This window comes from Bradysia coprophila, unplaced genomic scaffold (genome assembly GCF_014529535.1).
Source record: "Bradysia coprophila strain Holo2 unplaced genomic scaffold, BU_Bcop_v1 contig_110, whole genome shotgun sequence".
NCBI classification, from domain to species: domain Eukaryota; kingdom Metazoa; phylum Arthropoda; class Insecta; order Diptera; family Sciaridae; genus Bradysia; species Bradysia coprophila.
The window spans coordinates 68,489-140,577 of record NW_023503387.1 but is presented as its reverse complement, the minus strand read 5'-3'; the positions used below and the strand labels follow the sequence as shown (position 1 = coordinate 140,577).

Below are 72,089 nucleotides of genomic sequence, written 5' to 3'. Positions count from 1 at the left end.
CAATCATTCATTGCTCTTGTCCAAGAACCAATGTTTAGATCGGGAAAAATACAAGGTCTTAGCAGAAAGAAAGGGAATATCATTCATGCAGTATGGAAAGGCACACCTCGTGCCTGTATCTACATTTCTAAGGATTGGATAATCCAACCACTCTACCAACTATGCACAAGGGACCTTAGCGTGGTACGCCTTAAAGCCAAAAAGTGTGGTAAGGACATAGAAATTATAGTAAGTTCCGCATATTTTCCGTTTGATTCTGTAGACGATCCACCAACGGAAGAATTTATCAACTTAGTTACTTATTGCAAGTCTAACAACGTTCCTCACCTGAGCAGCATCGATGCAAATGCACATCACTATGCATGGGGAAGTACGAATATTAATAACAGAGGTAAAAACCTCTTGGAATTCATTATAGCAACAGACTTGATGATTAACAACATAGGATGTAGGCCAACATTTGTAGTAAAGAATAGATCAGAAGTTTTATATATAACGCTGTCATCGTCGGATCTCTTCTCATTCATTTACGAATGGAAAGTCACAGATCTGATACTTACATCGGATCATAAGTGTATTCGGTTTGATCTGGATCTAGACTCACCACCTCCTAAGCTATTTAGAAATCCAGCTGCTACAAACTGGGATCTCTTCCACCAGTTTCTGAAATCCAAAATGCCTCCCGAAAATGAGGAGTACATTCTTTCTGACACTGAAAAATTAGATCAAGAAGTTGACAGAATTCATGTCGCTATCATGGAATCCTATGAGAAAGCTTGCCCTCTACACAAGCACAAATCGGGACAGTCTGTCCCCTACTATACGTCAGAAGACAAAAAATTAAGAACAGATCTCCGAAGAGCCCTCAACAGGGCTAAATCACCAAGAAGTACTGGTACATGGGACCAATTTTTCAGTCTCCAAAGGGAGTACAAAAAGGTGTTAAAAAAGAAGGAAAGAGTAAGCTGGAAAGAGCAATGCACAGCTATAGATAAATTAAGAGACTCTGCTAAAATGTTCAAAATTCTGTCGAAGGATCCGATTCAGTTAGTAGGCTCTCTACAGCTAGCATCAGGCAGTTATACTAATAATTTAGATGAAACGTACAAGCATCTTGTAGCTACGCATTTTCCTGGTAGTAAAGTGCACTCTTCTGATGAACCCACACCAGATATTCCCACCGGAGCAGCTGGAATAAACAGTGAATTAATCGACAAGATAACTACCAACCAAAGAATAAGATGGGCAGCTAAATCATTCGCTCCGTACAAGTCACCAGGTGAAGACGGAATATTTCCTGCTCTTATTCAAAAATCGCTTGACCTGATTACTGATAGAATTCGTCATATCTTCAGGGCGTCATTAACTCTCAAATACGTACCCAAAAGATGGAGAGGAACCAGAGTAGCCTTCACTCCTAAGCCAGGTAATAATGATTACTCAAAAGCTAACAACTTCAGGCCTATTAGTCTTACCTCTTTTTTTCTGAAAACCCTCGAAAAACTCGTTGACCGCTACTTAAGGGATGAGCCACTCCGCTCAAAAAACTTGCATGAGAAACAGCACGCCTATCAAGTAGGGAAGTCATGTGAGAACGCCTTACACAATGTCCTTACATGTATTGAATCAGCGCTCCTCTCGGATGAATATGCTCTTGGCTGTTTCATCGACATCGCTGGCGCTTTTAACTACATTACGTATATAGCCATAATAAATGCCTGTCACAGGTTCGGAATTGATCCAGGTATTACGGATTGGATCTATTATATGCTGAAATGCAGAATTGTATATGTTCAATATGGAGATTCTAAACTAACAATCACAACTACTAAAGGAAGCCCACAAGGCGGTGTACTTCCACCTCTCCTATGGTGCCTAGTCATAGACGAACTAATAGAATCGCTCAACAATTTAGGATATCAGACGGAAGGCTTCTCGGATGATCTAGCAACGATCTTGAGAGGTAAATTTATTCCAACTCTTTGCGAGCTTTTACAGGATGTGTTGAATAGAGTTACAGACTGGTGTACCAGAAATGAACTAGAAATAAACCCTGCGAAGACTAAAATGATACTCTTCAGGAACAATAGGAGAAAAGTCGATGGAATAATCATTCCAACTGTAAACGGAATTCCTATCTCATTCGTTAATGAAGTAAAATACCTAGGTGTTATACTAGATTACCTACTAAGTTGGATACCGAACATCGACAACCGCATACACAAAGCTACAATAGCACTTTGGCAATGTAGGAAAGCATATGGTAACTCGTGGGGCCTCTCTCCGAAAGTCCTATACTGGATCTTTACATCGGTAATAAGACCAATACTACTGTACGGATCTTTTCTTTGGAACCATAAATGTGGCCAAAAATCGGTCATTGACAAACTCAATAAATTTCAACGCTTGGCCTGTAAAGCAATTACTGGAGCATGGCACTCGACGCCTACAGTAGCTTTAGAAGCACTCTTTGATTTAACACCTCTACATATAATGGTAGAATCAGAAGCGCTGTTAGTACTAAGCAGACTATCACGAAACTCAGCAGTCAAATTTAGAGATGCTGGTCACGCAGCTATTTGGTTTAGGTCGAAAACGATCCCCAGTCTAGCCACCATTCATTCAAAAACAGACTACATCACACCGACGTACAGATTTGAGAGAAGCTTTGAAATAGCTATTCCTGAAAGATCGCAGTGGAATGATAAAATGCTCCCACTCATCAACAATACAAATTTCTATACAGATGGTTCTCTTATGAACGACGCTGCTGGCGCAGGAGTATCATGCGAAACACTAAATGTAGAACTATCAATCCCCCTAGGGATTAACTGCTCAATATATCTAGCTGAAGTAGCAGCAATAATAAAATGTTGTGAAGAAATTACAAAAAAGGAAATTGAAGATCATGATGTCTCAATATACACAGACAGTCAAGCTGCAATAAAAGCTTTAAGAACACCTAAAATCGATTCAGCCCTAACGCTAAAATGCTGGGAATCACTAGAATATCTCTCACACTTAAATAGAGTAAATCTTACTTGGGTTCCGGGACATTCGGATATTGCAGGAAATGAAATAGCTGACAGGTTGGCTAAACAAGGAGCACTCATGACAGTTGATCCGCTTCCAGAGCCACTTATAGGTATCCCAACCTCTATCATCAAGCACAAAATAAATGAATACAGGCATCATAGATTCTTTGATTACTGGAGAAATCATGAAGGATGTAGACAATCAAAGAGTAATATCTCACTACGTAAAAACCACACAAAGTTTTTAGTCAATCTGAGCAGAACTAGACTTAAGGTATATACAGGAGTAATGACGGGACATTTTGACTTTAACAAACACCTTACGAACATCGGAAAAAGACAGGATGCGGGTTGTGATCTATGTGGGGAACACATTGATTCAGCCGACCACTACTTATGCCAATGCCCAGCATTCATTTCTTCAAGATTTAAATACCTGGGCAACTTTACAATAAAAATCGGAACAATCAAAACGTTACACCCCAGGGATATCCTAAACTACATCTGTAGTACAGGTAGATTCCAACAAAAATACGGAGAGTAGCACACTGGCATAACTTATAACATGGGTAGCACAATGGGTCCACTGGCGGCCTAAGTGCATGTTTATTTAAGCAATTAAGGAGACGCCCTATTTAATAATAATAATAATAATCTTTCGTCAGTGTCGCAAATAGTTAGCCGTGGAAACAAAGTTGTGTTCGATAAAAACGGTTGTTCAATCTTCAATAAGGATGGCGATATCGTTGCGCATTGTGAAGAAACCGATGGTGTGTACAAACTTCGTGCGTCAACGGTAACAAAAGGAATGTTTACAAATGCAAGCAACAATTTGGTGAAGTGGCATCGACGATTAGGTCATTTGAATTACCGGAGTATGTGCAGCATGAGAGATGGTGCAGTGCATGGAATGTCGTTCAAGAGTGATGCAAACATTTTGAGATCCTGTGAGATATGCGCCATGGGTAAACAAAGTCGGCAACCTTTCAAAGAAAACAAGTGTGGAAGAAAAACGAATGAATTGTTGGACATGATTCATTCAGATTTGTGTGGAGATATGGAACAGATTTCCATTGGAGGAGCCAGATACTTTTTAACCTTCATCGATGATTTCTCCCGTAAGACATTCATTTACTTCATTAAATCAAAGAGTGAAGTGCCAGCAAAATTCATTGAGTTTAAGTCGTGGGCGGAGAATCAATTTGGCCAAAAAAATTAAAGTTTTTCGTACGGATAACGGTCTCGAATTCTGCAACCAGAAGATACAGAAAGTGTGTGTGGCAAATGGAATCCAACATCAAAGAACCGTCGTGTTCAACGTTCAAAATGAAAGATTTGGGTCGAGCGACAAATTGTGTGGGAATTCGAATAACATACAATCAAAACAGCATTTGTTTGGACCAGTCAACATACATCGCTGAAGTTCTGAAACGATTTGGTATGGCGGATAGCAAGCCTGTGTCAACACCGAGCGATGTGAATCAAAAATTATCGATGAATGCAACATCCAACAATGAGGAGGATGAGAATATTACTGGAAAGGTACCATATCAGGAGCTTGTCGGATGTTTATTGTTTATTGCCCAAGGCACGAGACCGGATATAGCATTCGCTGTCAACGATGTTAGTCGTTTCAATCAAAATCATCGTGCCATACATTGGAAAGCGGTCAAACGAATTTTGCGCTACCTCCAAGGAACAATTGGATGTAAGCTTCGATATTCTAAAAATGGAAATCAAGATTTAGTTGGTTACACCGATTCGGACTGGGCATCAGACATTGATAAGAGACGTTCGTGCAGCGGAAATTTTTTCAAACTTTCCGGTGGTGCTGTTTCATGGTACAGTAAACGTCAGCAAACAGTAGCACTGTCAACGACCGAAGCGGAATATATGGCATGGAATCGATTTGGTTGAAACAATTTGGCTACGAGTTGGACAAAAGTTTTGGTGGGCCAGTCACATTGTTTTGCGACAACCAAAGTGCAATCGATTTAGCAAATTCTGATGGATACCGACAACGCACAAAACATATCGATATTCGTCATCATTATTTGCGTGAAAAAGTTGCTGATCGTACAGTGATCATCAAGTACATTTCGACTGATAATATGGCTGCAGATAATCTCACCAAAGCGGTTAGTAAAGAAAAACATAATTTTTGCTCAGAGGAAATGGGGTTGTGGTTTTAAGATTTGCTAATTGATTTCCAGTCTAATTTCGTTTACATTTAATTTTTTTAATTCAGTTTAATTTGCTGATAAATTTATTTTTCTAATTCTTTTGCCTAAATTTTGAATTACGCTTTGAACTAAAATTGCTATTTGAAATCTAATTAACAATCATAAAAAGTGAGGGTGTTGAGAGCAACCCGACTACTTATATTCACCGCCTAATGTAACACGTAGATACATTGTAATTAGGATGAGAACTCTTTGAATAAAGTTTAGTTCTGATTGTAAACTCAATACGGAAAGTCGCATTTATTATTTCCATCGCTAATACTCTGCCATCAAAAAGTTAAAGTTTTCGGTTTCGGATCAGCTCCGACCAGCCACACAAGCTTCAAAAAAAAATTTGAAAGTGGTTTTGGCTTCTAGGGTCGAATACCTCACTGGAAAATGCGTCCGATTTAGGTCGGCTGTTTTTCAAAAGAGTCCCTCTCACGAAGGTGGCACGTAAATTATTGACAATTTAGACAAATTTTGTCAAACACTCATTGCAGATTATGTTTTTTATCAAGTTTTTTTTTTGTCAAGTTTATTGTAGTGTGTTTAACAAAAAACAAGAATAGTACCGGCTAACGCCTAGTGAGTCTTTTTTCTTTTTCTTTTTGAATCTCACCATCGTTTTTGAATTTCACCATCGTTTTTGAATCTCACCATCGTTCCCAACCCTAATCCCTAATCGAAACTTTCCTAAAGACTAAATGTCACTACTTTCGAGCAATAAATTATGAAAATAGGTCGGGTCTCGCATTAAGTATAGATTAAGAGCATTAAGTATGATTTCTGTTTATTGCCAGCTTGGTATTCATTCAAGTACCACTTCGGTATTCAACTACCAAATTTTCGATTTATAAATAAGCAAGCGAGCCGATTAATATAATCAGTCGGTGTGCAGCTTTCAAACATTAAACATCTCTACAACCTCCGTATGAGTTTGGTAGTCAACTACCACTTTGGTAGTCAACTACCACTTTGGTAGTCAACTACCACTTTGGTAGTCAACTACCACTTTGGTAGTCAACTACCACTTTGGTAGTCAACTACCACTTTGGTAGTCAACTACCACTTTGGTAGTCAACTACCACTTTGGTAGTCAACTACCACTTTGGTAGTCAACTACCACTTTGGTAGTCAACTACCACTTTGGTAGTCAACTACCACTTTGGTAGTCAACTACCACTTTGGTAGTCAACTACCACTTTGGTAGTCAACTACCACTTTGGTAGTCAACTACCACTTTGGTAGTCAACTACCACTTTGGTAGTCAACTACCACTTTGGTAGTCAACTACCACTTTGGTAGTCAACTACCAAATACTCGATTTACAAATAGACCAGCAGGCAGAATAATTTCATCAGTCTGTGGGGGTCCAACTACCAACAACTACCAAACTTTCAAATTGCAATGTCTGCTATGAGCGATCGGTTACCAGATAACAAATAATAATTGATTTGCCTGGTGTTGGTTTGCTCATTAGTAGCATTGCAATTTACCAACGTGGTAGTCAACTACCAAATATTTGAGTTATAAAAAGGCAAGCAGGCAGAATAATTTCGTCATTCGGTGCGTAGCTCTCAAACGGTAAACATATCTGCTGCTAAATATTTTGGGGGTCCAACTACCAACAACTACCAAACTTTTAAATTGCAATGTCTACTATGAGCGATTGGTTACCAGATAACAAATAATAATTGATTTGCCTGGTGTTGGTTTGCTCATAGTAGCATTGCAATTTACCAACGTGGTAGTCAACTACCAAATATTTGCGTTATAAAAAGGCAAGCAGTCGGAATAATTTCGTCATTCGGTGCGTAGCTCTCAAACGGTAAACATCTCTGCTGCTAAATATTTTGGGGGTCCAACTACCAACAACTACCAAACTTTCAAATTGCAATGTCTGCTATGAGCGATTGGTTACCAGATAACAAATAATAATTGATTTGCCTGGTGTTGGTTTGTTCATAGTAGCATTGCAATTTTAACTTTTATCAATCACATTTTATTTGTGACACAGACGGACGGACGGACGGACAGATGAAGTGCCCACAATAGGTCTTTTTTTCCTATGGAAAAAAGACCTAAAAATCTGAATTGTCAGAATTTGTGTGCCATGATGCCACCCGCCTTCGTAAGTGTTATTTCGGAACCATATTGTGTATGCTACAATGAACAGAATATTACGCCGATTCCGAATTCATGAGAAATTAGAGTGCTGTAGTTATTTACACTGCTATCAATTTCACCACACATTAACGAAAATCTATCCTGGTTCTGGGCCTAATAATATAAATCAGTGAATGCACTATTGCACTTTTTAACCTTTCCCCGAATAATATCAATCTTAATAGTCGACAACAACAATTATTACAACATGAAAGTAAACATTTTCGAAACACGTGGAATCGAACATAAATTCTTTAATTTAAATAGAAGAAGAAAAAACACAGACACACACAACCTACAAAAAAAAAACGAACAACATTCAAAACGAAAACGGTTCCATTGTGAATTATAATCCAGCAAAGTTTTCACAATTACAACTTTCCACATTTTCATCAAAAGTTCATTGCTCATGTACTAACCTCCTTTTTTTGTTCTATTCGCCGGCAGTGATCGGTCCTCTACACAGTCAGTCGTATCCGAAGCTTTATACCGTCTAAGCGTGTTTGTACATTTCCTTCCAGTTTTTTCCCGTGTGTGTTTAATGTAATGTACCTACATGTTAAATAATAAAATAAAGAGTGAAAAAAATCCTTATTGAATATTCATGCTGGTGTTTTTTTAGTACGGAAAAAAGAGTAATATACGCAAAGCTCGAGAGAATTTTCATTAGGAATTTGTTGTTTTTTTATATATGTTTGCATTTACCGAAAAACGAAAGAAAGAAATTCAATGGGTAATATTAAAATGGATAAAATGGAAAGGGTGTGTTTGTTGTGTAGTTTGTGTGTTATGAGAATCGAAACTTTCTGTTGCTAATTTAAAACCAGATTATACAATCTGATTCGGTGGTGATTAATGTGATTAAAAATGAATTCCGTAGATTGATGAATATTCCGACAGTACGATAATACAATGAATTGAAGAGCAGCATTAAACATGTAGTTAGATTTGAGTCAGACAAAGACGAAGCAAGAAACAAACAAAGAAAAAAATTAAAATCGAAAATTTGTTTTACGTGTTAAATGTTAACGTATTTAAAAAAATGACCATAAAAACCGGAAAAACTTTATCATAATTTCAATAAAAGGCGTGATGAACAGCAAATTCATTTAAACCGAATCATTGACAGAAAACGAGCCAATCCGTTCTAATTTAATAAACTTAATAGATAATTTTGTGTAGCATCACATCCAACAGGCTGCATTTATATCGTCTTATTGTAATATCGTCAAATCATATTGAATAATTTTCTCGTAAATTTTCTTCCTATTTTTTTTTCTTCTTTTTTTTCTTCTTCTCTCCATACACATAGGGCATCATCGTGGATAAATGGATAACCCATGTGTATAGTGTGAGAAGATTTTCCTATACTTTTAAAATATGTCGCATAGGCTTTATCCCCCACTAAAGTCGTAGTCGTCATCATACGTATATGGATAATATGTTGATGTCATTTTCTAGTATATTATGAAAAGTGTATGGGAAAGATAACTTGGTTTTGGTTTCGGATTTTTTTTTGCCGTTGTGTAACCATGTAGATTGATCAAGGGAAAAAGGATTTAAAATTTTCCACAACATTTTTAACTAGGTTTCACCTGCTGGGTGAGTCATATCCCTTGACTGTCTATAAAATGCCCTGGTTAAAATTGGTGTTCAATGAAAATTAAACTCGTGTGTATAATGGCCCTCGCTTCGCAAATTTCACACTCGGTAATCTTTTTTTTTTTAATTCGGCAGTGTTTCTTTTGACAACAACTCATTGTTGAATCTATTTTTGAACTAGAGACTTTCGAATCTACATTAAATAAAAAAAGTTTTTGAAAATCGATCGAGATTTGCTCAAGTTTTTTTTTGTAATTAAAAATGTATGTCTTTAAAGCTTGTTTTAAAGCGTGTTAACTAAGGCGCAAAAAAAGTGTTAAATTTAACGTATTTAATCACATTTCCATTCATTTCCATACATTTTCAATCATAGTGATCGTGTTACGAACATTTTCTGTTGTAAGACCCATGACTTACAGTCAAGAGAACAATTTTCTGAAGTGAGTGGTTTACAGGTATAAATTCGAAATTCCATATGCAATATGAAGAAAAGAGGGTAAAATGTTGTACATTCACTTTTCGAACATGCGATTGCTTGTGATGTAATAATAAACCTTAGTATACGTGCAACGCATACATTATAAGAGCTTTCTAGCCAAATTATGAAAAAAGTCTTTTTTCGTTTCTAACCAGACGGGCTGTAATTAATAGTTCAGGATAATATTAATAGAATTTCCAGATATATTATTATAGGCTAGCTGAATTGCCATGCAAGTTGAACACATATTATAGCATTCTGTCCTCATATATGTATATATGGTGATATTACCCCTAATTTATCCAAAATGTATATAAAATACAAGCCATTCAATCAATAAACACTTGAATAATTCATCAATTCTATTGATTTGGAAACTCTAACATACGTGCAAACGACGAAAGGTATGTGCCGTGTTTCTGATTTTTTTATAGTCGAAAATGTGTGTATATAATACACCGAAATGTTTGAGCTGATTATTTGTTCGGAGTATTAGCTTCAATAATTACCCGAATCCTTTTGACAGTTGATATATAGTGTCTATGCCATTTATTTATTCTAAATATTCTTAATGTGATTACTTATCATTATTTTAGTATTAGGGGATATTAGCATTCTTATTCCATCAGTGAGCAAGTTCGGTTTCATGTATTCGCTGAGACATGCCAAATTCAGACAAACGAAAAACTATTTCTCAACACGAAATAATTCAGTTTTGCTGCTAAACAGTTTTGGTTCTGTTACGTTAGTTCAATAAAATAGCAGCACAGAAACGAGTGACGAATTTCTACGAATTCCTCATTCGCCAAACAATTCAATGAAATGATTTCCACTTCTAAAAAACTATTTAGAAACTAGAGCTTCAACAGAACAGACTTTAGCATAATCAGTCAAAAGACCCTTGTTTCTACTTACAAAATAACTGATATCGCTGAGGGTGACGCATTCTACGCCTGTACGCCAGGCGTCCCACTAAATTTTGCCTTGTCCGAAATTCGGACATTTCGGACAATTAATAAAAATTTCGGACATTTTCTGCAAAAATTTCGGACATTTTTTTTCTAATTTTCACTAAAGTTACGCATTAGAAAAAGTCTGTAAGTCATTTAAGTCCATTCCACCAACAAAGGTGACGGGTATTATCACCCGGGGAATTATCCCCCAGACTGAAAAAACTGAAATTAAATTGGAATTATCACCCGGGGAATTAACGCCCAGGCATTATCACCCAGATCAATAGGAATTATCACCCGGGGAATTAACGCCCAGGCATTATCACCCAGATCATTTGGAATTATCACCCGGTGAATTAACACCCAGGCATTATCACCCAGCTATGTAAGAATGATTTCCCAGCAGTTTGTAGCTTAAAAATTATTAGCAACTGAATTTGGAATTATCACCCGGGGAATTAACACCCAGGAATTATCACCCAGATCAATAGGAATTATCACCCGGGGAATTACCGCCCAGGCATTATCACCCAGCTATCTGAGAAGTCATGCTTAATTAGTCTAGTTAATTGTGCATCGTCTTAGAGACATGCACAATTAGTCTAGTTGATTGTGCATCGTCTTAGAGACATGCACAATTAGTCTAGCTGATTGTGCATAGTCTTAGAGACATGCACAATTAGTCTAGTTAATTGTACATCATCTTAGGGACATGCACAATTAGTCTAGTTAATTGTGCATCGTCCTTGAGACATTCACAATCAGTCTAGTTAATTGTACATCGTCCTTAAGACATGCACAATTAGTCTAGTTGGTTGTGCATCGTCTTAGAGACATGCACAATTAGTCTAGTTAATTGTACATCGTCTAAGATGCATGCACAATTAGTCTAGTTAATTGTGCACCGTCTTAGAGACATTCACAATTAGTCTAGTTGATTGTGCATCGTCTTAGAGACATGCACAATTAGTCTAGTTAATTGTGCATCGTCCTGGAGACATGCACAATTAGTCTAGTTAATTGTGCACCGTCTTAGAGACATGTACAATCAGTCTAGTTAATTGTACATCATCTTAGAGACATGCACAGTTAGTCTAGTTAGTTGTGCATCGTCTTAGAGACATTCACAATCAGTCTAGTTAATTGTGCATCGTCCTAGAGACATGCACAATTAGTCTAGTTAATTGTGCATCGTCTTAGAGACATGCACAATTAGTCTAGTTAATTGTGCACCGTCTTAGAGACATGCACAATTAGTCTAGTTAATTGTACATCATCTTAGAGACATGCACAGTTAGTTTAGTTAATTGTTCATCGTCTGAAAGACATTCACAATCAGTCTAGTTAATTGTGCGTCGTCTAAGATGCATGCACAATTAGTCTAGTTAATTGTACACCGTCTTAGAGACATGCACCATTAGTCTAGCTGATTGTGCATCGTCTTAGAGACATGCACAATTAGTCTAGTTAATTGTACATCATCTTAGAGACATGCACAATTAGTCTAGTTAATTGTGCATCGTCTAAGATGCATGCACAATTAGTCTAGTTAATTGTGCACCGTCTTATAGACATGCACAATTAGTCTAGTTAATTGTTCATCATCTTAGAGACATGCACAGTTAGTCTAGTTAATTGTGCATCGTCTTAGAGACATTCACAATCAGTCTAGTTAATTGTGCATCGTCCTTAAGACATGCACAATTAGTCTAGCTGATTGTGCATCGTCTTAGAGACATGCACAATTAGTCTAGTTAATTGTACATCATCTTAGAGACATTCACAATTAGTCTGGTTCGTTGTGCATCGTCTCAGAGACATTCACAATTAGTCTAGTTAATTGTGCATCGTCTAAGATGCATGCACAATTAGTCTAGTTAATTATGCACCGTCTTAGAGACTTGCACAATTAGTCTAGTTGATTGTGCATTGTCTTAGAGACATGCACAATTAGTCTAGTTAATTGTGCATCGTCCTAGAGACATGCAAAATTAGTCTAGTTAATTGTGCATCGTCCTTGAGACATTCACAATTAGTCTAGTTGGTTGTGCATCGTCTTAGAGACATGCACAATTAGTCTAGTTAATTATGCATCGTCTTAGAAACATGCACAATTAGTCTAGTTAATTGTGCACCGTCTTAGAGACATTCACAATTAGTCTAGTTGATTGTGCATCGTCTTAGAGACATGCACAATTAGTCTAGTTAATTGTGCATCGTCCTAGAGACATGCACAATTAGTCTAGTTAATTGTGCATCGTCTTAGAGACATGCACATGCACAATTAGTCTAGTTAATTGTGCATCGTCTAAGATGCATGCACAATTAGTCTAGTTAATTGTGCACCGTCTTAGAGACATGCACAATTAGTTTAGTTAATTGTACATCATCTTAGAGACATGCACAATTAGTCTAGTTAATTGTGCATCGTCCTTGAGACATTCACAATTAGTCTAGTTGGTTGTGCATCATCTTAGAGACATGCACAATTAGTCTAGTTAATTGTGCATCGTCTAAGATGCATGCACAATTAGTCTAGTTAATTGTGCACCGTCTTAGAGACATTCACAATTAGTCTAGTTGATTGTGCATCGTCTTAGAGGCACCGTCTTAGAGACATGCACAATCAACTAGACTAATTGTGAATGTATCTGAGACGATGCACAACGAACCAGACTAATTGTGAATGTCTCTAAGATGATGTACAATTAACTAGACTAATTGTGCATGTCTCTAAGACGATGCACAATTAACTAAACTAATTGTGAATGTCTCTAAGACGATGCACAATTACCTAGACTAATTGCGCATGTCTCTAGGACGATGCACAATTAACTAGACTAATTGTGCATGTCTCTAAGACGATGCACAATCAACTAGACTAATTGTGAATGTCTCTAAGACGATGTACAATCAACTAGACTAATTGTGCATGCATCTTAGGCGATGTACAATTAATTAGACTAATTGTGCATGTCTCTAAGACGATACACAATTAACTAGACTAATTGTGCATGTCTCTAGGACAATGCACAAATAACTAGACTAAATGTGCATGTCTCTAAGATGATGCACTATTACCTAATTGTGCTTGTCTCTCAGACGATACACAATTAACTAGACTAATTAAGCATGACTTCTCAGATAGCTGGGTGATAATGCCTGGGCGTTAATTCCCCGGGTGATAATTCCTATTGATCTGGGCGTTAATTCCCGGGTGATAATTCCCCGGGTGATAATTCCCAATTCAGTTGGTAATAATTTCTAAGCTACAAACTGCTGGGAAATCATTCTCACATAGCTGGGTGATAATGCCTGGGTGTTAATTCCCCGGGTGATAATTAAAAATGGTCTGAGTGATAATGCCTGGGCGTTAATTCCCCGGGTGATAATTCCTTTTGATCTGGGTGATAATGCCTGGGTGTTAATTCCCCGGGTGATAATTCCAGTCTGGGGGATAATTCCCCGGGTGATAATACATGTCGCCGTCCATTCCACCAACAAATTCTAAAAGGCTTTATATGAGATGAGAGAGATGATATTTTTTTAAAAGTATACTTTGACATGACCTGTAGCTGTACTGATCATAAACCTGAATGGAGGGCTTGAAACCTTCACGAAAAGATAGTGTTAAAGATGTAGGTTAACTAATGCATCTCACCGGAAAGGTGAAAGGCTGAATACAGTCGCGGAAGAATAATATCTGACATGTTTTTGATGTAACGGTTTGTAATAGATCCCATATAAATTTCGTCTAACAAACGAAAATCTAGATTTGGTATTTTAGTATAAAAATTCAGAAAACCGAAATCCAGATCTTCATTTGTCAAACGAAATTCTTGTGAATTCAATTACAAACCACAACTCCCGAATCAGAAACATGTCGTATTTCAACCTTGCGAGACTGTATGTTTAAATAAAACCAGGTTGAATACGGGTCAGGCTTCTTTCCGTTCCTCAAATTTTGGACAAATGCTGAGAAATACATTTTCCTCGCATAGAATAATTTCCTCAAATATGTGGTTTTTAGTCAATACACTTCCTTCGTCGACCTACATCATTTGCATGTATTTCATCGAAGGATGGAAGAAATAATGATCACAAGCAAGGTTAAAATTTCGATGCGCCACAGGCGAATCTTGTAATTAGTTTCCATTAAACCTGTTGGAATTTTTGTGTACTTTTCCTACTATTACTTCGAAAATTCGATCATATTCTCCCTTCTATCTTAATATTGATTTATTGATTTTCACTCGAAGGAAGAATTGTAACATTATGCCCGAGTACCATAATCAGAAAAACAGGAAAATATTTTTTTTTTGAGGAAATGCTTTTTTGAATGAAAACCAGGTCTAGAAAATTAGCTGAATTAGCTCAGTTAGTTATCGTGTTCCATAGGAAAAGAAACAATGAGCATATCGGTTTTTCGAGAACTACTCCCAGACCATTGAGCTGATAACGCCCATTTAAAAACTTGACCTTAGGAATTCAGTTCTCCTTCGAACAAAACGTTTTTGAAAATCGATTTAGATTTACTCAACTTAAAATTTTTTTACACATTTAACGTTTCATATTTAACGTCATATTTCCACATAATTTTCAATTATAGTGATCGCGGTACCTATACACATTTTCCGGTATTTTCTGCCATAAAGACCCATATGACTTACAGTCAAGTGAATAAAAATTTAGGGACAAAGTATTGATAGACTGAAAGTTCAATTAAAAATTCTGTGAAGCGCGCCGCAGGCAATTTTTTTGAAAATGAGACTTTTATAAGTTTATATATTTAATTCTGGTCAGGTCTTGAAGAATATTTCGGACATTTCGGACAAATGTGTAAAATTTCGGACATTTCGGACAAGTGTGACGCCTGCTGTACGCAAAAGTTTTATCAACAAACAATTACTTACTCAGCAGGCTTTGTCAAGCCAAGCGAGTTTTAGGTGAAAATTTTAGCTAGAAAGAAAATAAAAAAAGCGTCACAAAGTGGCAGATGATTTGGCTTTCTACCGTTTTCAAGACGTATTTTTCCCTATTTTAACCATTTTCCTCAACATCTCTACCTTTATAAAAATGAAATGAAATGATGCAAAAGTAAAGAGCATGTCGATAAAACGATTGGCCTTTAATTAGCATCCCCTATTTATACTTGCTGGCAAATTTATCGACTCAAAACGCTCAAAAAGAAGTAGCATCTGCTTAAGATTTAAAAATTATGGAATTTTTAGTGTCATTATCGTTCGACAACTCACGTTCAACAATCAGATACTCTGCGCCGATTGGATATTTTAACGATAATTTACCATACTAGCAAACACATTAAAATAGTTGTATCGAATGATTAATGTTATTGAATATTAGACTTCGGATTCAAACCCACAGATTTTCTAAACAATGTCTCCTTTCCATATGGGCAAAGAGGGTAATTGCAAAAAAAAATCCTACGGCGCTTATAACTTTTTGGTATCACTGCATTCACTTCAGTTCGGAAGATACTCAGTATAACTCAGTATTGAAAATACACGGAAGATACATTGGCAAAATTGAATAACATACAAAAGTGACAGCTCACCCGATTTTATTAATGTAATTTAGGGTTGCCATAACAAAAAATGTGCAATTTTGGTGTTGTTGTAGCGACTATTTTCGCGTGCTTCTTTGTGTGTAGGGTCAGTAACGTCTAGAATGCATTACGTTGCGTTGTCTGGGCTTATGCATTAGGCAATAAAATCGTTCAGACATTCACACTTCTACATTCCACTATTCAATCCGCTCTGCTGATAAACCAAACTAAAATTGAATGAAAATTTGAACAGATTAAACTATAATGGAGCTTTCGTTACAAATTCACATTATACTTTCTCCTGACTGTATCCATAAAAGCTTTCATTTTGCCACAAAATTTCTTCCGTACGTTTACGTACAAATAAATATGATCTACTCTGTATTCAGTCTACTACTATTGCTTTACATTTATATGTTATGTGCTGCAAATGACTTTCATAAATTTGAAGATAGTTTTACCCGCATCTCTAGTTGTTTGAAAACATTTCAATTTATTGTGTGACACACGTTGTCATATCGATGGTTATAGTGCGTGCTGGTAGTGGTTTCCCTAAGAATAATTCCAGTTCTGATAGCTTAACAATGAAATCATTGTCACACAGAAAATACATATTTGCCAGAATAGATCTGTTAAGTTTACTGGAACTGTTCATTTACGGAATGAAGACTAGTATGGTAATGTGTAAGGGGAACGGTTATATTGTCCAGAAATGAATTGCTACATTTCCCAATTCGAAATAAATTCGATGAAATGCGATGATCAAAAGAATTTCTATTGAAAATCTTTATTGTTTCCGAAAAGTTAAATGGAATCATTTTGAATGGAAACGCGAACCAGCCAGTGCACCAAATTTATTCATTTAATGCTAACAAAATTCGTTCATTTGTAAATTTAAAAATAACCAATTACTTAATACAATAAATTCATTTCGCGTATACAATGTTGTAGCTGTTGCGTATCTATACTATATGGTGTACTGTACACTCTATTCCATTCCACGAAAAACAAAATTTATTAATAGGCTGATATTATTCACAAGTAATTACTTTAATATCGTAAAGATTTATGAAGTATATCTGTCCTTTTCCAGCTGGTACATGTAAAAATTTGATTAAAAATAAATTCTAACAGAAAATATTGAATGTGCAAAACCATTCCATTCTGCAAGAGAGAACATTAATTCTTTTATAAGTTAAATAAATAAAACTCAATTTGAAAATGTTTAACATTTCTTTATGGTGTACATTGACTTGTTGTATACGAATGCGTAGATGCTAAATGAATATTTCTTTGTTCCACACACTTAATATCGTATTTTGTGACTAAAGTGCTAGAAAGTCTAAGAAAAATAATTAAAAGTTGTTGTCAATATGCACTAGCTGTATGTTTATGTCCATAAATATGCATCCCAGAAACACAACCAATACATAACCAAACACTATTCTATTACGGTTGTCATTACAATTTAATCGGAATAGAAGCAAAAACCTTCATCGTCCAGCGCCTTAATTTGGTGAAGTTTTTGCGAAATTGAATTTCACAAATAATATGACCTGCCGTACCGACGAGTAGCCCGACTCAATCAAATTTAAATTAACACAATGCAAGTCAGTCTATGAACCCTAACTTCCAATCCCGTCATCCGATTTTGATAATTTAACTTGAAATGTGTAGGGTGAGTTACGAGTACCCCTTTATTGTAGTTCCGAGCAACCAGTTTTATCTTTTTTAAGAACCCATTTGTGTGACTCGATTTTCTCTTTCAGTGTTCGTAAATGGCATGGGTTCGATTATTCTAGTCACTACCTACATGTTCCTGTTTTCAGACAATGACATCAAGTTTTTTCATTGACTTTCCCTAAACACGTGAAATCTTTTTCTATATCAAATGGAATTGACTAAGTTTAATGTCATTTAATTTGTCCATCAAATCGTTTCCTACATACCTGATTCCGTGATGTGTAGTAAACACGAAAGATTTTATCTTCCGCAATACCACGAAGAAGCAAAAGCAAATTCTATAAAAAATGTTTACTACGGCATTAACAGCATAAAAGTGCCGCAATTTTGTGATTGGTCATTGAAGTATCGATTGCTCGTGCCTGACCATAAATCGGGGTAAAGTATATGTGCTGTTTTGAAAATATTTGATATAAATTTTTGATTATAAAATAAACACAGTATAGACTACGATTTGACAGTGGAAATACAATTCGTTGCAGCTTCGATTTCATAAAATGACGGAATATTACGCAAGAAGAAACGTCAAATATGTCAGTGTGTTGTGCTGTTTTACAGTGTTAGGCCCAATTCAGAGTCGTCCGTTTAGTTCATCCGTGTACTTGACAGATGTGTTCAAACAATAGAATGTAGGCGGAGTTTAAACGGATGAACATTTGTTGTAAACGGATGAATTTTTCTTCTAAACGAATGATTTTTTTTAGACTGAAAGCACCTTTATAGATACTACGCTGATATAGATCAACTTCGTGCTAGTACTTTCAGCCATAATCTCACTTTAGTTTCGTTAAATGTTTCTTTCATTCATTCATTTGTATGAATTTTGTAAAATGAGGATGGCATTTCTTAACTTGGATTGCATTCTTAACTTGGATGGCAAATCATAAAAAATTTGCTTGAATTTCGAGTCATATCGATTCTTAGTTTTACACTAAAACGGTAATTTTACCAGTAATCCCTGTTTCCCGATCTAAATAAAAATCCACAGTTTTTAATGCTTTACCATAATCAAAACGAAAAAAATCTTTAACCCTTGAATCCCACTACTAGTTTCTGGACTACTGGACTTTAAATTTGACGCAATATCGTTTTTCTTTTGAGAAATCCAAAACACAACATCGATTTCTGTCATATTGGCATTTTTATACTGGCGCTGTTAAAATCATCAGCCTAAAATCATCGGTTTCTTGTGTGATTCGAGAACAATTTCCATGCTTTCATTCCCTCCCACATCGATCCAGCGAATTAATCAAATTTAAATTAACACAATGCAAATCATGCGGTTATAACGGTGAAAAACTATACATTGACTGATAGCACAATGAAAGGTTGAGCTTTTGAATTGAATTCAATTCATTGTGAGCAAATCTATTTACAACCAACAGCCTATAACAACACACAAACAACAATAACTACAACACATTCCATTTTATTATATATACTTTACATACCCACCAAAATCAACTACTGTGTGCTTTTGTTTTGCGTGATGTCGCTCATACACCCAGGAGCATTCACATTTATGTAATTTATGTACCCGGCTTTACTCGGGATTATTACTTTAATGAGAAACGAATTAAAAATTTTCCACGGGTCAAAAGAAATTTTTTCAAAAATACTTAAATTTTCCCGAAAGTCAAGTAACGCGTGAAAGTGAAAATTTTTCGCGCGTTCTTCCTGACTTTTCCTCATTAGTTGTTATGCCAAATTTCGATTCTCTAGAACTTTCAGTCTGGGCTCCTATTGACCAACCAACAAATATTGATACAAGCAAACAAACCAACAAACATTAAACTTTATATTACAGATATTGAATTGTATATAGCTTAACGTCAGCTAGATATAATCGGTTTTACTTCAAAGTAACTTGCGAATAGAAAAGAAAATCTTTTGTTGAAATTATCCTTTGTCACGCAACTATATTCATTCAACCCGAAACCGCAATGTTTTTATTATATAGAACAAAAAAATATTTTATTCTTTTTCCCAAAGTAAAATTACAAAAAAAGATCCGTTCAATTCGGTACGTTTAAGAAGCATAAAGTGACTGTTGGACGATTCGATTATGGTGGATAGAATTTTGTCGTTCGTTATTCCAATTTCTTATATTTTTTTATATCTATTGTTGACTTCAATCAATCAATAAATATTTGACGTGTTATTATTGGCATCAATCTTCGTTTCAGCCTGACTTCTCTTTATTGGCTAGTCAGAACAACAGGAAAAAGGAAATATAAAATTCAATAATCCTAATAAAATAAACAAAATGCTCTTCAATATTTCAAAAATATAATTATTTTGAACCGTTCACCCGCATCAACAAATTTGTTTACACCCAGCTTTTATAAACAGATAAAAGTCTACACAACAAAATAAACAACAGAATGAAAAAAGTGGTTTTGCATTGGCATAAAAAGTAAAAACAAAAAACAACAACAACAACACAACAAATACCCCAAAAGTCCCATTGCGTACGAGAATGAAAAAAGATGAAAGTCGATTCCAAAAAAAATTTCGTCCGACATGGTTTGATGTATTTATGGCACTTCTAGCAATCCATCTGAATGAAAATGTTCTCTAATGAAAAATATAAAATTGAAGCCGAAATGTTCACTTAAACAAACAATAATCGTTGAAATAAAGTGAGTGTTGCTCTTGTAAGCGTTTTGGTGTAAAAATAACTTTTTTTTTCTCCTTCATCCATGGTTTTAATCTAAATAAACAGAAGTGAAAATAAATTCATCAAATGATTGAAGTATAGGAGAAGTGAATGTGAAATAGATGAAGTTATAAAAAAAGATTATGACGTTTAACACCCAAATATACCTATCTATTACGTGATGTTATGTTATGATGCTATTATTACACACAGAAAGAAAAATATCTTATTAAAAAAAAGTTGATGAGGTGTGGTGTGGGGTTAAATAAAATGTAATAAGAAATTTAACGATGGTTTATGTGGTTCATGGTCCAAAGTTTAACTAGTAATTGTTATTGCCCGAGGTAAATAGCAACATTTTTTCGGGAAAAAAGTTCAAAAAATATTTATTGTCATACTTAAGCAAAGTGTTTGTAATAACAAGTATAACGTAACGTGAAAGTGAGTAAATAAAAATATATCAAGCATCTGAAGGATACTTACTTATAAGAAGATAAAAATAAATAAGCGAAAAAGAAATTCAAATATTTATACATGGATAATACAAGTTATACGTACAGCACATAAGAGCACAATGAAAAAACGAAAGGTAAGAAAATGCAAGAAAAAACATTTTTTTATTTAAATTTATTCTTTTGTTGTGCAGATTTATTTATACAAATTTATATTTTGTTATACTTTCTCTCGAGTTCCGAAAATATGTTTCATATTTCGCTCTCCTTATTCCATTTTTCAATTTGTTCCACTTTATAACAAAAAAAAATTGAAATCCACTGGATGGAATTACATACATAACGAAGTGATTTAAGATACAAAAAAAAAATCGAACATAAATTTTGTCATTTGGAACTGGCACGAGGAAAAAAGAAGAAGAAAGAATGAAAATGGCACACATGACGAAATGCTACCGATGGCATAAAATCCATCTGTCTCTTCAAATAAATTTCGAATCAGTCCTTTTTCAAACCTTTTCCGTTGAAAGACAGATTTTATTGTAAGTGACCGAACAGCGTTTTGTTTGCAGAAGCACACAGAACACCTTTCGGATGAGTTTTCAATCGATATTGAAAATGATTTATTTTATGTAAACTGTTACGACTTTTATGAAAAGCACTCCATTTGCAACGTTTGCATGACGTCGCCTTGGGCCAGAGTGGGCTGTCCATAAAGTGGATACATAAATGGGCTTCGGCATATGGGCATGTTTCGTGGGGGTATGGACATTTTCAGAAAACATGAGCACCCATACAACTTTCGAGTAACTACACTGATAGAAAAGTTACCGCGCTGGACGTGTACTGTACGTAGTGGACGTATAAATTGGCTGGCAGACAGCTATTTTTGGATCGAACTTCGGGAACGTTTAGTACACGTGCACTGCGTCAGTAAACGTCCAGTACGTTTGCTCTGGTATCCGAAATAAAATGAAATTTTGATGTACATTATTTCGTCAAATTTCGTTCTTTTTAATTTTAATTTTTTTATTTTTCGTGTTTTTATTCATTTATATCGTAACTTTTTCTTAGATAAAAATTTTCTCCATGTTTGGTGCTGGGTTTGAACTGGGGACCTCTTGATCTCAAAGCGGCGCTTCAACCAATGTTGCAATTAAGACATACTACATTGATAGTTGTATTGTGAAGCGTTGGTAGAAGTAGGTAAACGTGGAGCACGTTTGCACACAAAGTACTTATACATGCTATACGTTTACTTACATGACACACATATGAAACTTTGAAAATATTTTTTTTATTCTAATTAGAACTATGGTATATGACAATGACCTAATATCGAGAATCGTAATCGTAATTCCTTCTTTTTATTTTTGCGTAATATTTCGATATTTCAACAGTATGAGATTGGAACTCAGGGAATAAAACGTTTTGAAATTTAAATGACTGAATTTAATATTTCTGTTTTTAAGTGAATCCTAAAATCCTGATACAGATACATTCATCTCATGTACGTAAAGGACTTGACATAGTTGCTATTAATATAAAATGCACAGTGTACGAATGTTAACGCACAACAAGTACGATCTTTTGACATCATACTTACCATGCGTATACAAACATCCTAAACGTGTACTTTTCTCAAACGTGTTGGGCGTATGAGGTAATTTTGCGATGAAGTTACACATACCAAAATTTTACACATGTCATACGTCGACTACACGCGTGAGATGTATGGCTCACATATCGTATGTAAACTTACATACGACAGGTTTGCCATACATACCCGACGCATACTATGCATAACAGAAGTATATCATACATATCCGAAGTACACCGCCAAAATCTTTTTTATCAGTGTATTACCCCATATGCATTATCATCTCAACCTGTCGAAATTATCAGAATTCCAACGATATTTACTTAAAAAACTTAAAGAAATACAAAGACGAAATGATAAAAATAGTTGAGCTTTTAAACAAGAAATTGTCAGCGAATTAAAAATTCTCAAATTAATGGGCTGGTCTTGATATGCCCACTCATCTCTACCTCGGGTTGACAATCGACCATTTAGTGTAAAAACTATTTCTCAAATATTAGTCTTAATCTTATGTAATGGGCTATTTACATGGTACCTGCTGTAATCTACTATTCCTTTTACTCAACATCACTTGATGTAGACGTTGAATCAATCTTAAACCGATGAATTCCTAAATTCCTAAATTATAAGGCATAGATAGGAACAATTGACTTTCTAAAATGAATTTCATGTAACAGCACCTTCGATGCATCTTCAAGGCTGAAGCGGTTTAAAATATCTCCTATTTTAGGAATTTAGATTTTGAATCGAGTGGTGACGCACTTCTGCACCGAAAAAAAAATAATTTCACATGGTAGCTGTGCAGAACATTTTTTTTCAGCATATCTGTATATTCTACCGCTACGCTGAATTATTCTAATTCTAATTATTCAGTATAACTGTACTATGTTCAACTACAAAGTACAACTGTGCAGCTAAGCTGTAGTATTGTACTGTTATTCTAACAATTGGTTGTGTCCCGAATTTGTACAACAGAGTACATGATCTGTCACGTGTTTAAGCTACCGTGGAGATGTACAATGTTCAGATTAGCTGAAGAATCGGTGCCAGAGCAACGTGGTCGTTGGAAGTATGTTTGTTCCACAGTGGGTTTATAGTGATATCGCGAAAATATCGGGGGTGATCTCATGCGTTATTGATACAAGGGTTTTTAGCAAATAATATCTTAATCGAAAGTCCTATTTTGCAACGTTAAAATAATCCTGTAGACTTTATAGTCCAGTCGCATAGCAGAAATGATCAGGAAGGTGTTACGTATTGCTTCTAGTGAGTTTATGGAAGAAACGAACGCCCTTCTATTCGAATATTAAAAAAATAGCAGCTACCCAGAGACATTCATAAGGCATCAATTGTTTATAGAACAGCCAGCAAAGAATCCATTCACCGGGAGGCTTCCAAATTTATTTGTATTATGTCGGTACTCTCTTTTCATTGTAAATTTCATAAAATCAATGGTGAACATCCAAACTATGGTAGCAACTCTGGCAATAAAACCTGTGGACAGAACAGAACAGAACAGAGGCAGTTTATTTGCAAACATGAAATCGAGGAAGAAAGAAAATTTGCTTATAAACTCCATTTTCAAGGTTAACTGCAAGAGCTGTGGATTTTGCAGAGTTTTCCACACTGATCGTTTCGATATCTTTGCAACATTGGACTTCGTTGTCACAAAATTATGCAGAAAAGTGGGACGGTGAATGAATTTAATTAAACAACGAAACCTCAAGTAGTTAATCACTTCAGTTTTACATCTTTTTATTCATGGTCAAGTCCACAGAAACACTCATCATTTGTCATGGTCCAATCCGATAATAATAAAAAAAATCGGAATATCGTCAATGAGGTTTGAATCGTTTCACCGAGTTTTCAAAAACATAATAAAAACGATCAGCTGTAGGAAAAATCTTTTGGAGTCATGTTTCTTCAAAATTAGAATGAGGTATGCCAGCATTTTTCTAAAGTTCCAATCTATGGCGGTTTCAATGTCCTGCGGTAAAAAACCTCTAAGGATTTGTTTGCAAAAATTCGAGTGTGATTTTTCATTCAACGAATGTGTGTATACATACCACCAAATTCGTCAAAACTAGTTTTATAGAGGTGAAAATCGGCTATGTTTGTCGGATCGAAAATGAAGACGATGAAAGTCCGGTTTTCGGGTTAATTAACAAAATAATTGTAAGCGACGATAAATTCTTTTTTGGATACCAATTACTTACAACAATCGGCTTTTACAAGCACTATAATGCATATAAAGTTGTTGCTGACGATGTATCTTTTATTAGACCTGCAAATTTTCATTGTAAATTTTCGTATGTCTTTGAAGGTGTTAAAAATGTAAAATTTGTAACTTGGGATTAAATAAAATAAAAATTGCCTATTTGCCTATTCGTATTGCATGATGTAAAGGAATAAGTCTGTTGGTCGAATCACAGGAAATTACATTACTACACAACAGTACTCGAATATAAGAAATTTTGAAGTTCAATTTCACAATACAGCCCATCTGTACATCGATGTACAGCAAAACTTGACCATGGAGATGTACGATGTAATAGGAATTAATGTCTGTCAAATACAAGTACTTGGTTGCGAAGTGGGTAAGTTGGTGTATTAGAGTACCGTAGGTTCCGGGTTCGTATGTACCTCTGCGGTCGCTATTTTTTTTTTTTTAAATAATGTTTACAATAACATTACACTGAAAATTGACGAATTTGGGCTATATTTTCTGTAGAAATATTGTTTGTTTCCTCAGAAAGTCAGCGTTCCTTCACCTTTACATTGTACAGCTAGGCTGTACAATACTACTGCTACGCTAACAATTGGGTGTGTCCCGAATTTGTACAGTAAATTTGTACAGAGACTACAGCTGAGCTGAACAGTTTTTTTGGGTGTGGATTAAATGGATCAAATAAAACCATTTTTAACAAAAAAAAAAAACTTTTTCTATGTCTCGTGCAAACCAAATTTTCCTAATTAGTTTACCTATTTTTTAGGTGGGTGGTCTAAATATTTCGGTAAAACTAAAGAATTGTTTTCGGATTAAATGGATTGAATGGAAGTGCGTCTTGAATAGTTTACAGTCTTTTTTTACCTACAGTGTTCATCTTTAGAAAACAAAATTTTGGATTTATCAGAGTTTTAAAAGTAAACATTTAATTGACTGGGAACATCAATGACGTTTAAAACTCTCAAAAAAACGTTTTTTTTTTTCGAAGGAACGATGTTATGGGCATAAATAAAAATTTCATTGATAGAATTCGAAAATTAGTTTATAATCTTGCCCACACTAGCTATTTTGGCTCAAATTGCACAGTCAGTAAAAAAACGATCTTTTCAAAAACAGAAATTACAATAAATAAAAATCGTCCACTTTATTGTGAGTTTTTTCAACTTGTTTTCTAAAAACGTCTCTGCAATGGATTCTCTATGAGATTACCTGTTCAGACATACCTCACACGATGTATTATGTCGTGATTTGCCGATTTTGTTTGCAAATAAAGTTGAAATTTTTGGTTGAAAAGTCTTAGTTGGGAACATTGACAGAGTTACCCTGCCCGAGTGAAGGCGAAGAACAACAACGTTCTTATGGTATTTCATAGCTGGACTCCTCAGCTATTCACTACAGTTAGCAGCAATGTCTTCTGTTCCCAACTGCCCGAGATATCTGTCAACATTGTGTGCAATTTCATGCTACTACCCCAAAAATCAAAAATCAGCCTAGAGGCAAGAGAAAAATGAATTAAAAAAAAAAAAATTTTGCTGTTTCGGATTCCTTGGTCAATTCTGAGTACAGCCTGGGGCCAGGCCTTTTAAAATAAAAACAAAATGAAAATACGACTCACCCTACGGTATAGTATAGAACGCGAGCGTAGCGAGTGAAAAATTTCGTTATATAGATCAAAATTTTGACCACCGGCAGTGCGATCGCATGCCAAATTTTGTGTGCTAACTAACGAACAGCCAACTTCACGATACGGGATAATAATTAAATATTCTTTGTTGCGAAATAGAATAAGCTGAAAAATCTGACTAAAATGTTTATTGAACAACTTGAAGTGACTGGAATATGTTTATATTTGAAGTTAAAGAAAATAAAATCACTAAATTGTCCCGAAAAATGATAATATTTTGTGTTTAAGTTCTCATGAATCCAGAAAAGTTGCCTATACTCAGAATGCCGAGAGATTTTATCGATCATGGTTTGGCGTGTGGTATTGTAAACATTTTGCTGTAATATGCGTCTCTCATAAATCTTTTGACTTAAAAATTCTAATTTAATAGCTTCAAAAACGCACGGAACAATTCTCATTGTTTATTTTATTACTGAAGTTTTTTTATGGACTTCGCAATACTTTCGATGCACACAAATACAACACTGTCACGACTAACTAAAAACATAACAAAAGGTCTCCGCACCATAAAAAAACATAAAATCAATAATTCCTTTCGTGTGCTACACGACAGTAAAAAGTTCTATTAAACGTTAGTCAGTGGGGTAAACGCATGTAACAGCAACAAAATTATGCCATCAATTGTAGGAATATTTGTAACAGTAGATACGTTTTTCACATTGTATTTCGTCGGTTGCAGTGTGTTAAGATGAGTATGAGTACACAGTTCTTGCAAAATATTTGAAAAACCGACACTCTGCAAAATGATTTGAAAAAATGTGGCACGAAGTTCTAAGCGTTCCACTGAAAATTTCTTTATTAAATGTGATTAATTCTTCTTCTTCTTCTTTTTCAGCCTGTTTCTATCCACTGCTGGATGTAGGCCTCTCCAACTTCTTTCCATTTCGTACGATCCATTGCCATTTGCTGCCAGTTTGTACCTGCAATATTCTTAATTCCGTTTGTCCATCTCTCTGGTGGTCTACCTATAGCTCGTCTTTTATATGGTCGCCAGTTCATGATCTTTTTGGTCCAACGTTCGTCTGTCCTTCTTGCAATATGTCCCGCCCAGCTCCATTTCAGAGATGCTATTCTTTCCATGACATCAACGACCCTGGTTTGTTGTCGAATCCATTGATTCGTCATTCTGTCTCTGAGTGTTATTCCAAGCATACTCCGTTCCATGGCTCTTTGTGTCACTCTCAATTTATCTTCGGATGCTTTCGTTAAAGTTAACGTTTCCGCTCCATAAGTGAGCACTGGAAGGACACAAGTGTCGAAAACTTTGCGTTTCAGACTATTATTCATTTTGCTTTTGAAAATTAGTCTGAGTTTTCCGAACGCTGCCCATGCAAGACCAATCCTACGTCTTATTTCTGCAGTTTGGTTGTCCAGACCTAACTTCAGCTTATGTCCTAGATATACGTAGCTGTCGACTCGTTCAATGACAGTGTCACCAATTTTGATTTCTCTATCGTCCCCGATGTTGGTCATGACTTTTGTTTTCGATAAGTTCATCTTGAGGCCAACTTTGTTTGCCTCTTCACTTAACTGTTGTAGCATAAGCTGAGCCTGACCTAGATTCGCTGCTATCGGTACAATGTCATCAGCGAAGCGGAGATTGCTCAGGTACTCTCCATTTATCTTTATTCCCATTTTACTCCAGTTTAACTTCCTAAAAACACTCTGCAGAATCGCCGTGAATAATTTCGGTGAAATGGTGTCACCCTACCTTACACCTCGGCCAATTCTGAATTTCTCCGTGCTCTTATGAAGTTTTATACATGAAGTAGCATTTTTGTACACATATCGAATTGTGTTGGAGTACCTTGAGTCTACTCTACATTCGTCTAATGCGTCCAATATCGACCATGGTTCCACTGAATCGAAAGCTTTTTCGAAGTCTATGAATAGCAAGACTATGTCGATGTTGTATTCACGACACTTCTCAATAAGCGTTCTCATCACTTGCAAATGGTCGTTTGTGCTGAAACCAGATCTGAAAGCAGCTTGTTCAACAGGTTGGTAGAAGTCGAACTTGTTAGTGTTCCTCTTCGTAATGATTTTCATAAACAACTTGTAGAGTGTTGACAATAGGCTTATGGGTCGGTAATTTTCCAGCTTTGTTATGTCTCCTTTTTTATGCAGCAATGTAATTACCGCATTTTCCCAAGCTTCTGGTACTTCTTCCCATTGGAGACATTGATTAAACAAAGCCGTGATTGCCTTTAATAAGGAGTCTCCACCTAGTTTAATGGCTTCCACTGGAACACCATCTTCTCCTGGAGACTTTTTGTTTTTCATCTCGGCTACTGCGGCCTTGACTTCATCAACAGTTATGTCGGGCATATCATCCGATCCCACGTTTCTTATTATTGGTCTATCTTCGGTTTCTTCCGTTGGACTCTGTCTTGCTGAAGAAAACAAATTCTCATAAAATTCTGTTGCAATGTTTAATATCACATTTCGATCAGTTTGGATCGTTCCTGTTTTGTCTCGTAATTTGAAGATTTCTTTTTTGGCGTTTGTCATTTTTCTCCGTAGGACTTTCATATTGCAGTTAGCTTCAATTATGTTTTGAGCCAATTGGACATTATATTTTCTTTCATCTGATCTCCTTGCTTTGTTGATACTTTTAGACAAGTTCCGGTATTCCACCGAATCTCGTCCTCCGTTTTTTACCAACTCTGCTCTGCTTGCGATCAGGTCTAATGTTTCTCTGCTGAGTTATTAATTGATTAGTTGAAATTAATGCTTTTCCGTGCTGTGATGCAAAACATTATGAATTCAACTAATAACTCTGTTTATGAGTGTTTATTTCTCAGATACTTTTCACAAACTGTGTATTCTAGCCTTTACAAGAAAGCTGATGAAAATTATTATAGAATTTAGCTTTCTGGTACATCAAACTGTTCCATAATGTAGCACAAGGTCCGAGAAGCATTTATCACACGCATCCAACCAACCACAAACTCGGCTGCATCAGAAAAGTAAACCAAAATCGCATTTTATGTAAGAAGTAAAGTCGGGAAAATTATCATTGAAAAGCAACTTTTAAAAGCAATGAAATTGGTCGACAACCGGTCGAAAGTTCTCTTGCAGCCAATAGACCCTACAGCCCAAGTTTTTTAGGAAGTAGGGAGTCTATGCCTTTCCATGGAACCCTCAACGGCCAGGTTTGTTGATGCGCGCAAGCATCACTGGTCAGAGAAACATTTTTCTTAATACAGTCACTGGAGCTACCACAGCAAACTGTTCTTTATTTTTAAAAGCGAAAAAAAGGCTGCAATGCGCAACCAGTAAAAAACGATCTTTTCAAAAAAAACAAAGTTACAATAAATAAAAATCATCAATTCTACTACGTCCTAAAGTCCCCAAAATGCAACTAGCGTTTCTCCGTTGAATTGCAATAGAAACCTTTTGTAATAAGTAATCCATTGATCGGGGTTCGCCAGAAGCTTTTCGCATTAATGAACCCAATTTCTTTATAAATGTACTTGTTTCAGGACCCATGCAACCTAGTGATTCGAAAGCAATAGGTGTAAATAAGTAATTTTCTTTTAAACGTATGTAATGATTATGCTTGAATCTCTCAGCATTATCTGCAATTGATCCAGATTTTTTAGATGATTGGCTTAGGTAAGATGGAGCTAGTGTGTCTCTAATGGTTACATCCCACAAAATCGGTTTACCGTGACTCCATGGAATTAGAGTCATACCGTCCGGTCTTTTACCGTCGTCTCTAGAAATGCCTGGAGGTTGTACTAGATTCGGAAAACCTGCAGAGGAAAATGCATGAGAAAAGATTTTATTAACTTCATCATGTCCAGAAATCCATCCTCCGCTTTTATTGCAAGATAAACCGTGTAAGCCATCCTTCGTAACCGTCTTTCCACAAATACATTTATGCTCTTCACACAATTGACTGCCAAAACGAAGACCAACAGCAATTCTTGCAGAATTGTTATCTAATAGTAAGCCTAACTGACTCGACCCCTTATTACCCGAGATAATCAGGATGAAAAAATTTCCACCTGAGCACTGTCGATTTTTCAAACAGCTCTACCACGAAAACGAGAATTCCTAGCGAGATACCTTGTTAGACCCGTACGAAGTACTGGGGTCTTATAGGTTTACGCATACGTTTGTAACACGTCGAATTGGACTCCCTGAGTAAGGGGAAACCTATTGTGGTTGTCTAGAGATGCCAAATCCGCGAGAAAAAAAAATGTCCGTCTGTCCGTCTGTCCGTCTGTCTGTCTGCACGATAACTTGAGTAAAACGCATCCGATTTTGAAAATTCTTTTTTTTCCCGTTTGGTAATGTCAAAAGACAGGCTAAGTTCGAAGATGAGTGATTTTGGATCGACCCCTCCCGAGCTGTAGCCCAATAAGTGCTTTACGGTTTTTCGACGATATCTCCGGACATTTAAACGTTAAACTTGTAAGTGATACGTCAAATAAAAGGTATTTACAATACCGATCGACAAAAAAAAAGTTTATGGAAATCGGATGACCGACTCGTGAGTTAGACCCCTTGGTGTGGAACAGGCACAGGGCGGCAAGCAGTTTTTGCTTGTAGGTCGGCCACATTTGAACATATTTCGTCTGTTTTAGCTTTATTAGATAGGTATTGACCGTACCAATCAGGGAAAAATTTTATGAAATTATGTTCTCCGGAGCGTGAGCTAGGTCTCTTGGAGTGAGCTCTTATCTGGCTACTCGGAAGTACAGTGAACGTGGTGTATTTTGACAATATCTCGAGTAAATTTTGACCGAATTTCATGAATTTTTTTTTGTTTGAAAGGTATTAACGAATGTAAAGCGTCGGTACTATTTCCGGTCTCCTAACAAAATGGCTGCCGGCGGCCATATTGGATTTTATTAAAAGTGATATATCTTGGGAAAAGTGGTACTTAGAGAGTTTCTGTTAACATGGAAATAATGTGTTAAGTGTGAGGGGTTTCAGGGATTCCATATATGGACATCTATATATACCTATATACAGCTATATTGAGCTATATACAGGCATATAGAGCTATATAATAGCATATATTCCTCTGTGAAATGTTTATTTATAGTGAAATATAGTTAAATATAGCGGTATATAGCTGTATAAATAGGAATTTATGAAATTTGTCTTCGTACGGGGCTGTCTATATTGCCTCCGGCAATTTAGTTGTATATGATAACAAGGCAAAGAGTGGATAATGTAAGTGATTATAAAGGGAGAATAGTTTTTCAGCAGAGGAGAAAATGAAGTAAGAGAAATGAAGAGTTTCACATTAAAGGCTTTTGATACGAATAGGTGTTTCGTACGGGTCGGCGTTAGCTATGTTTGAACTCGTAATCAAGCAATGATTTCATGGGACTTTCATGGCACGGCTAGTCGATTGTTCGAAGAATTCGCGATTTCACTCTTAAAATGCGATTTTTTGCTTCGGCTTGCAAAACAAAAATGAATTTTCTCCAAGTACTGACATGGCAAAACGGAATATAAACGGAAAACGCTTTTGCAAACGGAGATGGTGCTGTTCGTGCTTTAATGACCGAGTCAAAACAAGTACATCAGAACCATTCATTACTCGAAAATGTTTCGTTGATTTTATTTCATCATTTGAAAATTGAATTTTTCTTCTTCATACGAAACGGTTTCAGAACGGTACGAAATACAGTCATGCAACAGATTACCGTAACTGTACATTGTGAAACACGGTGGGGCTGAACGAATTTTAAATAAACATGTCGACTTCCATATCGGTTCTTTTCATATCTGAGTTAGGGGAGACATGTACTATACAACGGCACATGCTGCAGGCGCAACCGCTGAGCCGTTTCTGAGAACTAGGAATATCGTCGCCTGGCCCAGTGGAAGTTGCTGGACCAGTGTTTGAAACTGGAATCGGTAGAGGGACAAATTCTAAGATCAACCATATAAAAATTATTACTCTCGGTCATTTGGTCGCAGAGCAATAGAAGGTGAAAGTGCGACTAAATTCTAAGATCAACCATATAAATCCTCTAAGAAAGCAGGGTCTATTGCAGATAAAGCGGAGAGATTTAAGCATAATCATTATATACGTCTTAAAGAAAACTATTTATTTACCCCCCTTGCCTTTGAATCATTAGGTTGCATGGGTCCAGAAACAAAGAAATTTATTGACAAGTTGGGGTCGTTGATGAAGAGAGCATCAGGGGAGCCACGTTCCAAAGATTATCTGTTGCAGAAAATTTCTATTGCTATACAAAGAGGCAATGCGGCATGTATTCTTGGAACTTTAGGAAGTAATAGAGCGGATGATTTTTATTTATTGTAATATTTGTTGATTGAAAAGATCGTTTTTTTATTGACTGCGCCGTATGCGAGCAGTCTTTTTTTCGCTTTGAATAAATAAATTGACGAGACAGATTGTAATAGTCATAGTCATGACACGAGTATTACTCTCGGTCATTTGGTCGCAGAGCAATAGAAGGTGAAAGTGCGACTTTCAGCTTCTATTGCTCTGCGACCAAATGACCGAGAGTAATAATTTTTATATGGTTGATCTTAGAATTTGTCCCTCTACCGATTCCAGTTTCAAACACTGGTCCAGCAACTTCCGCTGGGCCAGGCGACGATATTCCTAGTTCTCAGAAACGGCTCAGCGGTTGCGCCTGCAGCATGTGCAGTTGTATAGTACATGTCTCCCCTAACTCAGATATGAAAAGAACCGACATGGAAGTCGACATGTTTATTTAAAATTCGTTCAGATCCACCGTGGAAATGGGTGATTTCGAAAAATCTAAATGCAAGCGAGATGAAAATTACACTGTGAATAAGAATGTTTTCGGTTGTTCATTTTCTATTTATTTTTTATAAAATTTATTACACAGTTTCGAGGGGTGTCGTAGAACAGTTTTTTATTCAGAATGGAATAACTTTTCAGTTTGCCATAAAGTCATAAAACAACCGACAATAGGGGTTCCCATTCGTCCTCTTTTTAGAGGACATGTCCTCTTTTTTCGTCTCGTTTTTCTTTTTTACAAATATTCTTAGAGCATCACTTTTTTGATGAAAACGTCCTCTATGTCCTCTTTTTTTCAGATCTGCTTCTCTTCTCTTTTTTAAGTAAATTTGATGCAGCTCATACCTAAAGAACGAAAAATTTTCGCTGCGGGCCATTAACTATTAATTTTCTCTGTCATAGAATCTCTGAAAGGTAATACAACGAAATCTTAATCTCAAAAAAAAAAAATCACACGCTCCGCTCTCATTAAAAGTATAAAATAGTGTAGCGTTGTGTGAGATACCGAAGATCACGCAAGAATAAGGTAAAACGAAGTCTGTGTTTAGGTAATATGGAGTGGATGTTATTACTGAGAAGAAATCCAAAAGAATATCAGGACGACTTCAGTGCATGTTGCACAGAGCATTCTTGAATATTTTTGTTTTCAGCATGAACTGTGGTGGAAGTTATGCAATAGTTACACAAAGTGCATGTACAGTCGTTGTAATTCCGCGTCAGAGATTCACTTTTTGTCCTCTTTTTTGACGCCGAAATGTCCTCTTTTTCAAAATTCAAAAATGGAAACCCTACAATAGAGTACGTTCACTAAACAAACAAGCACGCGTTTTAGATCACATGCCATTTTTTGTCTTACTTTTTGGCGAGTTTTCATGACTCGCGGAAATGAGCTCTTCTGTTTTTACGCAATTATGAACTGCTTATTTCTTTGACAACTGTATTTATTGGGTCGTTTCAGAATGATTACCAATGCACATTTAAATTAAGCCGATGATTCCCAGCCACGAAATGTTGGTTCTCATGTAATCACAAATTCAAATCAAAAAAGAAAGATGTAAAAAAAAACGAACGAAAACACATGTATTACGGCTGTGTTTTCTTGTATACATTGCGACCTTAATTGATTCCATTTCCGCAACAGCATAAAATTATAAACTCTCTTATGTCAAGCAACAAATTTTCTTTTGAATTCCAGCACCACTACTACACACATAAAAACTTGTATTGTATAAACGGATAACAGCCTCTCCGCTAGTTCAAACATTTATTTTTCATTTACTTTTTATTTATTTGTAAAAGTTAATTTGAGCAATTTTATGATGTTTTTGGTTTTTGAAATGTCTTTCCTTGATGACGTTCGTGTCAGATGCTCTTTATATTGATGAATCGTGCTATTTATATATACATCTATCTCTGTGTATATCTGGCTGTTTTTAGATTCAAAATGGAAATTGTCTAGTGTTTATCCCATGCTGGTTGTTGTATGGTTCGAGTTTTACATTCGCAACGAGAAATATTTTCGTATACGAAACGTTTATTTACATAATCTTCATCGATCCGTTGTGTAGTATTTGTAGAAATTAATGTAAAACATTGTATAAACAAAGCAATATATAATGTTTAGCGTTCGTAAGCATGATCATCATCATTAGTCGAATATGTTTATAAAAGTACCTGAGGTCAAATTGAATGAAATGGTGCTGTTAGGAGTGCTAGGATTTGTTTTTTTCTCGAGTTTTGCCACGTTTCACTTACAAATCAAGTAAATCAAGACTTACACTGCAGTACCAAGAGAAAACATGACAACTATTCAAGGGCTGAAAACGTTTAGACAGGTAGGTCACGCAGATACATATACGCGAGTTAGACACAATGTTTGACGATAAAATAGCGGATTTCATACAAAAATCAACTTATCATGATGGTTATTAGTACACTCGCTGTAGAAGAATCCGTAGGAACGAGTATGTCGAGAGCGGGTGAAAATTTTAAACGATAGGCAGTGGTCCCCAGAAACGTAATCGGTCGGATGTTTTTCTCGATTTTGCGGCATACCCGAGTTATCGGCTTCCCCCCCTCCAAATCCGTGTTTTTACGCATGTTTTACCTTCCCAATGGTAAAATACGAAAAATAAAAATATAGTTTCTTCGGGAAAAGTTCAGAGAATTAAATTCTGAAGAAAAGTCTCCTTGGTGGTCACTTTGTAGAAAAAACAGGGTGGTCCGAACATACTATCAAAATGTGAAAAATGACAAAATATAAGGAATTTTGAATTTTTCCTTCCTTTTTTTGCGTAGATGAAAGTACTTCATAGAAATTATTATGAATTTACACTGAAATAGAGTATAAACAAGGTCAATAAACTTTAATTTGCACAGTGTGGTCCTAAAACTTTCGATTTAGATGCAAATTTTTCGATAAAAATTGACGCCTTCGTGATCAACCCAGAGTTGTCTAACCTGTTCTTTCAGAACCTTTTAAATTTGTACGACGAAATGTAGTCCCAACAATAATTGGTGTAAGATACACATTTCATATAATTTTACACCAATACATTTATGCGTTGACGCTTTTTGCTTTAGATAGTTCATATATAATATCTTTATTTAAGACGTCTGTTCTATAAACATAGAATTGTAAAATACACAGAATACTGAATTAATCATTTTGAAAATTTTTCTTGTAGTTTTGTTGTTTTGAGACACCATTCTAATTATACAAATGATGGTGCAATATTCTTAAAGAATCTTTGATTATTGTGATTAAGATTTCCTTCATTTTTTCCTTTTTAATTTTGGAAATCTTTGTTTGTAATTTGGAATTGTATCGACGTAATGGTTCTGTTTCTCAACGTTGATTTCATCGGCCTGATTTAAATGTTTTTCCCATCGTATTGTTGGATCAAGAATATAACCAATTTTCCCCTTTGGATCAATCGCCACGATGTACGTAAAACGAGTATCTCCGTTTGTTGTCTGTGTTCGATCTTCTCTCAATGTATGCCATTTCATTGTTTTCACTTCATCGGCTAATGTGTCGCAGACTTTGTGATGTCGGTTGTTCCGTAATAATTCGCCTTTTACACATTTTCCGAGTACATGTGACAAAGTTTCATACTCTCCGCAGTGTCTGCAGAGGATTGTACTGGAATCGTTTCGGCGATTACTACGGACGTCGGCGTTATTCGTTGACATTTTTAAGAGATTTGTCCAATCTGACGATGATAAGCCAATTTTGTTCATAATATTTTATTGTTGCTCGTGCATTCTTTGAAAAGGCAGACACCATCACCTCGTACTTTCAAGTTACACCATTCTTGAAATGCATTTTCACGGAGAGTTTCTCGCAACTTTTTTGCTGTTGGGATTTCATCTTCGGATGGTAATTGAAGGCGTTCCATGCATGATATTTGTTCTTCTTTGAAATTTCTGCACACGTGAAGGAGCGTGTCGTTTATTTGTTCTAATTTTTGTGCTATGTTAACGTGTTGCAAGTTTACTTCCCACGATGCCCGAACAATACCAAGACCGCGATATTTTCTTGGTGAATATAACATGGAGTTGGGTGTGTCAGCTAGCAAACAACTTATATTTTTCACACAACCACGAATGAGAGTATCAATTGCATTCAATACAGTCTTTGGGATCTTGTACACTGGTGCTGTCTGTAGTTGATTAATTATTGTCGGCCATATAAACTGGTTTATGATGTTAATTTTCTGGTCAGCGTGCAATAGTGGTGAAGTGCTTAGAGTTTCAAATTTATTTTTCAACTCGCTTAACACTTCAATCTCTTCAAATATAATTTCGTCCTCAAAGTTTATGCCTAAATAAGGTAAGTGAGGTAGTAGCTGACCGGCTAAGCAATCTTTCAACTTTGGTCATCAGTATCTCAGGATGATTTCGATGAAACTAAGTTTTTCCTTCGTCAGAGTTTAATTTGATCTGTTCCTATTCCGCAGAATATCAGAAATATTGACAATTAATTAATTTTTATTGTAAAAAACTGATTTTACTGAAGCACTGTTTTTGATGCAGTAGCTGACCACAAAAAAACGGATGTTTTTATACCTGACCAGTCTTGTTGCAGTAGTTGACCACTACAAAATTAAGACATTTTTCACATTTTTCGCAATAATTTCGCATTATTCGACACATTTTCACTCTTAATTTTTAATCACATCATTTTGTACACAACAATGCACATGGAAGGTGAATTTGTCACATGAAGAAAAATGTACGGAATTTGGTGCGGTCAACTACACAAACATGGCATATTTTTGATGCAATGTTTTGACCACCATGTAATTAATCAAATATTTACTTTTACACGCTATTTATGTTACTAATGTTAATTGTCGAACTATTTACTACCTCAAAACACCAAAACTTTGTCTATTAATAATTCTTTTGTCAATAAAAACCTTAAATTAGACCACACCGATCTTATGATTTTCTTAAGAAATGTGCAATTTTGATGATGGTAATCCTTGTCCTACTCCTTTTCTACTTTTGATGTTTCTTGAATTCTTATTTCCAACATTAATGTTGATTTCATTGTTTTTGAGAAAATTGCAAATCAGTTTGAATAATTGTCTTCTTAATTAAAATCACAAGTGTGGCTTTATTAATTTTTTTGAATTTGCTATATTATCTCCTTTCAACAGTGCTTTGGGCGCCTTTTATTAACTTTGGGCACCTTTTATTATTTTTGAGCGCCTACTCTGGCATTTCACAGGGAGCCAGGCCCAAGTAAGACATATCAACATTATTCGAACCTGAGAAGACTATGTCTATTTTAACTAATTTTTAAGCATTCAATGAAAAATTTAAAGTAAAAAAATTGCATTAGAGATTTTGATTAAAAGTTTGGTGAGTTCTTAGGTGCTGATGTGCCATATTTTTACGCGAAATTTTGTTGAATATAACATATATAGTTAATATCCTTCAATTTTAATTCAGGCTGTATGCGCGCTTTAGAATTTGAGCGGAAAGTTGAGGAAAACCAAAACTCTCATTGAAAATTTGAATTTCAAGTGAAGGTGTGACCGTGAAGTGAACGAAGAAATCAGAGCTGCCATATATTTAACGCTGCATTGAAAAGACCTTTTCACGTTCTTTTTTCAATTGTCAGCGCACCGTCAGACCCGTAACAGTATTTACAGAAAAAAGTTATTCACGAATCTCTGAAGATCATATTGGGGTTCAAGCTATTAGATAGCTTCAACTTAAGTTTTTTAGTTTGACAGCAAAAATACGTTCATATGAATAACTTTAATAGTATCTTGTGTACCAATAGTTCGCTATGCTCGTAACTTACTAGTGGAAAAATCAACATTTCAAAACTTTGTGCAAACTGACAATTGAACAATCCAATCTAGATATTGAGGTGAAAATATATCCGTTGCAGAAAGAAATATTTCATGCGACGGGCCGAAAATAAAGGCATTTTTAAATTTTTCTCGGATGTTTGTGATGAAATGTTGTTAAACATTATCCTTTTAGGAAGGATTCATTTTAGGAACTTTTTAGCGCACGACATTATCAAATCAATTGTTCAAAACAGGAACGCAAATAACTATTCGATTCTACTTTTGTGGATGTGTAAATAATACAAATTTTCTATGCAATATTCCTATCAGTTAATATCACCGTAGTTTTAAGGGTAGGGCGATTTGACAATAACATGTTCATTCATTCATTGGAAATGACCACTGATTTTAACGTGCGATAGGTCGTCCAGCTTGTTTTGAAATTTTTCACTATTTTCCATCGATATAATATAGGGTAGATAAGTAATGTTAAGAGCTCGTTCAGGAACGATTTTTTCTTCACTGAGTTTCGTTCAGTTAACGATGACAGGTGTAACTGTGAGGTTAGATTTCTCACGATGTATTTTGGTCGTGAAATGTTACCCAAATGTCATGAAACTTCGGTGAAGTGAATTTACAATGGATGTGTTGTGGTCTGCGGATATAAATCATTTCGATTTCTGTGGATCATTTGATGATACGATATGCCAGCGTCGACAGTTCAAGAACAGAGTTTTTCCGATGTCAAATCGATCTGACACCGACCTAACAGAACTTTTTCATAGAACGGCTTTACATATAAACGGATGTTGTGCTAACAGTAATCCTGTACGAGCTGGGGGCTGCAAGTAACCACAGTACAGACAGTATTTGCTATATTGCTGTCGAGTACATCAGAACCACCAAGTTTCATGTTGCCGGCGAATGTGTTCGAAACGGAAGGGGAGCGTATTTGGGAAATCTTGGATACGCGCAATTATATACGAACAAGATATCTTCTCGTCGACTATTTGGATCATGCACTGGAAATGTTGCTCGGCTTTTTTCAGACGGGGAATAAGTACAGTTGGCCCGGTCTCATCGATCCGAAAGATTATTAGGACGCAATGACAGCGTGTCGGTACAGTGAAGGAAGTGAAGATCATGCCCAGGAAACCATTCAATACTATTACGAGGCATATGAGGAGACGCCTGATGCAATTCAGATGATCAAAGAAATGGTCGAACTGGATGGTCGATCTTAGAAAAGCGCACTGTGCGAAAATATTTTTTTCTGACTTTTCATTGCGTCGAATGAATTCTGAATGAGTGATGTTCGTCATGGTCAAATAAATTTCTAAGAAACAAAATAGTTCTGTTGTCAGTTGTTTTTGGCACCTCCTTCCTCTTCATTTTGTATATAAGTTCCGTTCCCCTCCACTTTCGGTCTAGTAAGTTGGTCCGTTAAGGCAAGTTAAGGACGCAAGTGAGTATCACTGTAAAGTTGAGGTCCTCCACATTCATAATAAATAATAATTTAATCAAATAATTGCATTAGTGAGGTGGAGGTCACAGCCCTCGTCAAAGTTCACCTACGTTCCATCGATTCTGAGAAATTTTTCGGAAGTCATTCGACCGTTTGTCATACAATTTTTTGAAATTAATATTTTCCCCGAGAATACTCGACCTCAGCTTTCCAACGAACCCATACACGCTCGTATCCTCGCCACCTTACGGAAATGAAATCCGGACTACGAAACCCCATTTTTCGACTTTTTCGACTTGTTTTGGGGCCTAGGCACCAAGGCCTAACTAGGCATATATAAAGAAGTCCCAGAAAAAATAGCGCCGATTTCGGTCAGTCGAAATTCAAAAGAATCCCTCTGTGGGAATGTAAACATAAACAGAAAATTAACTCGTAACTTTCACTAACGTATCTGAACGGCAAACGTCAGACAACTGTTAGTGTAACACGAGGGGTAACCGACTCGGGTAATTGACTACACACCCTCAAAGGAATTGCCGGAGTATCCGGTAAATAATTGGAATTGATGGAATTGACCGGAATTGATCGGAATTGATCGGAATTGATCGGAATTGATCGGAATTGATAGGAATTGACTGGAAATGTGTGGAATTGTAAGGAATTGAAAGTAAATGAGAGTAAATGCTGATAAGTGTGATTATGGGAAAGAAGGACCAGCGAATGCAAAACCACATTATTTCCTTTTCGTTTTAATTTTAAAAGCTCCCGCGCAATAATTTACAGTGTACAGTGTTGATCAGTTCCATTTTAGAACAGGTCCAACGTCCTTTTATGTTCAAAATATGCACACTGAAGGATTCTTCTTCAGAGGATTTTTGTGAGTCAGATACGGAAGAGTTTGAGCCGCAACAAACAAGTGAATGTTCGTCGGGGGAATGTTAGGCTGGGGCATTGCCGATGCGAAATGCTCCAGTTTCAAACCAAATTTACCAAAAAATGCATCACCGACAATATCATCTATTCCATCAACTTTTCAAAACCCTAAAATCTTACGATGTCGATCACTTGAACGAAACAAAAAATTGAGTGCTTTGGCTTTTGCTGACGTGTGCTGAACAAATCCATTACCTGTCGAGGTACGAACAACGTTTTGTGCATCGGACAACTGAAATAGACAAAACACAGCAATTTACTTGAAAACATACACACTTCACATTCACCATGTTAATCAATCGTATAGTCATGTAATTTCTTTCCCGCACCATAAATCGTAAAGAAATGAAGTTTTTTTCATGCTTTGGGCATAAATTACGGACATTTTCTCGTAACTTAGGCCCTCAGAATGAAAAGTTGTATACGCATCTGTTGTGGACGGTTTATTTTAGGCACTTTCGCTTGTCGCCCTCACTTCGTTCGCGCTACAATCCACAAAATTGCCTAAAATATACCGTCCACAACATATACGTAAATAACTATTCCTGCACGATATATATTTCGGGAAAAACTGACATTTCTTAATGAAAAATCATGGCAAAATATGTCGTATTTTAGTTGTCGGATGCACAAAAGTTTTTCGTCATTTCCTGCCTTGGTACGAAAAATACTATTTATCTAAAATAAACAATGATGTGAAATCATTTTAAACAAAAATGCAGTCAATTGGACGGTTTAATCTAAATTGCAATTGAAAAATCTCTTCTAAAGGTATGAGTAAAAATTAAAGATTCTAACAAAATGAGTCACAAATGTAGGACAACATAGTTGTTCCAAATTTTATCTTGATATAGTCTGACGATTCTTTTTCCAAAATGCTTAAGGGTTTAACTTTGACTTTAAATTTATATCTATTTGAAAATATCGAGCAATTATTTCGAAAATTCGTGGAATTGAAGGAATTGATTGGAATTATAGGAATTGAAGGGCGAATCCGGCAAGTAGTGGTGTTAATCCGTTAATTAAAGAAATAAAAGGAATTAAGAGCAATTAAAAGGAATTGACAGGAAGTACCTTTAGAAATTGAAAGGGTATTGAAAGGAAATTGAAAGGAATTGAACGGAATTGAACGGAATTGAACGGAATTGAACGGAAATAGAGCGAATCCGGCAATTAGACGAGTTGGTCCGGTAATTGAGGTAATTAAACGGAATTGAAAGGAATTAGAAATTGATTTGCCACCATTTTGGCCAGTCGGTTACCCCTCGGTGTAACATTAAACGAATCGTCAAATCTTCACTGAGTGAAGAAAAAATCGTTTCTGAACGAGCTCTAAAGTAACTTTATGCGGAAAGATCACATGGATGTATGTGCAACGTAACTTACGTTTTGAGAAAGCGCGCGAAATAATGTCATACAAATATTTGAAAATAATTGATACTCTGCATTTCTCAATTTTCTTTTTCTCTTCGTTTTGTTTTTTTTCACTTTTATGTGTATATATTTCCGAAATTTCGTTCTTCGTGTCTCATTATCTATATTATATCGATGCTATTTTCACATTATTTTCAAATTCACATAAATTCGCTTCGAATCAAGTTCATTACTTGAGTTGATCAATCAATTTTGATGTTAATCTTAGTAATAATTAAACTGAATTGAATTCTCCACATTTCATTGTTCTGTTCTTTTTATTAAAATTTGTCAAAGTGATCTGTTCGCCAATTTACTTTTAACAATATTTGTACTGTTTTGCAAAATCTCATTAATATTTATATGAACAATCTTGCAGATTATGTTTCTATGGATAAAATCGTTGTCGTTCGTGTTGTCAAAGTTAGTTTACAGTTTTTTTTTTCTAACAAGCCTCTATCCTACTGTTATATTCAATTTTCTTCCATTCATTCTTTGCTGGAATGGGCTTTTTTTAAGTCCAAAAATAAAATCTTAAATGAATTATGGGATCACACGCAGAAACCGTGTTACACGAAGAAGATAGTTAAAAATATTTTGAAGACTTAATAAGAGCATTTATGTGTACCAAAGTTAAAGTTACGAGAAAAAAAAGCGTCGCGGTTACGTGATTCTTCACTTAGTGCAACAAATACTAATAAACCAGCAACACCAGTGTTAGCAGTTAAACCGACGAATGTACATGAACATGAAGAATAAATTTGAAATACTTTGTTCGGCGGTGTAGTCTCTCAAATCACACGAATAAACTGTTGGTTTACCTGTACCAGTGTACCTAATGCTAAACATTAAAATATGAAAAGAGACCCATACGAAGTTCGAACATAATAGTAGTTTTCCACGAATGTTGTGTATCTTGGATCCCTTTAAAATCTAAATCCCTTTATAATCACGCCATAAGTGCGCTTCAGAATTTGAATTTCAGATGAAACAGTGACTGAAAAAAAAAATTCAACGCACTCTGATAAGAGAATATTGCTCCTTGTCCTTTTACAGTGTTACTTATGGTTTGGCTTTGACACTTTTAATTTTTAATTTTCAGCGGATCTACGGCGCGGCGTGAATTGTAAAATTGCTTAAAATTGAATTCATAGTCATCTGTTTTCCAGCCGTTTTCTCTCTGTTTTCAAGCTATTCATTTGAAAATTAGAATTAAAACAACGCAAAATACCAATAGAAACGTCTCGCAAAGGAAAAGCTAAACGGACAACTGTGAATTAAACTTAAAGCAATGTTGAAAGTTACATATGAGGTTAGACTTTCAATGCGAACTCTTTTTACTACTCCGAATTACATTTCATTATTTATTGGCACTGTAGAGGACGTCAATTTTCTAAATGAGTATGAACAAAGATCACGAGTTGTCATTTCTTTCAATTTTCCATATATTTTTGACATATTATGATCTTTGCTAAATGGTGTTGCCAGCTTGCACTTTAAGTGCCAATATATATATATATAATTGTTATTGCTTAGATAAAGTCGAAAACGACTCTAAAATTTATGCATAGACTCTTTCACCGCTACTTTACCGATTTGCCCATCGTCGAAATTAGCCTTCCATAGGACATTTACCGAAGGAAAAGGAATCATGGAAATCGGTTGAGAATTGTGGATATAACGTGTAAACCTGTCAGATCTGCGTACTTCGTACGGCGACCAGAATTATCGCCCAGGGAATTATCGCCCAGACAGATTTTTTCAAAAATTAATTGGTATTATCACCCGGGGAATTATCACCCAGGAATTATCACCCAGCTCGATGGGAATTATCACCCGGGGAATTTTCGCCCAGGAATTATCACCCAGCTCGATGGGAATTATCACCCAGGGAATTATCACCCAGGAATTATCACCCAGACTAACTGGGAACTTTCACCCAGGGAATTATCGCCCAGGAATTATCACCCAGCTATCTGGTAATTATTCCCCAGCTATTCAAAGCTGAGGAATTACAGCCCAGTAAATTTAGAATTATCACCCAGCTTTTTGAAATTGAGGAATTATCGCCCAGTAAATTTGGAATTATCACCCAGCTATTTAAAATTGAGGAATTATCGCCCAGAGAACTTGGAATTATCACCCAGCTAACTGAAATTGAGGAATTATCGCCCAGAAATTTGTGTTTAAAGTATTACTGAGTCAGCAGTAACTTTTCAATTATGTTAAAAGATTGATCACATTTTCGATATACACATCTTTTACTCCTATTACTCCTATTAATTTGCTCAGTGTGTAAACTTTATTGCGAATTTACGTTTGATCCAATCAATTGTGGACCGTCTTATGTTAATCTCATTGGACCTAATCGATCTTAAATGGATGCACTTTTAGTCAAACTAATTGTGCATCAACTTAGAGGCATCTACAAGTAGTCTAGCGAATTGTGCATCATCTTAAGTGGATGCACATTTAGTCTAGCTAATTGTGCATCAACTTAGAGGCATCTACAATTAGTCTAGCAAATTGTACATCATCTCAAGTGGATGCACATTTAGTCTAGCTAATTGTGCATCAACTTAGAGGCATCTACAAATAGTCTAGCAAATTGTGCATCATCTCAAGTGGATGCACATTTAGTCTAGCTAATTGTGCATCAACTTAGAGGCATCTACAAATAGTCTAGCAAATTGTGCATCATCTTAAATGGATGCACATTTAGTCTAACTAATTGTGCATCAACTGAGAGGCATCTACAAGTAGTCTAGCGAATTGTGCATCATCTCAAGTGGATGCACATTTAGTCTAGCTAATTGTGCATCAACTTAGAGGCATCTACAATTAGTCTAGCAAATTGTACATCATCTCAAGTGGATGCACATTTAGTCTAGCTAATTGTGCATCAACTTAGAGGCATCTACAAGTAGTCTAGCGAATTGTGCATCATCTCAAGTGGATGCACATTTAGTCTAGCTAATTGTGCATCAACTTAGAGGCATCTACAAATAGTCTAGCAAATTGTGCATCATCTCAAGTGGATGCACGTTTAGTCTAGCTAATTGTGCATCAACTTAGAGGCATCTACAAGTAGTCTAGCAAATTGTGCATCATCTTAAATGGATGCACATTTAGTCTAACTAATTGTGCATCAACTGATAGGCATCTACAAGTAGTCTAGCGAATTGTGCATCATCTCAAGTGGATGCACATTTAGTCTAGCTAATTGTGCATCAACTTAGAGGCATCTACAAGTAGTCTAGCGAATTGTGCATCATCTCAAGTGGATGCACATTTAGTCTAGCTAATTGTGCATCAACTTAGAGGCATCTACAATTAGTCTAGCAAATTGTACATCATCTCAAGTGGATGCACATTTAGTCTAGCTAATTGTGCATCAACTTAGAGGCATCTACAAATAGTCTAGCAAATTGTGCATCATCTCAAGTGGATGCACATTTAGTCTAGCTAATTGTGCATCAACTTAGAGGCATCTACAAGTAGTCTAGCAAATTGTGCATCATCTTAAATGGATGCACATTTAGTCTAACTAATTGTGCATCAACTGAGAGGCATCTACAAGTAGTCTAGCGAATTGTGCATCATCTCAAGTGGATGAACATTTAGTCTAGCTAATTGTGCATCAACTTAGAGGCATCTACAATTAGTCTAGCAAATTGTACATCATCTCAAGTGGATGCCCATTTAGTCTAGCTAATTGTGCATCAACTTAGAGGCATCTACAAATAGTCTAGCAAATTGTGCATCATCTCAAGTGGATGCACATTTAGTCTAGCTAATTGTGCATCAACTGAGAGGCATCTACAATTAGTCTAGCAAATTGTGCATCATCTTAAATGGATGCACATTTAGTCTAGCTAATTGTGCATCAACTTAGAGGCATCTACAAATAGTCTAGCAAATTGTGCATCATCTTAAATGGATGCACATTTGGTCTAACTAATTGTGCATCAACTTAGAGGCATCCACAATTAGTCTAGCAAATTGTACATCATCTCAAGTGGATGCACATTTAGTTAGACTAAATGTGCAACCATTTAAGATGATGCACAATTTACTAGACTACTTGTAGATGCCTCTAAGTTGATGCACATATAGCTAGACTAAATGTGCATCCACTTGAGGTGATGCACAATTTGCTAGACTATTTGTAGATGCCTCTAAGTTGATGCACAATTAGCTAGACTAAATGTGCATCCATTTAAGATGATGCACAATTTGCTAGACTAATTGTAGATGCCTCTAAGTTGATGCACAATTAGCTAGACTAAATGTGCATCCATTTAAGATGATGCGCAATTTGCTAGACTACTTGTAGATGCCTCTAAGTTGATGCACAATTAGCTAGACTAAATGTGCATCCACTTGAGATGATGCACAATTTGCTAGACTACTTGTAGATGCCTCTAAGTTGATGCACAATTAGTTAGACTAAATGTGCATCCATTTAAGATGATGCACAATTTGCCAGACTAATTGTAGATGCCTCTCAGTTGATGCACAATTAGTTAGACTAAATGTGCATCCATTTAAGATGATGCACAATTCGCTAGACTACTTGTAGATGCCTCTAAGTTGATGCACAATTAGCTAGACTAAATGTGCATCCATTTAAGATGATGCGCAATTTGCTAGACTATTTGTAGATGCCTCTAAGTTGATGCACAATTAGCTAGACTAAATGTGCATCCACTTGAGATGATGCACAATTAGCTAGACTAAATGTGCATCCACTTGAGATGATGCACAATTAGCTAGACTAAATGTGCATCCACTTGAGATGATGCACAATTTGCTAGACTACTTGTAGATGCCTCTAAGTTGATGCACAATTAGCTAGACTAAATGTGCATCCACTTGAGATGATGCACAATTTGCTAGACTACTTGTAGATGCCTCTAAGTTGATGCACAATTAGTTAGACTAAATGTGCATCCATTTAAGATGATGCACAATTCGCTAGACTACTTGTAGATGCCTCTAAGTTGATGCACAATTAGCTAGACTAAATGTGCATCCATTTAAGATGATGCGCAATTTGCTAGACTACTTGTAGATGCCTCTAAGTTGATGCACAATTAGCTAGACTAAATGTGCATCCATTTAAGATGATGCGCAATTTGCTAGACTATTTGTAGATGCCTCTAAGTTGATGCACAATTAGCTAGACTAAATGTGCATCCACTTGAGATGATGCACAATTAGCTAGACTAAATGAACATCCACTTGAGATGATGCACAATTTGCTAGACTACTTGTAGATGCCTCTAAGTTGATGCACAATTAGCTAGACTAAATGTGCATCCACTTGAGATGATGCACAATTTGCTAGACTACTTGTAGATGCCTCTAAGTTGATGCACAATTAGTTAGACTAAATGTGCATCCATTTAAGATGATGCACAATTTGCTAGACTAATTGTAGATGCCTCTCAGTTGATGCACAATTAGTTAGACTAAATGTGCATCCATTTAAGATGATGCACAATTCGCTAGACTACTTGTAGATGCCTCTAAGTTGATGCACAATTAGCTAGACTAAATGTGCATCCATTTAAGATGATGCGCAATTTGCTAGACTACTTGTAGATGCCTCTAAGTTGATGCACAATTAGCTAGACTAAATGTGCATCCACTTGAGATGATGCACAATTAGCTAGACTAAATGAACATCCACTTGAGATGATGCACAATTTGCTAGACTACTTGTAGATGCCTCTAACTTGATGCACAATTAGCTAGACTAAATGTGCATCCACTTGAGATGATGCACAATTAGCTAGACTAAATGTGCATCCACTTGAGATGATGCACAATTAGCTAGACTAAATGTGCATCCACTTGAGATGATGCACAATTTGCTAGACTACTTGTAGATGCCTCTAAGTTGATGCACAATTAGCTAGACTAAATGTGCATCCACTTGAGATGATGCACAATTTGCTAGACTACTTGTAGATGCCTCTAAGTTGATGCACAATTAGTTAGACTAAATGTGCATCCATTTAAGATGATGCACAATTCGCTAGACTACTTGTAGATGCCTCTAAGTTGATGCACAATTAGCTAGACTAAATGTGCATCCATTTAAGATGATGCGCAATTTGCTAGACTACTTGTAGATGCCTCTAAGTTGATGCACAATTAGCTAGACTAAATGTGCATCCACTTGAGATGATGCACAATTTGCTAGACTACTTGTAGATGCCTCTAAGTTGATGCACAATTAGTTAGACTAAATGTGCATCCATTTAAGATGATGCACAATTTGCCAGACTAATTGTAGATGCCTCTCAGTTGATGCACAATTAGTTAGACTAAATGTGCATCCATTTAAGATGATGCACAATTCGCTAGACTACTTGTAGATGCCTCTAAGTTGATGCACAATTAGCTAGACTAAATGTGCATCCATTTAAGATGATGCGCAATTTGCTAGACTACTTGTAGATGCCTCTAAGTTGATGCACAATTAGCTAGACTAAATGTGCATCCACTTGAGATGATGCACAATTAGCTAGACTAAATGAACATCCACTTGAGATGATGCACAATTTGCTAGACTACTTGTAGATGCCTCTAAGTTGATGCACAATTAGCTAGACTAAATGTGCATCCACTTGAGATGATGCACAATTTGCTAGACTACTTGTAGATGCCTCTAAGTTGATGCACAATTAGCTAGACTAAATGTGCATCCACTTGAGATGATGCACAATTTGCTAGACTATTTGTAGATGACTCTCAGTTGATGCACAATTAGTTAGACTAAATGTGCATCCATTTAAGATGATGCACAATTTGCTGGACTAATTGTAGGTGCTTCTAAGTTGATGCACAATTAGTTAAACTAAATGTGCATCCATTTAAGATGATGCACAATTTGCTAGACTAATTGTAGGTGCTTCTAAGTTGATGCACAATTAGTTAAACTAAATGTGCATCCATTTAAGATGATGCACAATTTGCTAGACTAAATATGCATCCACTTGAGATGATGCACAATTTGCTAGACTACTTGTAGATGCCTCTAAGTTGATGCACAATTAGCTAGACTAAATGTGCATCCACTTGAGATGATGCACAATTTGCTAGACTATTTGTAGATGCCTCTCAGTTGATGCACAATTAGCTAGACTAAATGTGCATCCACTTGAGATGATGCACAATTCGCTAGACTACTTGTAGATGCCTCTAAGTTGATGCACAATTAGCTAGACTAAATGTGCATCCACTTGAGATGATGCACAATTCGCTAGACTACTTGTAGATACCTCTAAGTTGATGCACAATTAGTTTGACTAAAAGTGCATCCATTTAAGATCGATTAGGTCCAATGAGATTAACATAAGACGGTCCACAATTGATTGGATCAAACGTAAATTCGCAATAAAGTTTACACACTGAGCAAATTAATAGGAGTAATAGGAGTAAAAGATGTGTATATCGAAAATGTGATCAATCTTTTAACATAATTGAAAAGTTACTGCTGACTCAGTAATACTTTAAACACAAATTTCTGGGCGATAATTCCTCAATTTCAGTTAGCTAGGTGATAATTCCAAGTTCTCTGGGCGATAATTCCTCAATTTTAAATAGCTGGGTGATAATTCCAAATTTACTGGGCGATAATTCCTCAATTTCAAAAAGCTGGGTGATAATTCTAAATTTACTGGGCTGTAATTCCTCAGCTTTGAATAGCTGGGGAATAATTACCAGATAGGTGGGTGATAATTCCTGGGCGATAATTCCCTGGGTGAAAGTTCCCAGTTAGTCTGGGTGATAATTCCTGGGTGATAATTCCCTGGGTGATAATTCCCATCGAGCTGGGTGATAATTCCTGGGCGAAAATTCCCCGGGTGATAATTCCCATCGAGCTGGGTGATAGTTCCTGGGCGATAATTCCCCGGGTGATAATACCAATTAATTTTTGAAAAAATCTGTCTGGGCGATAATTCCCTGGGCGATAATACCCGTCACCCTTCGTACGGGTCTAAAAATAGAAAGTTGACTGAGCATTTCGTACATGAAAAAGCTTCTACATATGAATTATAAAATCTGCCTTTTCCTCAGGCTTTGCATAATTTTATGTACAGTTGCTTCATATCCGTTTATTTGCTTTGAAAACCTAAATAAATAAATATTGAAGGTACGGCATATTGTATTTATTATGTATGTACATTTTCATCCGACAATTGCAATATTCTGGTGGATAAAAATTGCCTTAAGTTCAGTTATTAAACTACATCGCTTCGTATTTACACACATCATTGCCCATTTCTTAAAATGTACATCTCGATGCACATTTGCTCTAAGCACTCAATTGACTGTAGAGCAATATTTCCATCATAAGGGGAAGATATCGAATGGGTTTTGTGTGCTGTATGGTTCTATCTGTAAATGTGCCAGCTCCGATAAATGTATGTAATATTCTGTTCTTTTTTCAGGGTTAAAACATAAAAAGGATTGCAAAGATTTATTACGGACCTTATAGGCATTGAAAGTATATTACACACTTTCGTATTGTGCCTTTCTATCTATTTGTTTTTACGTTGGTGCCGATAATCGAAACATAAAAATAAAATTAAGCGGAAGGTCTGTTCGTCTGTTTGTATGAGAATATATTAAATTGATGCTCAACGCCTATCTGCACTTTGGTTACTTAGGAGCATTAACATATATAATAATAATCTGCCTGTCATTCGGTTTAAATTTGCTTTTCCACTCTGTCAGTCATAAAGGGCCAGAATTAACCGAATAGCCTTTTTTTGGTCCTCCGCTTCGGTGCTAGAAAGAGCAACCGTACGAAAACTTGAGGTCACACGCAACAACTTAATCTCATAGTTCGAAATTGCGTCACGCTGCAAATATTTTCAAGAATATCCTTTTCTCTTAAGGGCTTGAACGAATAAAATTTGCTGGAGACGATAGAGCGTGAAAAACTATGGAACAAATCCGTTATTGGCAAAGAAACGAGCCGTCAGAACAGTCGGAGCGTTTGCTGCGACTGAGCCCCGTACGAACCCGTACATCTATTGCGCACGTGACCCTATTGCGTCTGTCACCCTAGTTGAAGTCAAATTATTATGAAATGTTTACATCTTACAAATTGCGCAATCCCACCAAAAATCTCTTCGAGAAAAGTGTGACGCAGTCTTTGAAATACAATTTCTAAAATGAATGATATCGCTAGAGTTGACGCTTTCAGCTTCGTTACGCAAAAATTAAATTTTACACCCAATTTTAGTTCAAACAAGCTGGCTTAGTTTTTCTCATCATCTGCCAAATAATTTTTACCAAAAAAAAATTTGACTGGAAACAACTAAAATTTTACCAAAAAAATCTGCGTCGCAAAGTGGCAAATGTTCAAAAAACTAAGCCAGCTTGTTTGAACTAAAATTGGGTGTAAAATTTAATTTTTGCGTAACGAAGCTGAAAGCGTCAACTCTAGCGATATCATTCATTTTAGAAATTGTATTTCAAAGACTGCGTCACACTTTTCTCGAAGAGATTTTTGTTGGGATATCAGTCGTTTTAGAAGTGTTGTCAACACTGCTTTTTATAACAGTTTACAGTTTTAATTCAAAAATTTTGCGAAAATCGAAAATTTTACGAAAATCGAAAATTTGACGAAATTCGAAAATTTGACGAAATTCGAAAATTTGACGAAATTTGACGAAATTCGAAAATTTGACGAAATTCGAAAATTTGACGAAATTCGAAAATTTGACGAAATTCGAAAATTTGACGAAATTTGAAAATTTGACGAAAATTGACGAAATTCAAAAATTTGACGAAATTCGAAAATTTGACGAAATTTGACGAAAATCGAAAATTTGACGAAATTCGAAAATTTGACAAAATTTTAAAATTTGACGAAATTTGACGAAATTCGAAAATTTGACGAAATTTGACGAAATTCAAAAATTTGACGAAATTCGAAAATTTGACGAAATTTGACGAAATTCGAAAATTTGACGAAATTTGACGAAATTCAAAAATTTTACGAAATTTGACGAAATTCGAAAATTTGACTAAAATCGAAAATTTGACGAATTTTGACAAAAATCAAAAATATGACGAAATTTGAAAATTTGACGAAATTCGAAAATTTGACGAAATTTGAAAATTTGACGAAAATCTGCCACCATTCAAGAAATATCTCTAAAACCCCAATTGACCCACCCATTTCCAACTTTCGACATTTTTCACAAATGCCCTTCTTTTCTACTCGTAAAACTCTGAGACTTTGCCGAAGAAAGTAACTCTCTATCTCTCATAACCAAAAAAAATATTAGTCCTTTCATCCTACGCTCGAGTAGCTCAAAATTTGGTCACTCTAATCACTCTAGCTCAAACGAATCTGCCCCGATTTTTTTAATTATTTTTTTGTTCGAATCGTGTTACGAATACCTTTCATTTGATGGGTCGCACGCGTCTGTAGGTATCAATACAGCTAAGCTACAGCCGAAAACGCGTTCCCGACCCTCGAAAACCACACTCAGAAACCACTTCGAGGCCAATAAAACAAAATTCTGGTTTTTCCTGGGGTAATGGCGTATCACATTTTCATTTTTATGCCCACCCTGAGGTTCCTGCAAAATTTCATGGAGATTGGCTAACTAGTTTCCGAGATCGACCGTCGATAGATAGACATATAGATAGACAGATAGATATAAACATACAGAGTAAGTTGAAAGATTTTGATTGTTTGGAAAACGTTAATTTGTTGCATTTTCTATCAAAATGACCAACTTCAAAGCGATGTATCTCCGGCAATTTTAAAGTTACATAGTCGGGTGATAGCTCGTTTTGCTCGTATTTGAAGCGCGAATACGATAGAATAGGATTTGTGGTGATACAGGCCAAAGGAAAGAATCGAAAATTCTCGCCTATATATAGTTGCCGCGTCTCAAAAAAATTTCTTCGTTCTTTTTTTGGAAATTAGACTGCGTCAAGTCCTCCGCTATCGCTCCGGACATGATTACGAAGCCCCGTACGACGTTCCTTTCAAATGTAACACAAATTTCAAGTTGACCTAAAATTTTAATTTATTGAGAGGCCTAAGGCCTAGTTACGGCCTTAGTCCAACGACCCAAATTTCATTTTTTTCAACATCATTATATTCGGCCTTCGATTACCTTCCAAATGAAACAAAAATTAGGAAAATCGGACGAAATTTACTCGAGATATATGCAAAATACACTTAGGGCCGAGTAGCGGGCTTAGTCCAAGGACCCAATTTTTTTTTTTCCAACAACATTCTATTTGGTGTTCGATTACCTTTCAAATGAAACAAAATTTAGGAAAATCGGACGAAATTTACTCGAGATATATGCAAAATACACTTAGGGCCGTGGAGAGGCCCTAGTCCAAGGACCCAAATTTTAAATTTTTTTTCAACAACATTCTATTCGATGTTCAATTACCTTTTAAATGAAACAAAAATTAGGAAAAACGGATGAAATTTACTCGAGTTATATGCAAAATACACTGAAGGCCGAGTAGCGGCCTTAGTCCAAGGACCCAAATTTAATTTTTTTTCAACAACATTCTATTCCTCGTTCGATTACTTTTCAAATGAAACAAAAATTACGAAAAACGGATGAAATTTACTCGAGTTATATGCAAAATACACTTAGGGCCGAGAAGCGGCCTCAGTCCAAGGACCCAAATTTCAAACATTTTTCTCACCACATTCTATTCGGTATTCAATTACTTTCATATAAGACAAAAACTAGCAAAATTGGATGAGATTTACTCGATTTATATGCAAAATACACTTAGGGCCGAGGAGCGGCCTCAGTCCAAGGACCCAAATTTAAAACGTTCTTCGCCACATTATATTCGGGCTTCGATTACCTTTCAAATGAAACAAAAATCACGAAAAAAGGATGAAATTTACTCGAATTATATGCAAAATACACTTAGGGCCGAGTAGGCTTTCAAATAAGACGTAGGATTGGTCTTGCATGGGCAGCGTTCGGAAAACTCAGACTAATTTTCAAAAGCAAAATGAATAATAGTCTGAAACGCAACGTTTTCGACACTTGTGTCCTTCCAGTGCTCACTTATGGAGCGGAAACGTTAACTTTAACAAAAGCATCCGAAGATAAATTGAGAGTGACACAAAGAGCCATGGAACGGAGTATGCTCGGAATAACACTCAGAGACAGAATGACGAATCAATGGATTCGACAACAAACCAGGGTCGTTGATGTCATGGAAAGAATAGCATCTCTGAAATGGAGCTGGGCGGGACATATTGCAAGAAGGACAGACGAACGTTGGACCAAAAAGATCATGAACTGGCGACCATATAAAAGACGAGCTATAGGTAGACCACCAGAGAGATGGACAAACGGAATTAAGAATATTGCAGGTACAAACTGGCAGCAAATGGCAATGGATCGTACGAAATGGAAAGAAGTTGGAGAGGCCTACATCCAGCAGTGGATAGAAACAGGCTGAAAAAGAAGAAGAAGAGAAGAGGCTTTCACTTCTAGGGCCCTAACTCACGGGCCATTCACCCGATTTTAATAAACTTTTTTTTCCTGGATCGGTATCGACATTACCTATCTTTTGCCGTTTCATTTACATATCCAACGTTTTTTTTGCCGTAAATATCCCCAAAAGACCTTAAAGCACTTAGACGGCCCTAACTCACGAAGGGCCGACCCAAATATGCCCATCTTCGAACTTAGCCTCACTATTTTGACTATTTTTTGAAATCGGATTTGATTTACTCAAGATATCGACGTGACGGACAGACGGACAGAAGGACAGACGGATAGACAAAATTTTTATTTTGGATTCGTCATCTATGAACATAGGCAAACACTTTGCCCTTACCGTCTACTTCGAATTCCATCAATTACACACGGCATCGTAATACTATAAGCCCCTTTGTACTTCGTACGGGGCTAAAAATGTTGATAGCGTAGATCGCCGTAGAATATGGGTTTGAAAATGCAGACCTCCGCCAATTGCAATAGTTTTGTATGACCAGTTACCTCAGATCAAATTTTTAACACTTTGAGACAATAGAGGAAGGATCAGTCTAATGCCTGAAACTACGATTTTTTCTTGAAACTAGAGTTTTCAGTCTTACATACGTATCAACATTTTCTTAAACCCAAATTTTTAAAATAGAAATGTGCTAGCTTCCTTTGCAAAAAACTGAAAACACTCGGTGTTCAAGATTTCGATTTGGAAAAATGGCCCAGAAAAATGATGTCAAATTTTCGGTCGTTTTTCTTTAAATTTTTAATATTGGTTGTCCAAAAAAGACTTGAACAAATTTTGTTGGTTTTTCTTTCTTTCAAAACAATTAAGTTACAGTCGAAGAAATTTAGTTTTCGGGTTTTCCAAAGGTATTAATCTTATTTAACCCACTCTTTATCCCACAACAATGGAATCCACAAATTTAAATTTAGTTAACACAACGGTCACAATGACGGCGCTGCAGTCACGATTTCAAAATGTGATATAGGGTGGATAAACTAAATTTTGGTTTTGGTTACATTTTCCCTTGGTTTTTAATTATTACATCAGGCTTCTAAATTAAGAGTAAATTTATGCAATATAAACCGTTTGAGTTTGAAAAAAGATGTTTTGTATCAGTGAACAAATAACGCCTTTTAGATAAATTTCGTAAAAGGATAAATTTTGCCGATTTTTTATTTTTGGCGATTCTTCATCTGCGAGCGAACTTCCGTTTCGATAAAAAAAAACCTTTAGTTGAAATGATGATGATGAAGATTTCAAATGGTCCCTTGTCAAATCAGCGCTCCTGCCTGGTTAACTTTACTCTGTCGTGAATAAATCAAATAGAAAACAGACTTGGAAATTGTTATTTTGTCTAAAAGGTGATATTAAAATTCTTTGGAAATCGTAACAGCAAGCATAACTGCATGAGCAGGCATCTCAGGATTATAAATCAGGAACTTTGAAATTCGTCTTATTCATATTCTTATCTTATTCCTGACCAGATTCTGTTTTCATGATTGAGCTTAATCATGAGCTTCACTTATACAAAGAGTTGAATTTATTTCCTATGCGAAATTCTAATTTGGCGAAAAAGAATGTTCCGAATCTGCGTTTCGTTTAAAAAAAGCCTTTAGTTGAAATGATGATTGTGAAGATTTCAAATGGACGGCTCTTGGTGTTTCTCTAATTTTTATTCTATATCCTGCAAAGCATTAGTTGTAGCTACTGCGTCCAGCAACTTTTTGATCATTCTTCAGCGACAAGTTTTTTTTCTAATGGTGCTCCGCACTTTACATCGAACTGATGCAAATTCCTTTATGAGGAGAAAACAAAACCACATTAACTTCACAATTATTCACCATTATTTTAACATTTAGATCAATTTTGCCGTTGAATTTAATGATCAAAATTTTGCTGGCCAGCATTTTAGATGAGACACATAAATAAACAAACGTCTGATACATATCATGACAAGCACACAATATGTTTTTGAAGACAATAGAAGCGATGACGGACGTAGGGTGGCTAAATGTACAATTATATTTTACGTTCTTTTGTATGTTGAGACGTACTGAACGCTTTCCTATATCGTTCACTGATACAAAACATCTTTTTTCAAACTCAAACGGTTTATATTGCATAAATTTACTCTTAATTTAGAAGCCTGATGTAGTAATTAAAAACCAAGGGAAAATGTAACCAAAACCAAAATTTAGTTTATCCACCCTATATCACATTTTGAAATCGTGACTGCAGCGCCGTCATTGCGACCGCTGTGTTAACTAAATTTAAATTTGTGGATTCCATTGTTGTGGGATAAAGAGTGGGTTAAATAAGATTAATACCTTTGGAAAACCCGAAATCTAAATTTCCTCGACTGTACCATTTGGTTGTTTTTCACTATTTCGAAACAATTATGACAACCAAAATTGTTCCATAAAATGACTAAAAATGCTGATTAGTAAATGCTAGCCTCGATGCTAGCAAATGTAAAATATTTCATAAGTTTTGTTCAAAACTTCATTGTGATCGAATAATATAGCTACACAGTCCATATTGTAATAACGACGCTTCAAAATAAAAACATGTCATAGCACAAGTAAAGTTAGCACATCAGTAGCATAGGTTTCAGTTAGTTTCTCGGGTTTAGCATCAATCGGAGCGGTTAGTACTTAGGTGGGTGACCGCAAAAAACATGAAAAATAATAAAAACGAGCGAAGTACGAAGGAGCTTATAGGATTACGATGCCGTGTGTAATTGATGGAATTCGAAGCAGACGGTGAGGGCAAAGTGTTTGCCTATGTTCATAGATGACGAATCCACAATAAAAATATTGGCCGTCTGTCCGTCCGTCTGTCACGTCGATATCTTGAGTAAATCAAATCCGATTTCAAAATTTTCTATCTGAAAGATAGTCAAAATAGTGAGGCTAAGTTCGAAGATGGGCGATTTTGGGTCGACCCCTCCCGAGCTGGGGCCCCATAAGTGATTTAACGTTTTCCGAAGATATCTCTGTCCATTTAAAGGCTACACTTGTAAGTGATACGTCACATGAAAGGTATTCAATACCGATCGACGAAAAAAAAGTTTACGGAAATTGGATGACCGACTCGTGAGTTAGACCCCTTGGTGTGAACTAGGTACAGGGCAGCAAGCCGTTTTTGCTTGTAGGCTGGCCAAATTTGAACGGATTTAGATAGATTTTGCTTTATTAGATAGGTATTGACCGTACCATGAAATTCGGTTTACCGGAGCGTGAGCTAGGTCTCTTGGAGTGAGCTTATATGTGGCTACTCGGCCGTACAGTAAAGGTGGTGGTTTTTTTGTTAATATCTCGAGTAAAATTTGACCGAATTTCATGATTTTTTTTTGTTTGAAAGATACTAACGAATGTAAAGCAGCCGTACTATTCCACCTCCTAACAAAATGGCCGTCGGCCACCATTTTGGATTTTTGTAAAAACAATATAAATCGATGAAAATGATAATTACAAAGTCACTGATCAGTGAGAAGTGTAGTTTATGTTACATTTGAAAGGAACGTCTTACGGGGCTTCGTAATTGCGCTATGCGCAATTTTTAAGACGTACACATTTCATAAGAATTTTACTTTACCGACGTTTACGGCCGCAGTAGACATACGGTAAGAGTAGGGCGACGGACGAACTAGGGTCACGTGCGAAATGGATGTACGGGTTTGTACGGGGCTCAGTCGCAGCAAACGCTCCGACTGTTCTGACGGCTCGTTTTTATATTAATAGTAGATTATTAAACATGTCCTCTAGCATACTCATTAAATAAATGTTATTTACATGTATGCAAGAATGCAATACAAACAAATACTTATGAGCCGAGGGGAACCCGAGTTGCAATTTAGTATATATGTAGAAAACATTTCATGGTATGTTAGCAGACATGTGCAATAAGCTTTAATGCAAAGCAGAAGGTGTAGTTGAAGCAATTTCAACAAATATTTCGATCTAGCATACGAAACTGATTTGCTGTGCAAACGAGAAGACTGAGATGATCATACACAATTACACATTCAATGCACACCGAAACGTTTTATAAGTTAGCGTTTCATGAGGTGAGTAAGAGGAAACATCTACATAAAAGTTACGTTTCATTTTGCGTTACTTTATACATCATTTTCATGACCTTGTAAACGTCAGACACGATCCCAGCTGTCAGACATGTCGAAAAATATCGAATGAATTGAACTAACGATTTTTATATAAAAACCAGTAAATTGAACGCAGTTAACGTCAATTAATTGAGGTTAACGACTACTTGACGAAAAATTAAGTGGGGTTACGTTGACGTGTACCGTATAATGAAAATGATCTATACTATGATTTGACGTTGGGCGTGCTGCTTCACAACATAAACTTGATGTAAACAGATCTACGAAAATTCAAATTCATCTAAGTATGCGATATTGTTGTTGTCGAAATCTATTGTGAGTATAGCGTAAAACACAATTGTTCGTTTCGGTTGTTCTAGTTCTAGTCACATACGAAAATTTTCGTTGTCCGTTACACACTTACACTTAAAGAATATTAACCTTCTGTAATTTGAAATACCCTCCGCTGTTGTTTGGGTAGAAGTGTTTCATTAATGGCGACATACCTTTCGCTTTGCATTAAAAGTAATCAACAAAGAAAAATCTCCACTAACAGTCATTCTTCAAGGTAAAACTTTCTTAGTACAGAGAACGATGGTATAACGTCTACAATGTACACACTACCTAATTCATTGTATAAAATTAATAACAAAACATTTTTTTCTTTTCATTTTTTTTTTGTTTTTGTTTCAGATGAATGAAGACATTGGTAGGGGAGCGTTGGCTCTTTGCTATCTAAAGAACTCCAATTTAGCATCAGCGGTATAGCTTTCATATATCAATATATCAACTCAATGAAATATACCTACATGTGGTTATGAAATTCGTACGTTGTACATAGAAAAGGATATCATAGAAAAGCATAGGTATAAATTGTTAGATTACAAAATAGGCAATAAATAAAACAAAATTTGACATGCGGTTGAGATTGAGGTCGGTTATTTTCAATAGGTTGGTATAAATATTTCTCTTTTTTATTTTTGCAGACATGAATCTGATTAACATGGATTCAGAAAATCGGGTGGTTCTGAATGTGGGTAAGTAATCGTGTACATATAGAGTACACATCTGGCTTCAAATTGTTAAAATCATATTTTTTTGAGAAATTTGTTATCTTCGTTGAGAAGAAGTGACTCAATCATTTTCGTTTCATTTCTGTTATTAGGGGGAATTCGACATGAAACATACAAGGCGACATTGAAGAAGATTCCAGCTACCCGATTATCCAGATTGACCGAAGCATTGGCGAACTATGACCCAGTTTTAAATGAATACTTTTTTGATAGACATCCTGGTGTTTTCGCACAAGTTCTCAATTATTATCGGTACGTATCAGTAAAACTTTAATTTGTTTTTATTAATATAAAAAAACGAAACAAAATTAAATTAATCTCGTTTCACTCTGCAGAACTGGTAAACTACATTATCCAACTGATGTAAGTATACCATAACTCAGCACGTTATTTCTAAACAGCAAATATCGATTTGTGATAAAACTGTATTGGGATCGGAACATTTCGAAGCCGAAAAGTTTTCAAATCATTTCTTCGTCGAGTAATTTTTGTTTTATTTTACTGTTAGGTCTGTGGTCCACTATTCGAAGAAGAGCTGGAATTTTGGGGCTTGGACTCGAATCAAGTTGAGCCTTGTTGCTGGATGACATACACATCAGTAAGCGAACTTTTATCTCCTTTTTTTCTTCTTCAAATAATGTAGCGAGTAACAACCATTTTCGTCAGGCTTACCCTCTAAGATCCTCTATTTATAGACCCATTCGATTCTAAACTACTAAGAATGAGGTAGGGTTTGTTGTAAAGCCGATCATAAAATTTTCGGTGGGATTTCAGATATCGCAATCGAACAGTGTATCATAGATTCGACTTACACTTATAAAAACAAGTTCAAACAACTAAGATACTTTTCACGTTATTGTCAAGTGCAAATACTGGTGCGTTGGGGAAACCCAAAACAGTTTGAAAAAATCAAACAAAATGATCGTCACTCGTTCTACACCACACGAAATTTACAGCGCCGTACTTACAATCTCTGCAGTATAAATTGACTGACCACGTTCACTTTTAACGGTCATTTCTATTGCGCACATGTTTTTACGAAGATCGCAAGAGTAGTTTGAAGTGAGAGCAAAATGACAATTCATTAAAAAATGCATAAAATTACGATCGCACACGAAAATATTTCACTGGAAATCCACTTTTGTCATGCAAAGTTGCGTTCACTTTATAAGCAATGTGAATATTACATGCTGTTCATCATTGAATTAGTCTATGATGTTTAGATATTGTATAGATCAATGTCAGATAGCGGTTTCTTCTCTCAAATAAGCTGTCAATTTCATTAAGAAATGTCAAAAATGAAAGCTTCATATAAATGTTTTTAGATTGTGAAAATGGCATCTGTTATTCTGAGTGAGACGGAGTTTTCATTTCAAAAACATACTTTCCCTTGTCCCGTTCATTTTTATTGATTCTATTACATATGCTTATCCGAAACAGGCTGTTTGCGGTCTTATACATGCCAAATATTATTTTTTATGTCGAAAGCTCGTCAATAAATTTATTATCTTGTGTTTGTGCGGCTATAATTTATAATGACGACGCACCATCTTAAAAAGTAAAATTTTCTTAAAATATCATCATCATAACTCATATTCAAATTACGTCTTGTTATCGGGCGAAAATTGATAATGCTCCATCCAAAGTGTTATAGAAGAAGAAATTGCAAGGAAAAGTCGCTGTGTGAAAAGGCGAGAAATCGACTCAAAGCACAGCAAGCACACAAAATGAGGAAACATTATCGATGCGATAATTTTCACATTTTTTTCTCTCATAGAAATGGGAAAATAAGACTTTAGTTCTTTAAGTCTTGTATGCTGCTGCTGCTTTCTATACAAGCACTGTGTGTCGATCTATGTACGATGATGTTCACATTTATGGAAAGGAAAGGATAAAAGGTAATCTGAAATCGATTTTAATGGGTCGCTTAGCTATGTATATGCCGAATAGAAAATTGGTTTGTTTAGGTTGGTTCATTGTATGCAGCTGAGAAAATGTTATTTTCCGAAAGTAGTTCATACGATTGAGCGAGTTTTCAAATTTAAAAATCATGTTATGGTTTATCTGAGTCAAATGGATACTGGATAGGTATAATAAATCGAATGTGACACTGACATATATAAGCAATTTGTCGGTTTGTAGCTTAAATTGTTCATTTTAAGGCATATTTGGACAAAAGTCTACTCCTTTATTTTCTCTATTGAAAGTTTAACTTATTTATGGAATGAAAATTTCGGAAATCTTTCAGCATCGTGATACTCAGGAAACCTTAGCGGTATTGGATCGTTTAGATTTGGATACCGAAAAACCTTCAGACGAAGAATTAGCTAGAAAATTTGGTTTTGAAGAAGACTACTACAAGGGCTCAATATCTTGGTGGCAAAATATGAAACCGCAAATATGGTCATTATTTGATGAACCATACAGTTCAAATGCAGCGAAGGTAAGTCAGACACTAAAAATTCTTATTTTTTTGATAATTGAACAACATTTTTTGTAAGTGATACGTCAAATGAAAGGTTTTTACAATACCGATCGACAAAAAAAAAGTTTATGGAAATCGGATGACCGACTCGTGAGTTAGACCCCTTGGTGTGAAACAGCTGGACGGCAAGCAGTTTTTGCTTGTAGGTCGGCCACATTTGAACATATTTCATCTGTTTTAGCTTTATTAGATAGGTATTGACCGTACCAATCAGGGAAAAAAAAGTTTTTGAAATTATGTTCTCCGGAGCGTGAGCTAGGTCTCTTGGAGTGATCTCTTATCTGGCTACTCGGCCGTACAGTGAACGTGGAGTATTTTGTCAATATCTCGAGTAAATTTTGACCGAATTTCATGATTTTTTTTTTGTTTTAAAGGTATTAACCAATGTAAAGCGTCGGTAAAATTTCCTAACAAAATGGCTGCCGGTGGCCATATTGGATTTTAACAAAAGTGATATATCTTGAGAAAAATGGTACTTAGAGAATTTCTGTTAACATGGAAATAATTTGTTATGTGTGTGGGGTTTCAGGGATTCCATATACGGACATCTATATATATATCTATATTCACCTATATTGAGCTATATACAGGCATATAGAGCTATATAATAGCAAATTCATCTGTTAAATGTTTATTTATAGGAAAATATAGGTAAATATAGCGGTATATAGCTGTTTAAATAGGAATTTATGAAAGTTGACTTCGCACGGGGCTGTCTATATTGCCTCCGGCAATTTAATTGTATATGCTAACAAGGCAAAGAAAGATAATGTAAGTGATTTTAAAGGGCGAATAGCTTTTCAGTAGAGAATGAAGTAAAAGAAATGAAGAGTTTCACAGTAAAGGCTTTTGATACGAATAGGTGTTTCGTACCCGTACGGGTAGGCGTTAGCTATGTTTTGATAATTGAACAAAATTTTTAATTTTCATTAAATCTGATATGATATCTGTCGCCATTGCTATTGTTTTGCGATGTGCGTGACGTCATTTTTATTTTTATTATACTAGTATGTTAAAATGCACATAAAGCAAACGTTACGTTCCTATAAATTGTGGATTTGAGTGCTACTTCACAGGACCGTCAATGATTGACGCAAGTCGTCGGTCTTCTGTCACTTCACACGACTATATTTTCATGGACAATGTGATCGAAAATTTAAATTTCCTAACAAATTATTTTGATTTTTGACACATTGAAATTAAATAGTCGAGGAATGCCTCCAAATAAATTTCTAAAAATCCAAAACTGAATTCTACATTTTTGGAATTTTATTTGGAGGCATTGTACGACTATTTAAGTAAAGTCCAGGGTGCCGAAAGTTGACAAGCCGCAAATATTTTGAATGTGTTAAATTTCGTATCTCAAAAGACGTGACGACTACAATTTCCACTATCTATTACTATTGGCCTTCAAATCTCACATTACACGTGTTCCTGTTAAAAAAAAAACTTTCAAATGTTTTGATGTATGGGCAGCGATACTAAAATCGAAAAACAATTCAATCCGGAAATATAACTTTAAACTAGGTGCAACATATTTCGACGTTATAGTTGTTAAAGTTGGGAAGAGAGCCACAATCAGTGGCTGAGTGTTGGAACTGATCATATTTTTCGTTTTGTTTGTGCGTTCCTAACGCATCTTTGTTTGCTGTAGTTCTATATAGTGTCGATTGACCAACTTCATCACCTTCTACATGCCATTGGTTTATTTTGTCATCTTCGTCACATTTGTTTCTTTTTTCTTTGCGAGCATATGCAAAGAATCACATTAGTTTAGTTAAACAATTGTTAGAAATTGTATTTCAACCTTTCGTATATTATTTTGTGTATACTATACGTTTGTACGGGTTTTGAATGGGAATCTCTGCTTTGGAGGAAAGTAGAGCGCAAACGTATATAGTAAAACTTCATTGCGCTAAACGCAAAAAGGGTTTTCAAAACAGAAAAAAGAGTTTTGTTTGGGATCTCATTATGGTAACAAATTATGCCATAATATTGAAATATTCACATGACAACAACAACATAAAAAGTAGTGTGTTGTCCCTATGTCCTTCTTATATTCATTTAGAGTTTTTGAAAAGTAGGTATGAAACAACCATTTTTAGACCCGTACGTAGTACTGGGGTCTTATAGGTTTACGCATACGTTTGTAACACGTCGAATTGGACTCCCTATGTAAGGGGAAACCTATTGTGGTTGTCTAGAGATGCCAAATCAGTGAAAAAAAAAATGTCCGTCCGTCTGTCTGCACGATAACTTGAGTAAAACGCATCCGATTTTAAAAATTCTTTTTTTCCCGTTTGGTAATGTCAAAAGACAGGCTAAGTTCGAAGATGAGTGATTTTGGATCGACCCCTCCCGAGCTGGGGCCCAATAAGTGCTTTTTCAGTTTTTCGAAGATATCTTCGGACATTTAAACGTTACACTTGTAAGTGATACGTTAAATAAAAAGTATTTACAAATTGAGTAAATTTAATTTGCGAATAATTGATGATGACATTTCAAGCATAGCAGATACCATTCCTAACGATTTTATTCCAGATAATGATGAAATGAGAAAGGTGCAACGAAACTTGGACCTACCGGTGATTAGGAGCAGTTTTAGCGAGATGTTAGATTCTAGTGAACCTGTTACTCGTGCTAGACTACTTGCGTCATCTACCAAAGAATCTTCAAAGTGGCTGCAGGTTGTCCCATCGAGTTAACTAGGTTTACTATTAGATAACAATGCAGCGAGAATTGCTGTTGGTCTTCGTTTAGGATCCCAGTTGTGTGAAGAGTACAAGTGTAATTGTGGTAATGTGGTTAAGAAGGACGGTTTGCTGCAGGATTTCCCAATATTTTGCAACCATCTGGTATTTCTAGAGACGACGGTAAAAGACCTGATGGTATGACAGTAGTTCCGTGGAGTCATGGAAAATCGCTTTTATGGGATGTAACAATACGTGATACTTTGACTCCTTCATACATCAGTGAATCCTCTAAGAAAGCAGGGTCTATTGCAGATAAAGCGGAGAGATTTAAGCATAATCGTTATATACGTCTTAAAGAAAATTATTTATTTACCCCCCTTGCCTTTGAATCATTAGGTTGCATGGGTCCAGAAACAAAGAAATTTATTGACAAGTTGGGATCGTTGATGAAGAGAGCATCAGGGGAGCCACGTTCCAAAGATTATCTGTTGCAGAAAATTTCTATTGCTATACAAAGAGGCAATGCGGCATGTATTCTTGGAACTTTAGGAAGTAATAGAGCGGATGATTTTTATTTATTGTAATCTTTGTCGATTGAAAAGATTATTTTTTTTACTGACTGCGCCGTATGCGAGCATTCTTTTTTTTCGCTTTGAATAAATAAATAATGACATTTACAATACCGATCGACAAAAAAAAATTATGGAAATTGGATGACCAACACGTGAGTTAGAAACAGGCACAGGGCCCCGAGTAAAAATAAAAGTCTCAAATGATCGAAAAGAGACGTCTCACGTCTCACAATACGAGCCATTTTAATTCGCGGCAATATAAACTTAAATAGAAAAATCTATACAAAAGTGTGTGCCTGAGTACAAGGTTTTAGCAAATGTTTATCTCTCTTAATTTATAAGTCAGGTTTCTATATGCTGCTATGTTTCTATATGCGTAGAAAGGAGTTTTTTGTTAAAAAATTTTTGTTGGAACTTTAGGGTTTTCTTCTTACTTGCGCTGTACGATTTTGTTTCTGATGCTACGATAACGTATCTTATTTCCATCAGTAGATGGCAAGTGTTTTATGCACATTTTTAAATACTAGTCCAAAGAAAAAGTTTGCTGTTGTCCATCTATCGATGGATACAACTGAGGATGGTCAGATCACGCTGGCCTGGGACCGCCATCGATACCCGAGGTCGAAACAGCATTTGTCTTTTCTGTATCCTCACTTAACGTGAACCCTTGGGTACTATTACTCTATTTTCTTTGCAATGGAATGAAGCGCGGCAGACGGCTGACGACGTTTCTCTTATTGTCTGATTGATTGTCTGTTGAAGGAGATAAGAGGAAGAATAAAGAGAACAAAATTCAGTGAATCAGTCAAAAATGGGTGGCAAACTTAAGACCTTATGTGGAATTTGGGTGGAAAATGGCGCAAATCACATATTTCAGGAATTTATAAAGTGGAAAATCTTTCCGGTTTCAAGTTTTTTCGTCAAAAGACGAGACACGGGTATCTTTATTTTCAATTTTTAGCTGCTTTATGTAAAAAAGTTGGGAAAAAAATCATTTTGGCGTAGTCTATACACTTATTACTTATAAATTTAAGTTTATCTAAATCTCTTATTTGCGAAAACCTTCTACTACGATCTTACTCCTACATCGAAGATGGACTAAAGGCAACGGGAGCGGTTATTGTTCAAATCGAAAGATAATAGTAGTGAATTTGCGTAAATGACACTAAATTATAAGTTGGAAATGAGAAACCTGCAGAACATCTAGTATAAGTACTTTATTTATTTTCGTCAGCATTTGAACGGATATTACAATATTTGGCATTCATACAAACTACATCAGTATTAGTTGACTTACAGCTTATATGTCATTTACGCAAACTCACTATCATTCTTGGATTCATTAAATTAGATATTTTTAAAATAATAGGTCAGTGATTGTACATTCAAAATATAAAAGGTGAGATACGTCTCAGTTGATTTCCCTTGTATAAGTGATACTTCAGATCGCAAGATAGTAAGAATTCAGTGTTCGTTAAAAGGATTGCTCACGCTTTTTCAAATGTTTTTGCATTATTTTCGAAAGTTTAGATTTTTTGGAAATCTATCGGTGCGCCGATCGGCGCACCGCCGCCGACTATAAATTTCTCCCTGCGCGCCGCCGCCGATTCGTTACCAGTCGGCGCACCGCCGCCGTCTATTTTAAGATCGGCGCACACCTCTAGTACCAATCAGGGAAAAAAAAGTTTATGAAATTATGTTCTCTGGAGCGTGAGCTAGGTCTCTTGGAGTGAGCTCTTATCTGGCTACTCGGCCGTACAGTGAACGTGGAGTATTTTGTCACCTCGGACCTCGGATTTTATCATTGATTTCGGTAGTGCTTTCGATGCTGATTCAGGAAATGTGTGTCAAAATTTTTATTTATACGTCGCTTGGCCGCTAGGTGGACTTAGAGTCGAAATTTTTGAAAGTTAAAACAGCTACCATTTTGTCATCAAACACTAAATATTTTATATTAAAATATTTGAGTTTTGATTTCAACTCTCACAAAAATCAATCAACGAACCATTTTGTAAACATCAACAATGTTTTTGATTTCGCTTTTTCAACAACGTCAATAATGGCAGTACTGAACGTACTAGATCAAGAGGTGTAACAAATCGTGAGCGCTAAAATTCGAAAAAGTTCATAAGTTCACATGCAACGGGATACTGACTGATTGCTGTACTATTTTGCCATTCAATACGTTTACGCGGCATGCATTTTGGGAACATTAGGAGCTAATAGAGTAGATGATTTTTATTTATTGTAAAATTTACTTTTTGAAAAGATTGATTTTTTACTGGCTGCGCCACTGTGAGCAGTCTTTTTTTTCGCTTGTCAATAAAGAACTCTATAGAGTTTAAGTTGACATACACAAAATTAAAATTTATAGTTTTTAAATCTAATGTAAAAAAAAACATCAAATTTTTACGGTAATTTGCTGTACATCGATTACATGGAATCGCAGTGACGATTGCAAATCGTTTGACACCATCTATTTTACTACACTTTCAATAATTTTAAAGTGAAATATTTGCTTTGGTTCAACTGAATTCATCCTTTTACGAATTGTTATAGGAAAACAGTTTTGCCTTTAAAAATCTGGAACAAATAGATGGTTTCGTGAATTGATCTAAATTTTAAATAATCTTTTGCGACGTTCGAGCGGATCTTAAGTAAATGGCCACGTTACCCCGTTACATGGCGAAGGGATCGCATCGGCTATTAGTGTAAAACTTCTTGAACAAATTTTCCGAAGATTAAGAATTTCCAGCCAATTTTTTTAAAGAAAGAATCATGGCCTTCGTGTGTCTATTTTCTCTTTCATTTTCAATGTTCAACGGAGTCACTATGTAAAACGTCGTTAATGGTTAGTAGGGTGTGTCGATTTCAATTTTTTTTAGTCATTCCTGGTTCCGCCCTACCGCGATTCACCCTCGGACTAGCAATAATAATCAGCAATTTTTTTTTATAAGTCAATATAAGCTTGCACCGTCACTTTTTCAAAAATTTTCGAGCTACACGAGATACTTGGATTATGGGTCCGAACCAAAAAAAATCTACAGATGCTTTTGCAGAGTTTTCACTCCGTACGGCATCTAGAGGGTCTACTAGAACATACAAAAAATAAAAAAAGTTAAAAAAATGTTTTACCGTCATTTTGGTGTAGCACCAAGTTTCACCGAGGTGGAATTTTCAAGAATTTTATATGGTATGTGAAAAAATCATCTCTTCTGGGTAAATTTTATTCAAGCTATTGTTGTGATAGCTCATTTTGTACGGTTTTCAATAGCGAATCTAGCAAGCGTACACTTTCGATAGGTAAATACTAAAAATTTATTGGTTTCGCTGTTGGAAGTCTCAAAAACAGGGCATTTTTACGAGTATGGAGACAATTAACATTTTAAATGCAGCGAGTAAATTAAAAATTTTGACAGAAATTCGATTATTAATCATGAATAACACATTTAAAAGCTGAAAATAGTAAAACTTTATTTTTTAAGAGAAGTCAATTTGTTATATTTTCGAAAACACTCGTAAAAATGCCCTGTTTTTGAGCCTTCCAACAGCGAAACCAATAAATTTTCAGATTTACCTATCGAAAGTGTACGCTTGCTAGATTCGCTATTGAAAACCCTACAAAATGAGCTATCACAACAATAGCTTGAATAAAATTTACCCAGAAGAGATGATTTTTTCACATACAAAATTCTTGAAAATTCCACCTCGGTGAAACTTGGTGCTACACCAAAATGACGGTAAAACATTTTTAGCCCCGTAGAAGTACGAAGGGGCTTATAGGATTACGATGCCGTGTGTAATTGATGGAATTCGAAGCAGGCGGTAAGGGCAAAGTGTTTGCCTATGTTCATAGATGACGAATCCGCAATAAAAATTTTGTCTGTCCGTCTGTCCGTCTGTCACGTCGATATCTTGAGTAAATCAAATCCTATTTCAAAATTTTTTTTTTCCCTGAAAGGTAGTTGAAATTGTGAGGCTAAATTCGAAGATGGGCGATTTTGGGTCGACCCCTCCCGAGTTGGGGCCCCATAAGTGCTTTAACGTTTTCCAAAGATTTCTCTGGTAAGTGATACATCAAATGAAAGGTATTTACAATACCTATCAACAAAAAAAAGTTTATGGAAATTGGATGACCGACTCGTGAGTTAGACCCCTTGGTGTGAACTAGGTACAGGGCGGTAAGCCGTTTTTGATTGTAGGTTGGCCAAATTTGAACGGATTTTAATGGATTTTGCTTTATTAGATAGGCACTGACCGTACCAATCAGGGAAAAAAAAGTTTATGAAATTAGGTTGACCGGAGCGTGAGCTAGGTCCCTTGGAGTGAGCTCATATCCGGCTACTCGGCCGTACAATGAAGGTGGTGTTTTTTTATTAATATCTCGAGTAAACTTTGACCGAATTTCATGATTTTTTTTGTTTGAAAGGTACTAACGAATGTAAAGCAGCCGTACTACTTTCCACCTCCTAAAAAAATGGCCGTCGGCCGCCATTTTGGATTTTTGTAAAATCAATATAAATCGGTGAAAATGATCCTTACAAAGTCACTGATCAGTGGGAAACGAGTGGTTACGTGTGTTGGTTGTTTCAAGGATCCCAAGTATGGATATCTATATATAAATATATATAGCTATATTGAGCTATATAACGGTATAGATAGTTATTTTGAGTTATATACTAGCATATTTATCAGTAAATTGTTTATTTATAGGTTAATATAGGACTGAGGAAATTTTAGGTCAATTTGAAATTTGTGTTACGTTTGAAAGGAACATCGTACGGGGCTTCGTAATTGCGCTATGCGTAATTTTTAAGACGTACAAATTTCATAAGAATTTTACTTTACCGACGTTTACGGGCGCAGTAGACTTACGGTAATAGTAGGGCGACGGACCAACTAAGGTCACGTGCGCGCAATAGATGTACGGGTTCGTACGGGGCTCAGTCGCAGCAAACGCTCCGACTGTTCTGACGGCTCGTTTTAACTTTTTTTAATTTTTGTATGTTCTAGTAGACCCTCTAGATGCCGTACAGAGTGAAAACTCTGCAAAAGCATCTGTAGATTTTTTTTGGTTCGGACCCATAATCCAAGTATCTCGTGTAGCTCGAAAATTTTTGAAAAAGTGACGGTGCAAGCTTATATTGACTTATAAAAAAAAAAATTGCTGATTATAATTGCTAGTGCGAGGGTGAATCGCGGTAGGGCGGAACCAGGAATGACTAAAAAAAATTTAAATCGACACACCCTAATGGTTAGGACTCTAAATTATGGAGCGGTTATCCAAAGAAAGAAACGCGGGTGACACACTAGATCTAATGATAATTATTGTTGATTTCAATACAAATAATTCACCTACCAAGATGATTAGCGTCGCCGTGATGATGGATTGAATTTTATTTTTATGTAAAATCAACAAAGGTCCTACCCAAAAGTAGATTATTCCCTTGACTGAAAGTCATGGGTCTTATTCCCTTGACTGAGAGTCATGGGTCTTATGGATGATAAACACCCTAAAATGTTTGTCACACAATGTTTACTACTATGATTGAAAATGCATGAATGTATGACCAAAACCTTAAATATAGAAAATGTTTGTCACACTTTGATGATTTCTTGATAACACGATAACTTGACTAATTCTCAACGGATTTCCAAAAACTTTTTTTTAATCGACGGGGAATTGAATTCCTGAGGTTAAGTTCGAAGATGGGCTGTGACGGTCGGGTGATCTTAGAGATTATCCCAAAAGAATTCTTGTCTCGTCCCTTGATAACACGATAACTCGAGTAGTTTTCAACGGATTTCCAAAAACTTTTTTTTATTTCACGGGGAATTAAATTCCTCAGGTTAAGTTCGAAGATGGGCTGTGACGGTCGGGTGATCTTAGAGATATTCCCAAAAGAATTTTTGTCTTGTTGCTTGATAACACGATAACTTAAGTAATTCTCAACGGATTTCCAAAAACTTTGTTTTAATCGACGGGGAATTGAATTCCTGAGGTTAAGTTCGAAGATGGACTATAACAGACGGGATCTTAGAGATATTCTCAAAAGAATTTTTGTCTTGTCGCTTGATTCCACGATACCTCGAGTAGTTTTCGATGGATTTCCAAAATGTTTTTTTTAATCGACAGCGAATTAAATTGCTGAGGTTAAGTTCGAAGATAGGTCACAACGGATGGGTGATCTTAGAGATATTCACAAAATAATTTTTGTTTCGTTCCTAGATAACACGATAACTTCACGTAATCCTCAACGGATTTCAAAAACTTTTTTTATTAGACGGGTAATTCCATTCCCGAGGATAAGTTCAAAGATGGGCGGGGGATCTTAGAGATATTCCCAAAAGAATGTTTGT

At 35.9% G+C, this 72,089-nt stretch overlaps 2 protein-coding genes across 2 annotated transcripts; both read left to right on the top strand.

Moving 5' to 3' along the window:
- The first annotated feature begins 4,361 nt into the window (after window positions 1–4,361).
- Window positions 4,362–4,952, top strand: LOC119073032 (secreted RxLR effector protein 161-like). Its single transcript, XM_037178348.1, has one exon. It carries the CDS (start codon window positions 4,362–4,364, stop codon window positions 4,950–4,952), a length of 591 nt encoding a protein of 196 aa, XP_037034243.1.
- A 14,629-nt stretch (window positions 4,953–19,581) lies between these two features.
- LOC119073030 (potassium voltage-gated channel protein Shaw) lies at window positions 19,582–62,865 on the top strand. The gene is made up of 8 exons (XM_037178347.1): window positions 19,582–21,016; window positions 59,600–59,772; window positions 59,893–59,943; window positions 60,072–60,231; window positions 60,315–60,342; window positions 60,488–60,577; window positions 62,228–62,422; window positions 62,839–62,865. The coding sequence occupies exons 3-8, from the start codon at window positions 59,895–59,897 to the stop codon at window positions 62,863–62,865; spliced, it is 549 nt and encodes a 182-aa protein (XP_037034242.1). The 5' UTR covers window positions 19,582–21,016; window positions 59,600–59,772; window positions 59,893–59,894.
- The last annotated feature ends 9,224 nt before the right edge of the window (window positions 62,866–72,089 follow it).

Coding starts and splice junctions, on each gene's coding strand:
- LOC119073032 (XM_037178348.1), top strand. CDS start 4,362: ATGAAAGATTTGGGTCGAGCGACAAATTGTGTGGGAATTCGAATAACA.
- LOC119073030 (XM_037178347.1), top strand. CDS start 59,895: ATGAATCTGATTAACATGGATTCAGAAAATCGGGTGGTTCTGAATGTG. Junction 60,232..60,314: donor CAAGTTCTCAATTATTATCG/GTACGTATCAGT, acceptor TTCACTCTGCAG/AACTGGTAAACTACATTATC. Junction 60,578..62,227: donor GCTGGATGACATACACATCA/GTAAGCGAACTT, acceptor GAAATCTTTCAG/CATCGTGATACTCAGGAAAC.